This window comes from Sabethes cyaneus, chromosome 3 (genome assembly GCF_943734655.1).
Source record: "Sabethes cyaneus chromosome 3, idSabCyanKW18_F2, whole genome shotgun sequence".
NCBI lineage: Eukaryota > Metazoa > Arthropoda > Insecta > Diptera > Culicidae > Sabethes > Sabethes cyaneus.
This window is the reverse complement of record NC_071355.1, coordinates 17852917-17903980: the sequence shown is the minus strand read 5'-3', so window position 1 is coordinate 17903980 and position 51064 is coordinate 17852917. Positions and strand designations below refer to the sequence as shown.

The 51064-nt window shown below is 39.1% G+C and overlaps 1 pseudogene; it reads right to left on the bottom strand.

The window, feature by feature from the left end:
- Nucleotides 1-4537: 4537 nt before the first annotated feature.
- On the bottom strand, nucleotides 4538-48061 carry LOC128739327 (protein l(2)37Cc-like; annotated as a pseudogene).
- Between the last annotated feature and the right edge of the window lie 3003 nt (nucleotides 48062-51064).

Genomic DNA, 51064 nt, shown 5'->3' with positions numbered 1-51064 from the left:
ACAAATCATCACGTGGGTTAAAATTGATACAGCAAAAGTGATTATTACATGTAAGAATCCTAATGCTGGAAGGCGACTCTTATAACCCCGGAATGCGCACAAGTGCCTCTGCTTGTGGGTCCGCCCAATCCCTTTGGGCCCTTCTGTAACAGCATTAGTGTGAAATTCATTGGATAATCAAATTTGGATCTACTGTAATTCTACCCACATACATTGGCAAGTCCTTGAACTGATGGTGGCTTTCCACTACTACTACTACTACTATCTTTTCCTTCTTTCAATTCAGTTTTTCCCATTTACTGACTCGTATTTCTTGTTTTTCCTGACCACTTTTCGTGAATAGATTTCAAAGAATGACACCTTACCTTGTGGTAATATGTTACAGTCCTACGTTACATCGTGACACAATGGGGGGGGGAGAAAACGGTACGTAAGAAGAGGAAGAAATCGAGAGAAAAGAAGGAAAAACGAGGCGAAAAAAAGAGACTGGACATAAAGAGAGGGAGAATGGAAAAAAAAAGAAGGAAAAACGATTGAAAAAAAACGAAGGAAACGAGAAAGAAAATGAGGACAAACTGGACGAAAAACGTAACGAAAAAGAAAAAAAAACGGAAGAGCCGGAAAATAAAAAAACACAAAAATTGTTGCTGGCGTAGAACTACGTTAGGCGGGACCGGACAACAAGTTTTATGGATTGTGGCTTTCCAGTTTTCGCAAATTTCAGGGAGAATGTCCAAATACGCAACGGAAAGTTTCTTATCAAGTCGAGACGCTGTTCGAGAGCAAACTTGACAACGGCTCGACCAACATGAAGTTAATGTTTGCGTTAATGTGTAATGTTTCGAATGTTTAATTCGCACGATTGTGAAAAAGTATTCTGACCCAGTGCCTTCAGCAAATTATGGCCGCAAACCACTAGAAAAGTTTGAATCCGTTTGGTTATGTTCCACTTCAGCTGATCTGCAAAATTAAACAATGTTTACATTTTTACACTCGAACAACAAACAATCATGAATGTATCCATAGTAACTCCGTCAGGGCGAACTCGACGCTCCTCCAATGAATGTCAAAAGATTGTGCCCACTTGTGCTCAATATCCGCCATTATCGCTCGTGGAAAGCTGGATTGCGAAGAAACCTTGAATAGTCAAGAAAACTTTCAGCCTACTATGTTTATTTCAGTCATCTTCTTTGTACTAATCAGTACGAGACGCTCATAGCACAAACTATACAGACACCACGCGTGGAACAAAAAGCATACAATTTGAGGGACCAGTTTCATTTGAAGTGAGTGAATCTCGTCCCTTGCACATCTCACGGATCTTACGTATCCATATGGCACTCAAACACTATCTGTCTCTTTTGCTCTACTAGAATTTTGGAAATTCGCCTGCGCATAAAACTCAGCAACCCGATAACCTACATGATTGTTCGTCAGTTCATTTGTGCAAAGTTGACGCAATTGTTTACGAAAAGACAAGGTAAGCAATTGATAAAATAAAATTTTGCATGATCTTAAAATGTGGTTATTCTCACGGTTTTTTAACCAGTGTAAATATAACAATTCCATGTAGAGCTTCAGAAAATCTAAAATGAGCATAGAAAATATAAATATAAAAAAGCAGGTAATCCATAACAATATGCTTTCTGCTAGCAATCACCACAAGCTCCTGGATCAACGAACTTCTTCCACTCACCACACCCACCGCTTCATCGACGTAGTTTTGACAGAAAGCCTCGGAAAAATACGAAAGTGATCTGCTAAAAGCGTAATTATGAGTGGCAAGGCCAGCACCTGAAACTTGGATATGGACCCGCACCAGCAAATTTCTTGCCCATATGCAGCAATGGCATTTGCAGTCTGTACTGCAGAATCCAAAGATTACCGCTTGATGACTGTCAGGATTAATTTATTGATTGATGTTTTATTACACTGGAATAGAAACAAAAACTTGGAAGATAAAAATCATTTTTATTTTTAATAAGTTCTACTTTATCTGATATTAGCAGCAAATGCATATTAAATTTTTATCGCAGAAGCTACTTATAAACCAAAGCGCAGCTTTCAGATGGGTTTAATTGGCTTTGCAAGCGAATATTGTTTGCCATACTCTTATGACCCATTCCAGCGTTACGGGACACTATCCCTACTATGCAGATCGGTTCCTGTTTCATCAAATCCCTGGCATTCTAGTGGAAGATAAAGTACTCTTTAAACGATTATTTTATAAGATACTAGCTGACCCGACAAACTTCGTATTGCCACAAATTAACCTGTGTTGTACATAAATCATGAATCTCGGATGATCTTTGTCACTTCTCGAGTTTTGCAAGCCCCCCAGTGGGCGGCGCTTCCGACGGCGGGTCACCGGCAACACTCGCGACCGGCTCGTCCTGAATGATCTAGTGTTACTATAGATAGTTTTTGTGGTCTTGTTATTGATTAATGTTTTATGGAAGAGTCTCGAATTTCTCGAGTTGGATTAGTTTTTGAGTTTCGCAAAAAATTCTGTTTTATTTGTATGAGAGTCCATATCCCCCTACCACAGGGGTGAGAGGTCTCTAAATATCATAAAATAAATTCAAGACTCAAAAATCTCCTACATGCTAAATTTGGTTCCATTTGCTTGATTAGTACTCAAATTATAAGGAAATTTGTATTTCATTTGTATGGGAGCCCACCCTCTTAAAAGGGAAAGGGGTCGTAATACACCACAGAAAAAAAATTCTGCCATCTAAAACTCTCACATGCCAAATTTGGTTCCATTTGCTTGATTACTTCTAAAGTTATGAGTAAATTTGTATTTCGTTTGAATGGGAGCCCCCCCCCCTTCTAAAAAGGTAAGAAGTCCTAATTCATCATGGGAAAAATGGTTGCCTCCAAAAACACCCACATGCCAAATATGGTTTCATTTGCTTGATTAGTTCTCGAATTATGAGGAAATTTGTATTTCATTTGTGTAGAAGCCCCCCCTCTTGAAGTGTGGAAGGATCCTAATTCACCGTAGAAAATATTTTTGCCTCCAAAAACCTCCACATGCCGAATTTTGTTCTATTTGCTTGATTAGTTCTCGAGTTATGGGGAAATTTGTATTTCATTTGTATTGGAGCCCCCCCTTCTAATGTGGGAAGAGGTCCTAATTCACCATAGAAAATTTTCTTGCTCTCGAAAACCTTCACATGCCAAATTTGGTTGCATTTGCTTGATTAGTTCTCGAGTTATGAGGAAATTTGTATTGAAGTCCCCCCTCTTAAAGGGGAGAGGAGTTATAATTCCTCTTATAAAGAGGGGAGGGGTCTCAATTCACCATAGAATAAATTCTTATCACCAAAAAAAACACCCACATGCCAAATGTTGTTCTATTTGCTTGATTAGTTCTCGAGTTAGGAGGAAATTTGTATTTCATTTGTACAGGAGCCCCCCCTCTTAGAGTGGGGAGGGGTCCTAATTCACCGTAGAAAATTTTCATGCCCTCGAAAACCTTCACATGCCAAAGTTGGTTCCATTTGCTTGATTAGTTCTCGAGTTATGAGGAAGTTTGTGTGGAAGCCCCCCCTCTTAAAGGGGAGAGGAGTTACAATTCCCCTTATAAAGAGGGAGGGGTCTCAATTTACCATAGAATAAATTCTTGTCACCGAAAACACCCACATGCCAAATTTGGTTCTATTTGCTTGATTAGTTCTCGAGTTATGAGGAAATTTGTATTTCATTTGTATAGGAGCCCCCCCTCCTAAAGTGGGGAGAGGTTCTTTTTCATCATAGAAAACATTCTTGCCTCCAAAAACACCTACATGCCAAATTTGGTTCCATTTGCTTGATTAGTTCTCGAGTTATGAGGAAATTGGTATTTCATTTGTACAGGAGCCCCCCCTCTTAAAGTGAGGAGGGGTCCTAATTCAACATAGAAAATTTTCTTGCCCTCGAAAACCTTCACATGCCAAATTTGGTTCCATTTGCTTGATTAGTTCTCGAGTTATGAGGAAATTTGTATGGAAACCCCCCCTCTTAAAGGGGAGAGGAGTTATAATTCCCGTTATAAAGAGGGGAGGGGTCTCAAATTACCCTAGAATAAATTCTTGTCACCGAAAACACCCACATGCCAAATTTGGTTCTATTTGCTTGATTAGTTCTCGAGTTATGCAGAAATTTGTGTTTCATTTGTATGGGAGCCCCCCCTCTTAGTGGGGGGAGGGGTCTCTAACCATCACTAAAACCTTTCCTGGCCCCAAAAACCTCTACATGCAAATTTTCACGCCGATTGGTTCAGTAGTTTTTGATTCTATAAGGAACACAGGACAGACAGACAGACAGACAGACAGACAGACAGACAGACAGACAGAAATCCTTCTTTATAGGTATAGATTTGCCAAAAACTTGGTGAAACAGGAGGCGATTCACAAGGTAACAATGGGTGGTAATTGTGTTCCGTAACGCTGGAATGTGTCTTATATAAGTAAAACTGTTTTTTTAGTAATCATTACCAAATATCTTAAATCATCAAGTAAATCATTTAAACTATTCAAAAACTGACAGCAAATTAAGCAGTGTCGTTTACACGGCTGGCAGAAAGGCAACGCCTCGCGATATCCTCTGCAGCTTGAATTCTTTGCAGCTCTATCAAACCGTCACTGCTCTCGCCAGAAGATTCAGCCAATAAAGCCGCTGCTTCGACATCTTCCTCTTTCGGCACGAAAGCAGCTTTCTTTATCCTGTTCGGCTTTCTCGACCAAGAAACGAATTTTTTAAGTTTCCTGTTAGGCAACTTGTTTCATTTCTGTTTATCGCTTGGGTAAATTTCTTGCCTAAAATCAAATACCAAATAAGTAATGGAAATGTCGTCTAGAATACCAAACTTTGTGGTATGTTCGGTGAGATCATCAAAAACATTCTGCGAAATCATTTCTCGTTGTGTGATCAACTAGCTGGCATCGAACTGAACTAGGTCCGCTTTCAACACTTCCGTGGTAATCGAAGACAGTACTCGTTCATCGTAATCTTCACCCAGTATAGTGTAAATCTTTGGCAATTCATCCGGTACAGGACGGGACAAAATATGCAGCGTTATGTTTACGTTTTAAAGATCTTTACAACCGGTCACAACTGGAATATTTCTTGATTGGGATCGAATATTAAAGATGCTCGGTCGTTGCACCTTTGGTACAAAAAAGTGTGTATGTACTCCAGACCTGCTGCTTGACACCAGTAAATCGGTCACTGCCTGATGCCCACCATCCACATTGTAACGGACAACGCCGAATTCATCACATCTTCAACGACTGCAACACCCAATCCAATCTGACCGAATCTGTTTTGAAATTGTATAGCCTTTTTTTCAATTTCTGTTGATAGGATATATCGTTCGATATAGAGCAATACCTACTAACTATTTCAACAAATACGTAGCCGGCCTTACGAAATTCGCTAAAAATAAATTGTTTACTGCCTTGGATTTGCAAAACAAACTTGTTTTTTTTTTCACATGGTTACCAAAAACGTTTGTTTGGTGTTGCTAGATAACCTACCGGTGAACTTAAATAGTGAAACAAATGAGTTCTTGTGAAGGGACGGTGAGTGACTTTCTCACGTCCCTTCTGGTACCTGGAAAAATCGTTCGCGTGTTGTCTGTATAGTTTGTGCTCATAGTGTTGATACTGTGAAACGCGTAGTGCATAAAATTAACTTGCGAGTTATTCGATTCACCGAGAAAAATCAATAAAACCCTGAATTATAATCGCACGGTGATTCAAACAACGAAAAAAATACAGTTGAAAGTATGCTACAATTACGAAACGAAAAATGTAAAATCGGGCATCGAAATATTTATGAAGACAAGATCGTTTGTTTCTCGAGAGACGGACAAAACAGGACTTTAAAAACATTAGTATTTCAATTTCTTCTGTAAAGCTGGATTTCATTTTCAAAATCCGAATTTTTCACTGTATGGTTTACACCAGGACACCAGGATAACGCACGCTAAAACTGGACAAGTCCTGGTAAATCAGGGCGTATGGTCACCCTAGGAATAACGGAACAGACGAAAACAAAAAAGATATTAATAAAAAGATTTAATGGGACAGAAATCAAAAAATGAAACTGGAAAAGAGGAAAATGGACCTGAAAATGAGGAACAGAAATCTGCAAAACAAAGAAGTGAAAGAGAAAACAGTGAGCAGAAAAAAGGAAAAACGAGAGAGAAAACTAGGCAAACGAGACAAAGAGAGAACACGAAGGAAGATGGGTCAGTACTAATATAACGGGTGGCAGTAGTTTAGTTAGTAAAACATTCGGGTATCAACCAAAAGGGCGTGGGTGCGAGCCCTGCCTGCCATTGCACAACCCAACATATTTTTGGTCTATCTCGAAATTTTCCAGTTCTTCCAAATGATCATTGAAATTAAATAAAAAGAAAACTTTCCAATTAAATTCTACTATGTATATTTTTTCGCGACATACACGTATTTCGCCTACGACTTGCAGGCTTCATCAGTGTCTGTAGCTCGAAAACAGACACTAATGAAGCCTGCAAGTCGTAGGCGAAATACGTATCTGTCGCGAAGAAATATACCTAGTAGAATTTAATTGGAAAGTTTTCTTTTCATTTACTTTCAGGTTTCGTATTCTAGTAAGACGCTCCAAACAAACTTCAGTCAAATAATCATTCTTCGCATCTGACGATTGCTTCCTTTACCAAAAAAAAATAAAATAAAACGTGACAGAAACGGTGGGAAAACGAGAAAGAAAAACAGGAAGAACGAGACAAGAAAGGGGAAACAGAACAGACAACAAAGGAAACTAAAAAGGAAAAGAAGTATAGTGTGAGAGAAAAAAGAAACCCGATCGAGGAAACGAGAAAAACTGGAAAAAGGCATCAAACGGGATGTAAAAGGAGAAAGATGGGGCAAAAAGGGAACGGGAAAAGGAACAGAAAAACATAAGAAATAAAAAAACGGTAAAATGTACCAAAGAAATTCAATTCTTCATTGAATGCAATGGTGGCTTTGAAAATACGTGGACGGGGGTTCATAAGTACAACGCCTACAACCATTGAGATATAGAAATTTGTTTTAAAAATACCTTGTGTGCATCATAAAGGTTGAAATAGTAATGAATGGCCAGCCCACAGATTATATTATTAAATATGATTACGCGTAGCTTGACATGTTTCAATAATCTTACTTTAACTCCATTGTGGCCTTTAAAAGGGCCATTGGTTACAAATAATATTAAAGCCAAAGCAAAGGTTTTCGTCTGAAACGAATATTACAGAGAAAAACAAGAGGATAAACAGGACCGTAAATAAAAAAATATGGGACAGGAAATAAAAAAAAGTGGAACAATGGAGCAAAAAACACGGGACAGAAAAAATGAAAAGCAAGTGAAAAGGAAAATAAATTGAAGAAAAAAGAAGAATAATGAAAGCGAAAACCGGAAAACCGATACAAAGAAGAAGAAAAAACGGAACAAAAAGTAGAAAAACAGATTCGGAAAAGAGAAATAAACGAACAGAAAAGGAGTAAAACGTGCTAGAGAGTGCAACGAAATATATTAATTCTAATTTAAAGTAAAACTTCGTGTCTAACTTCGTGCCCATGTCCAAATTCAAGTCCAATTGCATGTGTTATGCACAATTTCAAGTCTATAATATAATTTCAATGTTAAGTCAAATTTAGACTCTGCTTTCTAGTTCAAATTCTAGTATAATTTGCATTCTAATTTTAAGTTTAATTTCAAATGCAACTCCAATTTCAACTCTTTTGAAATCCAATTTTGAGTCCAATTTCCAGTTCAATTTTAAAGAAAGCTTTTCAATTTTAAATATAGCTGCCGATAATTTTGTAATAAGTAATAAAAGTTTCGCCGCTAAATTAGTTCATTCGTTAGTGCCGTTTAAAACAAGATTGTCAACCTATAGATGAAGTCGTTTCGAGCGTGTGAAAGAACACCATACCTCGTTAGTGGGATTTGAAGGAGATTTTCCACCTTCCGCCACGAGCAGCAAAAAAAAAACAAAATACATAAAAGAAATCCCAGCCATGAGTTCGTGAGCGAGCAAGCGAGCAACCTTTCAAACGCATTGACCGTGAAAGATTTCCTTTTCTTGCCCGTGTTGTTTTCCAAATTTGGGGGTTCGTTTGGTGTCGACTCGCTCAAATCTCTCTCCACTCTATACTCCACTACCGGGGCGGTAATAACCGGCGCACAACAACAACAACAACGTTCGCTTGCACTCGTTTCCGATTCGATGCCGTGACTCGATCGACATCGATGCGTCAACTGCTGTGTGATGACTGATGAGTCATCACGCGGGTTTTTCGAAATGAGAGCCAGAGTGGCCAACGTGACGTGATCGAGTTTGCGTTCTGAAACTCCCTCCCACACGCGCCTCATTGATTGGTATTATGGCGAGTCAAGTCTGCTGGGGTTAATCATTAAAACTCTATTAAGGTTAATAGAGCTTTCGCCTGTGTCTGCCTGCTTGGATGAAATGTCAAAAAACATAAATTACGATAGTAGAAATAATCGTACCACCATTGTCTTGTCTTCACACCGGGCTGATCATGGCTTAGAAGAAAGTTGCAATAGTGTTTCTCAGAAGATATTTGCAGGTAGCTGGGATGTGGCTTAGCCACCATAAAGCACACTTTTTGCCGGTTGTCCTGAATACTGTGCACACTGACACGCAGCGTAGGTGAGGGCCATAGGAAGCAAAATGCCACACGCACTCCTAATTAAATCAACTATTCCACACAACATTGTTGTAATCGAAAGCTCTACAGACGGGGAGCGCGAAGATAATGAAAAGCGTCAGCGTGCCTCACGATACACCAAACCTTGCCGTGGGGTTTGTGATTAAAAGGGGGACTCACACGCTCGGAACGTTCAATCTAACTAAACTAAAGCAGAGCTCCTCCTAATGCGTAGACCTACTTCCTTTCGCCGCCGTTGGCGTGTGTCTTTGATGGGGCGCAGATGAAAACTTCCGCCCTGCGCAGCCAGTGCTTTTCGAATTGCAAAGAGCTCGGAAGAAGATTTATTGCGGATTGAAGCGAACGTATTAGCAAGTAAAATCGAAAAGAAAAATTACGACCGCGGACGTGCAAATATTTGGAACGAAATCCTCTCTAAACAACCCACAATTGCTGTTGATGGTTTAAATTTGTTTCGAATTAGTCCGCTGAATTAGTCATGATCTGTTGCCGTCTCGGAGCCGGTGTTTGTCAACGGAAAGCTTGTGAAACTTGGACTTGACCTGGTGGCTGTCGGTTGACCGAAAGCGGATTTAATAAATCTGTGACTTGTCTGTCAATGAGATTTTCACTGACCTAAACGGGAATTATCTTAATTTTCACTGTTCATTGTAGATCTCCAATCCAATTTGATTGGACCATACTCTATTTACCACTAGGGAAACTTCGACCGATTAGGTTGAAAATTCCGGACTTTCAGATGTAACTGGACTGGATCCAAGCTGGAATTGGATTAGAATTTAGATATGAAATTAGACTTGAAATCGGACTCCCCAGTCGTCCTTAACACCCGCTGTTCTAGCATCCTCGTCAACAGCTCTCATCCAAAGCGGGACGGGGTCTGCCTAGAGATGGATGACCTCTGGCTGGTTTTCTACTAAGTATTGTTTTCGCTGTTCTTTCATCCGGCATCCTTGCTACGTGGCCAGCCCACTGTAACCTGCGTGTTTTGTTCGCTTCAAAATATCCGCATCTTTGTAAAGCAAAGCATAAAAAAATAAAATAAAACGTGACAGAAACGGTGGGAAAACGAGAAAGAAAAACAGAAAGAACGAGACAAGAAAGGGGAAACAGAACAGACAACAAAGGAAACTAAAAAGGAAAAGAAGTATAGTGTGAGAGAAAAAAGAAACCCGATCGAGGAAACGAGAAAAACTGGAAAAAGGCATCAAACGGGATGTAAAAGGAGAAAGATGGGGCAAAAAGGGAACTAGATATGAAATTAGACTTGAAATGGGACTCTCCAGTCGTCCTTAACAACCGCTGTTCTAGCATCCTCGACAACAGCTCTCATTCAAAGTGGGACGGGGTCTGCCTAGAGATGGATGACCTCTGGCGGGTTTTCTACTAAGTATGTTTTTCGCTGTTCTTTCATCCGGCATCCTTGCTACGTGGCCAGCCCACTGTAACCTGCGTGTTTTGTTCGCTTCAAAATATTCGCATCTTTGTAAAGTAAAGCAAAGCAAAGCCTAGGTGCTACATTCCGTTATCGAAACTTGACCTTCTGTTTTTAAACGACAGACTTCGCAGCCAGCTCTTAGAGTACAGGACAATTGCAGGGCCAGTTGCTTCGATCCTATTGACTCTAACAGCCTCTCCCAGTCGAGATTCGAACATATGACGACTGGCTTGATAGGCCAGCATCATACCTCGTGGTATTTTCTGGGAGGCATCTTTATATACTTGGTAAATGTTGTGGTTCATGTGCCTGTGCCACACTCCATCTTCTAATATGCCGCTAAGAATTGATCGCAGGATTTTACGATCAAAAACACCAATAGCTCGACGGTCGCTCTCTTTCAACGTTCACGCTTCCTGGTCGTAGAGTACCAATAATGATGTGATGATAAGAATGAGATTGATAATGTTTTTTGGATTTACCTCTCCGCTTTCCACTCAAACACTTCGGAGGACGACGTTAGAGCTGTTGCGTGTGAATGCTTAGGACCAAGTGTTTCGAAAGAAACCCTTTTTGTAGCAGACCTTTATTTTGTGTCGCTCAAACTATAATAATTTATTTATTAGTTTGACATCATTAATCTAATTCTGCAGTATACTCACAAGAAGTGGTTCTAATAATCCTCTATCTTCCTTCGCTTTCCTCTATTACTTTACGCTATCACTAATCAATGAACAGCTTTGTTTATTTCCAGGTTCTCCGGATAGAAAAGGTAGGTATTATGGTAAGTATTTTCTAAATCTAATCTTATTTTTCAGCAAATTACATGATTGGTTTCACAGGTAAAAATGTTTCCTCTAGCTACCCAGCTAGCATTTTCATATGTATAAAAAAGGCAAAAATCATCATTACGAACAGATATACATGCTAAATAAATCGTATTTCATGCGCAAAATTGGCATATCCGTACTATTTTGGAGGCGATATACGTGATTACGAATAATTTTGAGCGTTACGACTATATAAGTATTTATATACGATAATATCCGATTAAGCGCGAGTCGCTCCGTACTACTCTACGATTTTGTGCTGAAAATCATTATCATTATATACGACAAAAAATCAACTTGATCCCACTTTATCCATCTTTAGTTACGATTTCGAGTTTGTTAGGAGATATTTACGATAGTTTTCGTACATTGATATACGAGTTGATGCTAGCTGGGTAACCTTCAATTGTACAGGAATTGCGTTCTACAGGTAAGTATAACTTTAATTATAATCGTTTCACCGTCAATTTCATTATTTTACTTACAGGTCTATCTTTTTCCATCGGAAACACTATACCGCACTCTATTTTTTCCTGGCTAATCAGTAAATTCTATTTGTTAAACTTTAATTCTTGTACAACGTACTTGCTAGAATTATTTATCACTTTGTTTACACTCTTTCCTTCCTCCGTACATGACATTAAACGTCAGACCAAGGGTCTGTCAGTCTGCTCACTTTGCGAACGTCAGGCCAGGGGTCTGTCAGCCAGCCTTCTTTAACAAGGGGTGCAGTGTTGCAACACCAAGGAGGAGAAGCAGTTGAAGAACGAAACAGTCAGATCAGCGAAAAAACGGGAATAGAAAAGGAAAAGGAAATGACGCAGGAAAACTGACAGTAGAAACGAAAAAAAAAGTCAAACTAAATACAAAAATGGAAAGCTAAGACTGGGATAAAAACTGGGAAAATGGAATAAGAAGAGTAAACGAAAAGGTAAACGGAAGAGAAAAGAAAAAACTATAAAAAAATCGATAATGAAAACGAATAAAATGAGGATAAACGAAATAGAAAAGAGAAAAAGACAATACGAGAGTAGCACAATGGAGAAACGAGAAGAGATAAAAAAGAAAATAGAAATAAAAAACGAAAGAGATTAAGAATAAACGGAAAAAGAGTACATGACAGAAATGAGCAGCAAGGAAAACTGATAAAGAGAACAAGAAAAACGGGAAAATAGGTTGAACGAGATATAAAAGGAGAAGGATGGAACAAATGCGGGAAAAGAAAAAAAAGAACAACAGGGAAAACGGAAAAGAAAATGAGGAAAAACCGAAAAAGGAGAATAGAATCAACGTAACAAAAAAGGGAAAATTAAGCATCAAAAAGAGTAAAAACGGAACCGACGACGACGAAAAATGAACACTGTAATGAGATAAAAGGAGTTAGAAAAAGCGAAAACTGAAAACGAAAAAAAGGGAAAATGAGATTAAAATTGTCGAAATACGAGAAAGAATATAACAAAAAGAAAGTGAAAAACATGAAGGTAAATAGAACTGAAAATTAGAAAAACGGGCCAGAAAACGAAGAAAAACAATGAAACAATGAAACATTAAACAAGGAACAATGAAACAAAACACACACATGAAAACACAAGAAAAAGAACACAAAAGAAAAACAGGAAAGAAAGTGAGTACAAAAACCAGAAAAACGAAACAGAAAAGGAGAAAAAACGGGACAAAAAGTAGCAAAACGATACCGGAAAAGAGAAAAAGAGGAACAGAAAAGAGGTAAAACGTGTAAGAAAATAAAATTAAAAATGTCAATCTTAAATTAAAGTAAAACTTCGTATCTAATTTAGTGTCCATATCCGGCTTAAAGTAATTTGAGCGTCAGGTTCAAATTTTTCCAAATTCAAGTTTAACTTAATAATCAATATCAAGGTAAATTTCGTGTCCGATTTCAACCCAATTTTGAGTCTAATTTGATTTTAACTTTAGGTTCAATTTTAAGTTAAATTTAAACTCAGACTTGAAGCCCAATTTCACATGTATTTCATTGAAATCCAATTTCGATTCCAATTTCAAATTCAATTTTCAGTTCCATTTCAAGCTTATTTTCAAATCCGATTTCAGCTTTAATTTCAATTTCAATTCCTAGCCTCATTCAATTCCAATTTAAAATAAAAACCTCAAATCCGGTTTTAAATCCGATTTCATGCCTAATCTATACCTATAAAGAAGGATTTCTGTCTGTCTGTCTGTCTGTCTGTCTGTCTGTCTGTCTGTCTGTCTGTCTGTCTGTCCGTATGTTCCTTATAGAATCGAAAACTACTGAGCCAATCGACATGAAAATATGCATGTAGAGGTTTTTTGGGGCCAGGAAAGGTTTTAGTGATGGTTAGAAACCCCTCTCCCCACTAAGAGGGGGGGCTCCCATACAAATAAAACACAAATTTCTGCATAACTCGACAACTAATCAAGCAAATAAAACAAAATTTGGCATGTGGGTGTTTTCGGTGACAAGAATTTATTCTATGGTAAATTGAGACCCCTCCCCTCTTTATAAGGGGATTTATAACTCCTCTCCTCTTTAAAAGGGGGGGGGCTTCCGTACAAATTTCCTTATAACTCGAGAACTAATCAAGCAAATGGAACCAAATTTGGCATGTGAAGGTTTTCGAGGGCAAGAATATTTTCTATAATAAATTAGGACCCCTCCCCACTTTAAGAGGGGGGGCTCCTGTACCAAAGAAACACAATTTTCCTCATAACTCGAGAACTAATCCAGCAAATGGAACCAAATTTGGCATGTGGGTGTTTTTGGAGACAAAATTTTTTTCTATGATGAATTGGGACCCCTCCCCGTTTTAGGAGGGGGGGATCCTATACACATGAAATACAAATTTCCTCATAACTGAAGAACTAATCAAGCAAATGGAACAAAATTTGGCATGTGAAAGTTTTCTAGGGCATGAATATTTTCTATGGTGAATTAGAACCCCTCCCCACTTTAAGAGGGGGGGGCTCCTATATAAACGAAATACAAATTTCCTCATAACTCGAGAACTAATCAAGCAAATGGAACAAAATTTGACACGTGGGTGTTTTTGGAGACAAAAATTTGTTCTATGATGAATTGGGACCCCTCCTCACTTTAAGAGGGGGGGCTCCTATACAATTGAAATACAACTTTCCTCATAACTCGAAAGCTAATCAAGCAAATGAAACCAAATTTGGCATGTGAAAGTTTTCTAGGGCAAGAATATTTTCTATGGTGAATTAGGACCCCTCCCAACTTTAAGAGGGGGGGGGGCTCCTATATAAACGAAATACAAATTTCCTCATAACTCGAGAACTAATCAAGCAAATGGAACCAAATTTGGCACGTGGGTGTTTTTGGAGACAAAATTTTTTTCTATGATGAATTGGGACTCCTACCCACCTTAGGAGGGGGTGCTCCTATACAAATGAAATTCAAATTTCCTCATAACTCGAGAACTAATCAAGCAAATAGAACCAAATTTGGCATGTGGAGGTTTCTGGAGGCAAAAATATTTTCTATGGTGAATTAGGACCCCTCCCAACTTTAAGAGGGGGTGCTTCTACACAAATGAAATACAAATTTCCTCATAATTCGAGAACTAATCAAGCAAATGGAACCAAATTTGACATGTAAGTGGTTTTGGACGCAAGAAAGCGAGTTATGGCCCATCTCTCCTTTAAGAGGGTGGGCTTCCATACAAATGAAATGGAAATTTCCTCTTATCTCGAGAACTAATCAATCAAATGGAACCAAATTTGACATGTAGGAGTTTTAGATGGCAGAAATTTTTTCTATGGTGAATTACAACCCCTTCCCCTTTTAAGAGTGGAGCTCCCATACAAATGAAATTCAAATTTCCTTATAACTTGAGAACTAATCAAGCAAATGGAACCAAATTTGGCATGTGGGAGATTTTGGAGTCTTGAATTTATTTTACGATAGTTAGAGACCTCTCACCCCTGTGGTAGGGGGATATGGACTCTCATACAAATAAAACAGAAATTTTTGCGAAACTCAAAAACTAATCGAACTCGAGAAATTCGAGAACATAAAACTCTTCCATAAAACATTAGTCAATACAAGACCACAAAAACTATCTATAGTAACACTAGATCATTCAGGACGAGACGGCCGCGAGTGTTGCCGGTGAACCGTGGGGCACCCCAGTGACACTGGGGGGCTTGCAAAACTCGAGATTGTGACAAAGATCATCCGAGATTTATGATTTATGTACAACACAGGTTAATTTGTGGCAATACGAAGTTTGTCGGGTCATCTAGTCTATACCTATAAAAATGGATTTCTGTCTGTCTGTCTGTCTGTCTGTCTGTCTGTCTGTCTGTCTGTCTGTCTGTCTGTCTGTCTGTCTGTCTGTCTGTCTGTCTGTCTGTCTGTCTGTCTGTCTGTCTGTCTGTCTGTCTGTCTGTCTGTCTGTCTGTCTGTCTGTCTGTCTGTCTGTCTGTCTGTCTGTCTGTCTGTCTGTCTGTCTGTCTGTCTGTCTGTCTGTCTGTCTGTCTGTCTGTCTGTCTGTCTGTCTGTCTGTCTGTCTGTCTGTCTGTCTGTCTGTCTGTCTGTCTGTCTGTCTGTCTGTCTGTCTGTCTGTCTGTCTGTCTGTCTGTCTGTCTGTCTGTCTGTCTGTCTGTCTGTCTGTCTGTCTGTCTGTCTGTCTGTCTGTCTGTCTGTCTGTCTGTCTGTCTGTCTGTCTGTCTGTCTGTCTGTCTGTCTGTCTGTCTGTCTGTCTGTCTGTCTGTCTGTCTGTCTGTCTGTCTGTCTGTCTGTCTGTCTGTCTGTCTGTCTGTCTGTCTGTCTGTCTGTCTGTCTGTCTGTCTGTCTGTCTGTCTGTCTGTCTGTCTGTCTGTCTGTCCGTATGTTCCTTATAGAATCGAAAACTACTGAACCGATCAGCAAGAAAATTTGCATGTAGAGGTTTTTGGGGCCAGGAAAGGTTTTAGTGATAAGAGTGGTAAGAGGAGGGGCTTCCATACAAATGAAACACAAATTGCTGCATAACTCCAGAACTAATCAAGCAAACGGAACCAAATTTGGCATGTGGGTGTTTTTGGAGACAATAATGTTTTCTATGGTGAATTGAAACCGCGGAGAGAGGTCAGGAGGTTCAGGAGGGGGGGGGGCTCCTATACAAATGAAATAAAACTTCCAACCAAATTACTCTCAATTTAAGTCCAATTTCAAATCCAATTTCCAGTTCATTCCCTTCGTATTGCCAGATCAAAACATTCTCCTTATAGGACGGGTGCCCCACCTTTTGTTTATGTCTGGGTACGCTAGTGACCGTCTCCACTTGCTGGTGATTCCTTCAGAAACATTTCTCTCGATGACCTGGTTCTAGCTGACTTGATCCGCATTGAATTGCTTCCGCTGGAACTGTCTCAGCTTGAACTGGTTCTGTTTGATCGCTTCCTACGGCTCTAGATGCTTCCACTTCAACTTCTGGATTTGAATGAGATTCCATTCTCGTTACTGTGAGATCGTCCAGTGTCATCATGTCCACTATCAAGCTAGTTAGTGAGTAGACACGATGACACTGGGCGAGTGTACAATCTACTCGCAAATTTGCTAACTGGGCAACCAGAAAACTCGCCTAACGTAATTGATGCGAGTAGCAACAGTTGAACAAAATGCTAATAAGTGCTTTGACTTAAGGAACTCATGGTTTACTAGGGTCTCTAATAAATTTTTGATTTAACATTAATTCACCGTAGCGTTATTGCTGTCATTTCTCAGCCTGCTAGGTAAAAGAAACCGCAAGCCGCGTTACATAGTCAGGCTCATTGATTTTTTCAAAAACACATATGCTAGCAAAAAGATGAATCTGCTAAAACGAGTGTTTCAATTTCAGACACATTTCACGCCAAAAACAACAACCATAAAACAATCACGAAGAGAAGCTAAGTATGTAGGGGGATTAGGGGCATAATGAGCACCCGGGGCGAAATGGGCACCCCTCTTTTCTACGAAAGGACGCATTTTATAACATCATATGGCATGCGAAACACTGCTGTAGGTACTACAGTATCTATGTATCAAAAAATTAGTGATCTCTACTGTTAAAACTTGGAGTTATATTAAAAAACTCAACTTGGTTCTCAGACGCTGAAAAAATTATAATTTTGGTGCACTACCAAATAAGCTTTTACGATCATTTAAATATTTTAAACTATCAAGTGCACACTACAGCATGATGTATACATTTTATCTCAAATTTCACCTTCATTGAAGTTTTGATTTTATACTATAATTAGTGTAAAAACCCATTTTTATTTTAACTACTTGAGTGGGGGCGAAATGGGCACCCTTAGCTGGGGTGAAACGAGCACTATGTCACATTAACTAACCTGTCAGTTTCTTTGTTTATCGCGTCAATGCTTGTTTACAGTGACGGTATAAATATGCCAAGAGAATCCGGAAGACATAATTGGTCAAAAAAGGCCTTGCAAGTGGCCTTGACCGCTCTAAGGCGAGACGGAATACTCACAAAACAAGTCGCCAAGTACCACAGCATTCTGCGGCAGACGTTAGCGCGGCCATACGAATGTGAGGCCATACGAAAGGGCAATTTCGGAGCAGGAGGTGAACCAAATTGATTCCTTCAAAACAGTTTTCGCTCCCGCTGCAGAACAAGAGCTGGTGGTCCATATTTTGTATGTGGAGGTTCGATGCTACGGTATTTACTACCCGTGAAATCAGAACCCTCGTATACCAGCTGGTAGAGGGAAACGGAAAAGCATATGTCTTCAACACTAAAACACAGCTAGCTTAAGCGTCATCCGAAACTTTCCTTGTGTGCTCCAGAGGCAACCTCCGCGGCTTAATTGCCTTTAAGCGGCTTGCGGTCAATAGTTTTATCGGCATTTTGACACGTTTTATGTTTGTGTATGTATGGGTGTGTATGTGTATATGTGTATGTATGTGTTTATGTATGTGTATATGCATGTGTGTGAGTGTGTGTGTATGTGTGTGTGGTTGTTGTTCTTATATACATTCTTCAAGCATGTGTTTATAAGGGTGCTCATTATGCCCCAGGGGGTACTCATTGTGCCCCACACACTGACCGATTTTTAGTTTTTGAAGCATTAGTTTAAATTGCAATTTTCGTCATCATATCAATTATTTTTTAATTTGTTAACAGTACGCCTTTAATTATCGATAGTGAATGTATGTTTTGCAATGACGACACTTTAAAAATTCCGTCATTTTGGGTGCTTAAATCAGTCAACAAGTTAGGGTGCTCATTATGCCCCTAATGCCCCTACAATCGCAGTAGCCGGTTCATTAGTGCTGCTCGCCGATAACCATCACCTTAGCCCCAGCCCCCTGCCGGTCAGACAGTGGTCAGCTATCAAAAGGTTGCACAACACTGACTGAATTCACTCCATTGTCCCCCAATTCACTCCATTCATTGCCAGCAGCCAGCACCAGCGAGTGAGATGGGCTAAATTTTCGCTGCTGCAATCCAATCCATGTGTGCTGTGCCCCCTGCTGTACTGCGCGAAGCAATCGCGGATTAAGCATGTGCAAAGCGGGTAAGTACGTAATTGTGTCGACAAGATGAAAGTACAAAAGCAGCCCACAAGAGACAGTAAACAAACGGTTCGTTCGTGGTCTCATTTTTTCAGTTTCTACTCCAAGTGCCAAGCCAAGTCTGGGCCGTGACAGTTCGTAATGTAAATATATGTGACTGAGCGGAGCGCGCGGCCCATTTGCCACCCCGACTGCAGTCAGTGGTAGGTAACTGTTCCGGAGCCTACATTACAGTTCTCACAATACTGCCGATTCCGGTTGGGCGTACGGTTGAGCGGGGTCATAGCGCATGCACGAAGTTTACCTAGATTAATTGAAACCAACTGTTGGCTTCCACATTTGTCACGCTGCTGCTTATAAACTTGGGCCAGCAAAACACGGATGTTTCGAACGTTTGGAACCGATCATCGTTAAGGTTTCCCCAGTCAATCTATTTGTTAATTACGTTCTCGCTTACAAATGACGACTTTGTCTGCCACGTGTACGGTACCCACAAGTAACAATAAGCTATAATAAAGATAATCAAGCTGGGGTGAGTTTCGTGTTTTTGAATTATTTTGCAGAAACGATTTCGGAAGCAGCAAACCGTCTCCGATTCGACTGGAGTTATATGGCTAACCCCATGAAGCAACAGGCTTGGAAACTGCCTGGTATAATGAGCCAATTTGGTTCCCCCAGTCCCCAGACAACCGGTAGGTAGCAGGGTTGGTGAGGTTGTAGCTGAGCTATTGTTTGCACGGAGTTTGTAGGAACCCAATAAAGCGTAAAAACGATATGTGAATCTTTTCTGGTTCGAGCCTCCGGCTAGAGTGCGATGTGAGAACTGGTCGGCGGAACGTTTATCGCGTGTTAGTTTGTTTTTTTGAGGTTATTTTCACGGTTGAGTGCTACCACCAGCCAGTGCTGGTGGGCTCCGGCCTACTCAAAGCCACTCGGTATCACTGGATCTTATCGGAAGATTAGTTTGTATTGCCCGGTTAGCAGTTTGACGGTAATGTTTCCTGAGACAATTAAACTTAGCGATAAAATCAATTTTAATGTGCGTTCAACAAATAAACTTTTTCTCGAATCAATTCTATCTGTCAGATAGAATGAATTTAATTTTATTTTAACTTCATTTAAATACTAATCATGCTACTGGTCTATTTTAATAATCAGAAATGACTCAGTCTATCTACTGTGACCCTGTTTTGAACTAAACCTTTCACTCGGGCTTCATTTTTCTGCTAGCTAACGAACAATCTACAATGCACATTCACACGGAAGTTGTTACCTAAATCACTGAACCTAACCCGCTTGAAGTACCGAAAACTGTGTTCCGCGAAAGTGGCGTCATCCGGTACTAGGGCGCAATTTGGATCCACCGTTTCGTTACGATTGAAGTGTACGAGTGTCATTGCTTTCCAACTCACAAAAATAAAAAAAAACAACGCTACTGACATAATTTTAACGGATCAACAAGTGCGTTTGACTTCGCCTTGTACTCCCCACCCGACACCGTGACATACGTACCGAAAAGCTGCAATTTCGGAACACATAATCCGCTGAGGCTGTAGTGCACCGCTGGTTGGGCTCAATTATGTCATCTGCCCTTTCGGAGCTTTGTTAATTGTTGATGGGACGCACTATTTAGGCTATAAGTTTTGTGACCATGCACCAAGAAGTGACTTTACGTCAAATTAACCTTGCTATCGTTTAGAAAAAAAATACAACATCTTTAAGGCACGACGCACAATCTGGCCATCGCCATATGACCAACGTAAATCATTACAATAGACCCCAGGAAAACAGTAATTTATTTTACACTGATGCAAAGTGTCCAAAGACTGACGAGTTTCGCCCATCGCTGTCAAGATCAAAATCACATTTACGACAAAATAATGACTTCTAAAGTTTATCATAGCTACGTGGCTGCGATTTTATCTACTAAATAAGAGGGGAAACTCACCGATGCTAAAGGTTTTTATTGCACAAATTGGTACAAAATATTACAACAACTTTTCGAATGCATAATGTCGGTGGCTCGGTGGTTTTTTTGCTCGAAATGCAGCTCCGGAAAAAGCAACTTCATGCGTTGAGGATAAAAAATTACTTCTCACTTTCCTCTTCTCACTTAGGTATTTTTCTGAATTATCGTCAGGCTTAAGGTGAAATTAGTTTCATGATAAATTAATCTCTTCATCTTCACATTGGTGTCCGAATAGAGTAAGAACTGCAAACGACAAATAACTGACAAGCATTGACTGAAGTTCGAAAACAGACACTGAGGAAGCCTGCAAGTCGCAGGCGAAATACGTATTTGTCGTGAATAAAATACACATAGGGTAAAAGCACCAGTTTTGGCCATAGTTTGTCAAACATTCAACGTTATCGATCCTTTTCCATCAAAACCGACTAAACTAAATAAGTTTAATATCATCAATAGGTAATTTCCGCTGTAATCTTCATACTGTATTAGTTGATGAGAGGAAAATATCCTTTTTTGTTTTAATTTTTATCGAATGAAAAATCTCTGGTGGGTTCCTATTTTGGCCATATTGTTCTAGCATTCGCCACTCTGTGTTCCTATTTTGGCCACCCTGCTGAAAAAGTGTCGCAAAACATGATAAATGTACCGGGTAATCTATATTACTGAATTAGTCATCTTTTTAATACAAAATTGCATCGTACCAGTATTGCAACCGGATATTTAACGCCCTCATTACTTTCGCAAGACTTACAAATAGGTTTTCTAGAAAAAAGATCAAAACAACAGCTGATATTACAGCTTCAGGAGTATGACGGGTCATGAAACACGAGAACCATTTCCTGCCTAACGTATACGAATGTTAACAAAAATGTGAATATTTTATACAATGTGGAATCTACCAGGACAATTGTTTTTTAATGGAGTACACGAGGGTTTTCATTTAGAAAACCCTTCACTTTGTACAACAAAGTACGGCGCTGTACTGGAAAACCGCGTCGTTGCATTTCAATGAGCCAGGCAACAATCTTTTCCTCTTCCGCTTGGGAAAGTACCGTTCCGGGACCCCGTGTTGTGCTTTTCTGCCACTTTCCACTCATGCGGTATCGAATTGTAGACCTCGGAATACCGCATTTTTGGCAGGCCGCGTATACCGAAGTTGTTGATGTATCCTCAATACAGGACTGAAGTGTACTTTCATTATATGCCTGACTGGCAATGTTTTTGGATGACGCCATCGAATCGTATGCAATCTTCAACAAAAATATCAAATGATCAGTCACCTTATTTATAAATCAATCAATATAGTACCTACTGTCTTTCAGTGGTAAAAACGGAATAATTGTTGATGAACCACAATCAAGATTTCAGAACTAAATAACGTATGGCGAAAACGAGCACGTGAAACTTGAAATCGGTTTGACAGATGGCCAAAAGCGGAACAGTGAATGCTTTTGGCCTCCTATGATTAAACGTCTTTTTTTTAAGAAAAAAGACTATTTTACGTTTATTAAAAGATCGAAATGATTTGAGAAATAACCCATTATACCAGATGTGAAAACCAATGAAAAATAAATAATTTTGGATAAAAGTTATTATGTATTGAAAATTGCTTTCATACTATGCTGACAATAGATTATGTGGGAATTTAGTAGAGGTCAATTTTTTTCTGCTTTCCTGATAGGATATTAATTCTCATGGATTAGTTTTTAGGCAAATTATGTGGAGAAATATCAAAAATTTGATTTATTTTAGTTTAAACTTGTGCTATTGACCATATAATTTCACAATTAACAGTTAAACTCAAGTATGGCCAAAACGGGTACTATGGCTAAAACCGGTGTTTCTGCCCTAGTAGAATTAAATTGGATAAGTTTTCTTATTTTTTATTTTTAGGTGACAAAGCATTGTTATTGAAAACAAGAGTATTGTATAAACTTAATGACCATTCTAGTTTGAGTCACACGAGAGCTTGCTCCCCTTTGTCTTGGGTTCGGAAGCACTCTAGAAAGTGACACGTTCATTTGCATTAATAATTAGGTACGTTAACATTTGACTTGCCATCGGGGTACATTTCATTTTATTTCTAAAAGTAAAGTTGGTAAAGTTTACTAGATTTTCCGGTGAATCGATTAATACATGCACAAGCTACTTAAACTCGTCTCAGGGTTTTATGAAAATTTGAATCTGAGCACAGTTTATGGACTTATTAATGAAAGCAATATTTAAACAATTCGAGGTTTCTAATTTACCTAGAAAACTCAAAGGGATTACTCACTACTATTCTTTTCTCTCTTCTCTCGTCTCTCTGTGTGGCAGATGGAAAACACTAGGCAACAATATATGCACCAACAAATGGGTGCGTACTATATGCGCGTAGTTAACAGCAACTCCGACACGAAGATCCACGGATATTAGCATGCGCAGCAAAATCCACGGATCAAAGCATGCAAAGAAATTCGCTCATACAATCCTCCTCTTTTCCTACTGGGCCACCAACGAGGTAAGACATGAATTAATAGACTCCCTGCGCTACCTGGCAGATCCACACACTCTTTTCTGTCTTCTCTCTTCTCTCTTCTCTCTTCTCTCTTCTCTCTTCTCTCTTCTCTCTTCTCTCTTCTCTCTACTCTCTCTCTCTCTCTTCTTCTCTTCTCTCTTCTCTCTTCTCTCTTCTCTCTTCTCTCTTCTCTCTCTCTTCTCTCTTCTCTCTTCTCTCTTCTCTCTTCTCTCTTCTCTCTTCTCTCTTCTCTCTTCTCCTCTTCTCTCTTCTCTCCCCCTTCTCTCTTCTCTCTTCTCTCTTCCTCTCTCTTCTCTCTTCTCTCTTCTCTCTTCTCTCTTCTCACTCTCTCTCTCTCTTCTTCTCTCTTCTCCTCTTCTCTCTTCTCTCTTCTCTCTACTCACTACTCACTGCTCAATTCTCACTACTCAATTCTCACTACTCAATTCTCACTACTCAATTCTCACTACTCAATTCTCACTACTCAATTCTCACTACTCAATTCTCACTACTCAATTCTCACTACTCAATTCTCACTACTCAATTCTCACTACTCAATTCTCACTACTCAATTCTCACTACTCAATTCTCACTACTCAATTCTCACTACTCAATTCTCACTACTCAATTCTCACTACTCAATTCTCACTACTCAATTCTCACTACTCAATTCTCACTACTCAATCTCACTACTCAATTCTCACTACTCAATTCTCGCTACTCAATTCTTACTACTCATTTCTCATTTTCTCATTTCTCATTTCTCGTTTCTCATTTCTCATTTCTCATTTCTCATTTCTCATTGCTCATTTCTCATTTCTCATTTCTCATTTCTCATTTCTCATTTCTCATTTCTCATTTCTCATTTCTCATTTCTCATTCTCATTTCTCTTTTCTCATTTCTCATTTCTCATTTCTCATTTATCATTTCTCATTTCTCATTTCTCGTTTCTCATTTCTCATTTCTCATTTCTCATTTATCATTTCTCATTTCTCATTTCTCATTTCCAAGGAAAAGGTCATCACTCAAGTGAGCATTGCTGATTTACGATCATAAGCTGTCGAGGCATAAAAATTACTATCACTAACGCTCAGCAGCAGCAGCAGCACAACTTTACTGATTCGCTCTCGCTGTTAGCTGTGCACAAACCAGTCTCGAAAGAGAAATGATTCAAAAGGGATATGAAAAAATAGTGATTGAATCAGAACCGGCACAATAACAAGACGAACGTAAGCGATGGGAATCGGTTTGAACTTGGTTCACTTACGCTCACTGATCGTTTTAACAGTTTAACAGTAAACAGTTTTAACACATTGGTATTCACACTTCTGCTATTAAAATATATTGTAATTATTCTCTCTATATTTCAAATATTCAAACACTTTGTAACTTATCCAGAAGCTACATAACTTATTGGTACAAAATTAAAGCTGATTCAAATGATGATTGCAATCGTTTTCGGTTCATGAACGATTGAGAAGATGAAAAGCAAAATAAAATCGGATCAGATTCGCTCTGTGCAAACGTTTGGTTCGCTTCGTTAGGGTCAGAGAGTGAAATAAACAGAGTAGGCATGATCGCAATCATTTCAGCTCATATTCAATTTGGCTCGTTTGCAACAAACAATGCAAACTGCTATGGGAGCACGCTTGGTCTCTCTGAGTGAGCATATAAAAGGTTGAATCGGTGATTGAGTATCAATGACAACATTTTGATGTGATTTTGATGACCATGCCTGCTCATTTCTCATTTCTCATTTCATATTTCTCATTGCTCAAGCCCAATCAAATTCTTTCGTCATCGACCGGAACAAGTCTCGTCGATTTCGAATGCAGGAATAGGGTTTACTTGGAGAGAGCGAAACCAGTTCTCTCTGAAGCTTGCCTGTGTTTGCGGACACATATGACGCGAACCTCGTGCATTATCACTGTCACATTATGTGATGAAAGGCTCATGGAACAGTGATAAAAAGATGACAAAAATATGAACTGACGATAAAACACGCAAAAAAGACAAAAGATGCCGAATATACGTCAGTACTACAGCGATAGAACGACGAAAAGAACAGAATAAGACGACATTTTTGTTATCTTGACAACAAACAGAACGAAAGATGATAAAAAATGACATAAAAACGAACAAAAGACGAAAAAATGATGACGAAAAGACAACTAAGCGTCATTAAAAAACGACAAGAAGCCGACGTAAGCAAGCGATAATAAATGTCCATAAAAACAGATGAGACGACGAATACGAAAAAAAGCAACAAAAAGATGACAAAAAGACCACAAAAAGGCTCCGAAAACGACCTCCGAAAAGGCAACGAGAATACGACGATATGATTTGACGAATAGACAACGATAAGATGACGAAAAGACGATGAAAGTAGTACTAAAAAAGACAGCGAATAGAAAATAAAAAAATGACGAACAGGCCAGCCAGCGGAAGTATTTGACGAAAAGAGAAGACAAATAGGCGAAACGACGGTGGGCGATGAAGAAATTTCGTCGTATAGTTAAAAGACGCGAAAAAACTACAAAAAGTATTAAAAAATACCAAATGACGAAAATACTATAGATAGGGTATGTTGCTGCTTCGTCGTAATTGCCTATTCTCGTCGTATCCTACACAAATTATTAATAATATCAGCATTTTTATGACACACAATGCAAAATTAGTTATTCCCTAATATTTTAGTTTGTTGCCTCTCATACGCGATCAAATAAAGTGAGCTGAGATCTATTTAAATGCTTTTTTTTCATTAAAGAATTTCTAGCAGCCAAAATTCCAATGTTTTTTTGTGCGACGAAGCAGAAAATGTCGACTAATCGTTTCAATTTCCATCATTCATAAAATGAAAATAACTCACGCAACACATTGTTGTTATTCTGCAGCCGGGAAAACTTGCATAACCTTCAGAAATTTTACAGAACAACATTTGTCATGCTGTCCTACACAAATACATGCGCGCTAACTTCGTAAACATTATTGTGATTTTTAGTTCGGATGACGAAAAATTTTGATGGACGGATTTTCAAACGGTACGACGAATTTAAGAAATAAAGTCAGTTGTGTAATTTCAATCAAGTGCTTTATTAATCGCTTTTTAGTTAATTCAAAGGGCACGGATCGGAAGGTAAGTGTGTTTGAGTCAAATCAGCAGCAGAGCTTTTGGAGTATTCATTAAATCCACCTAAGAAATGATAAAAATTAGAGTGGCTTTCCTTACTACGACGGGAATTAAAAATAAACCCTAGATGTACAAAAGGCAGTTTAAAGACGTACAAAAGATTCTTATTCTTATTCTTATTCTTATTCTTATTCTTATTCTTATTCTTATTCTTATTCTTATTCTTATTCTTATTCTTATTCTTATTCTTATTCTTATTCTTATTCTTATTCTTATTCTTATTCTTATTCTTATTCTTATTCTTATTCTTATTCTTATTCTTATTCTTATTCTTATTCTTATTCTTATTCTTATTCTTATTCTTATTCTTATTCTTATTCTTATTCTTATTCTTATTCTTATTCTTATTCTTATTCTTATTCTTATTCTTATTCTTATTCTTATTCTTATTCTTATTCTTATTCTTATTCTTATTCTTATTCTTATTCTTATTCTTATTCTTATTCTTATTCTTATTCTTATTCTTATTCTTATTCTTATTCTTATTCTTATTCTTATTCTTATTCTTATTCTTATTCTTATTCTTATTCTTATTCTTATTCTTATTCTTATTCTTATTCTTATTCTTATTCTTATTCTTATTCTTATTCTTATTCTTATTCTTATTCTTATTCTTATTCTTATTCTTATTCTTATTCTTATTCTTATTCTTATTCTTATTCTTATTCTTATTCTTATTCTTATTCTTATTCTTATTCTTATTCTTATTCTTATTCTTATTCTTATTCTTATTCTTATTCTTATTCTTATTCTTATTCTTATTCTTATTCTTATTCTTATTCTTATTCTTATTCTTATTCTTATTCTTATTCTTATTCTTATTCTTATTCTTATTCTTATTCTTATTCTTATTCTTATTCTTATTCTTATTCTTATTCTTATTCTTATTCTTATTCTTATTCTTATTCTTATTCTTATTCTTATTCTTATTAATACCATCACAGCCACAATAAAGGATTCCTGCAAATAATTTTAATTATTTCTAATCATAGAAATCATGCCTGTATTAACATTTGCAAAATATCAAATATATTTCACAAATTTTCAATCGGCCAGGCCAACTGTGAAGTATTGCCGCAAAGACGATTATACGAAATGAATCTTGTGTGAATAAATTATTCATACATAGATACATTTCTAAATCAACAGGGGGGAAGAAACGGGGACGTCTCGTACCAACCGTCTCTGAGTAATTTCAGCTTTTTTGGGAGTATCAATTGCTAATATAAAGGTTAAGTGATACTCCAGACCCTCGAGGATGAACTTATGGCATTAACCACAAGCCAAGCGGCAATAGGCCAAGGTTATAGCGCCTTATTTCACTCTCTGAAAATGGATAAATCATACGAGCTACCAAAATTAGATAAATATAAGTTTAAAATAAATATAAAAATTAACACAACAAAAATGGTGTTCAGATTTTGAAGTTGTGGCTTGAAAATCAAAAATAAAATAAACGATAAATTTACAGAACGATCTCACCGCCATTCCTTGTTTGTCCTCCTCCGTCTCGATAAGCTACGAAACACAGCAAATTCCTGGACCTATTAGCGATCGTCTTTACCTTATTGAAACAAAAAACAGCACAACTCAAAAAAGCTTATTTCTGCTTTGACATCTGGCAACCACCAGATGGACCACTTCTGGAATGAACTTATCCAACATCCTGTTAGACACATGAATCACTCTGTTGCTGTTGCTCTTGTTCTTAGTAACACTAAATTCACCTTTTCCGAGGACAAAGCATTTTGAAAGAAAAATCGTTTTTGGGAAAAAACAAAAAAATATTGACATGAAACATTTTGACGTCCAATCGCGAACCAGCCTCCCTAATGTTGAGGATCTTGATCTAGAGAAAAACACAAATCACTGCAAAACTGAGACGAAACACTTGATTTATAGTAAATGTAACGTATCACAATCAACCTTTATTCAAAAAACTTTTAGTTTCCGTTATTAATGTTAATTTATTAATCCGCAGTTTAAAGACGTACAAAAGGTGTACAAAAATACAGTTTAAAGGCGCAAAAAAAAACAACAAAAAATTTAAAAAAAACCAAATGACGAAAAGACTATCCAGCTTTCCACGAGTGATAATGGCGGCTGCTAGGTACAACTTTCTGAAGGGCACAGTTCGGTTTTGACATTCAATGCAGAAGCGGTTACTGCGGTTAATATGGAAGCCACTACGGTTACAAACGGGAAATATGTAAACGTTGTTTAGTTTCCGCAGACCAGCCGAAGGGGAATTTAGTTGAAGGGCCAACTAAAAGCCATGCCATAAAGCCAGATGTTAACAATTACAGAAAACGACTAACATGCGTTAAAAAGACAACAACAAAAACGAAGAGTCAACGCGGTGTAGTGGTTAGCATTCTTTTAAATACAATCAAGAACAATACCTATACGATAAAAAATTTCTAGACGCAAGGTAGCGTGGTTCATCCGTGTAAACAACGCTAAGACGCTCCGAAAACTTCAGTCACATAAAAAGTTAGAACAAAAACGTGAAATTGACACAGAAAAAGAATCAGATAAAAACGAAAAAGGGGAGTTAAGGGGGGACCCTACTCTGGAAGACCGAAACTGTTAACTGTTGGGGTATTTTGGTTATTAGTTAAGGCATATTTGAAGACATATTTTGTATTTTTTGGATACCAGAGTTAGTGATTATTATGCCGGTGGCAGGTGGGCGCGTGAATGCCATCTAGAAAATAGTTCCTTGCTAGCGGTACGTGCCGGGAGCCAACGGACTATTGTAGAACGGATTTCAAGGGCGATTTCGAAGCTTTAAGTTATGTAATACCTAAATTGTTACGTAGCGGTTTTTGAAAATTCGAAAAATTACCAAATTGGCGGCAATTTTTCTTAAAGAAAGGTGTTTTTTTATCAAAAATCGCCAATTAAAAGCTCATCAAAAATTGAAAAATTGTGATATCCAAAAACGGCTACCAAACAATTTGGATAATTCCACCCTTAAAAGGCGACAGAAAAGGACAAAACCATAACAAAAAAGGAGAAAACGGGTTAGAACAGCAAGAAAAGAAAACGAACAAAATAGAAATGGAGTTAACAGTACAGAGATCAAAAAACGAGACTGGTAAAAAGATGAAGAGAAAACAGGGGGCATCCAAAAAAGAAAAACGAGAGAGAGATGGAGAGAAAACTAGACGAATAGAGGGAAGACGAGACAGAAAAAGAAAAAAAAATTAATAGATAAGGTGTAAAAACGTTAAGGAAAAACAGGGAAAATGAGACAAGAATGAGAAAACGGAGCAGAAAACAAGAGTAATCAAAGTGAAAGAGATAAAGAAAAGTGATTCAAAAAACGAGAGAGAAAAACAGAATAGAAGTGACAGAAAAGAATAAACGAGCAATGTAAAAGAAAGAAAAAACAGATGAAGGCGACGAGAAGGAAAAGAGATAAAAAGAGTTAAAAAATACGAAAATTGGAAACGGAAAAACGAAAATGAAATGGAAAAGGTGAGAGAAAAGACTTAAAACGGGAAAGAAAACACAAAAAATGAAGTAACAGTTCAAGTGCAATTTAGTTCAAATTCTAATTTTATGTCAATGTCAATTTCAGTTTCAAGTTTAATTTCATGTCAGATTTTCTTGGAAATGACTAATTAATTTATGCCAGCGTTGGCCGTTCTACTTCTTGACCAACACGGCTATTTTTAATTGGCCATGATTTGAACTAGATTCCTAAACTGGCTTAAAAAGAGGGTAGGGTCGCTACACGTTCTAGTTTCTCCTGTCAGCTCACACGCCAAACCGAGCGGCAGACTCTGATTTGCTGTTTTTGTTTCCTGTATGGACTCATCACTGCGACCAGTATCGTTTGATCCATTGCGATATCGCCCGGGTGTTTGCTGTATAACCCGCACTGCATTTATTTTTGCTATAATCGCTATTGAGTGAGCGATATGCTTATTGAATTTTATGCGTGCTTGTGTGTAATTGGATACCCTTCCTTCAATGCTTTTCTCTACTTTACCCACCTGGTTCCATATGACAGCGCTGTACCCAATTATAACCGTGGCGCAAAAAAAGGTCTCATTTTTGCACTGTCAATAATCCATATCGGGGAAACATAGAATTCAGCATGAAGGAAGGGTGGTGAGGGGCCTGAGAATGAACTCATGCTAAAGTCACTTTGACATCGAATGGACTGATTCTACTAAGATTCGAACCCATGACCATTCGCTTGTCAAAGCAGACTCGGTAACCTTGCGGCTACAAAGCCCCCTCTCTGATTTACTTGGAACTGGTCCGGTTGATTGGGTCCATCGATGTGTTGACCTCGACCATTACGATACGCTGGCGTTGGCGCTGGTTCGGTTGGGTCTCAAGGACCATGCACAATGTACCACACATTGTTGAAAGCGTTTTCTATATGCGAGAGCGGCATTGTCTCTGTCGCATTGGATACTAACTTGTTCTGCTGGTGGACAATTTTTGGCAACTCGATTGAGTTGATGAATGGTAAGCCTTGTTCCTCCAGGAACCGTACCCATTAACGAAGAAAAGAATTTCGCTTTGGATTGATCTTTCAATCCCCCTAGGAGAGAACAGACACCAAGCAGAAGGATCTTTTTCCAATTACAGTACTTTTTGCTGGATTTCCCGCACTTGGACCCTTAGACGAATCAAGCAGAGGGATGAGCTTGGGAATCTGTTTCGAGCACTTTGGTCATAGAGCAGAATGATTTTGAATGAGGCAAAGCGCAACTTGTCGGAGTTTTATTGGAGAGTATCACTAATTCTCTTCAATAAATCCAACCGTCCACCAACCATTCCCGGTTGCCGCCTCCTAAAGGTAGGATAAACCTCCGCTTTGCTGTTGTTGTAACCGTTTTTCATAGCTTTTCCGAATGATGTACATCGAAAAGAAATCATGATTGCACTTAGCATCGCTTTAATTAGACGCACCGCAACCTTTTCAACCTGCCGCAAAAAAACTACTGAAGCAGTGTATAGACATGTTCATTTTTTGTAGTAATCTCAAGAGCTCAACCAGTCGAGTATAATTAGTGGGAGAAGCTTGACTGCTTGTTTAACTATAGAAACAATGCTCATAAAATCTTGGATTACAATGTTTACTCGATGTAAAATAAAATAAGCTGTGCCTTCGGGTAATATAAATGTTGTTTTTAGGTCAATTTTGATCTTCTCATCATTACGGTGGCTCGAATTCGTCGCTGCTATCACATAGACGAAGGGTTTATTTAGATTTTTATTGTACATATAATAAAAAAATAAGTGACGGAGAAAGGTCATTATAAATGCATCTCAGACAGATATAAGACTGTAAGAAAAATTCTTGCTGGAAGTGAGAGATTTCTAATTTTTCCATTATCACAAATAACCCATTACAGCGACCCGACACCCAGCCCTTTTACTGAACTTTCTAAGCCGTAATCTTTTCTGGGGTGGCTTGACACTTCAATTGCTTTTTTTTCACTACCGTCCTCGCCGAGGTTCTCGTAAACCACTAAGGCTGCAACTGAAGCAGCGAAAAAATACCAATAACAACTTGGCCGACTTTCCACTACACTTAGGTACCGGGTAGTCTGTAACGTTCATGGGAATTCAATGGATCACCACCTTCGAGGTGGTAATTGAGGTTTATTGCGCCCTTTGACCGACCACCTTCGTGCGGTAATTGATTTTTTTTTACTCTGATTGACCTACCATCTATGTAGCTTTTGCTGCCGTAATTTGGCACCGCTTTGCAGTGGTGTTAATAAATATTTTGATGAAATGTAGAAACCAGAAATTGTAAAAATAAATGGAGCCTACTGGATAATCGCTGGATCAATCGCAGGATGGCGAATATATCATTAGTTATCACAAAAACCCGCCGATTAAGTCTAAAACTTCAGACTTCCGGGTGCAATTGGAGTTAAAATCAGAGTTGAAATTGGATAGGAAATTAGACTTGGAAATGCACTAGAAATTAAAGTTCACAAAACACTTGACATAGGACCCTAAATTATATTTGAATGTAGACTAATTTGAACTTGAATTTTAACGTCAAACCGCACATGGATGTGAAGTTTTATTTGGAATTATATTGACCTTTTTCCCTTTTTCCTTATTTTCAGTTTTTATCTAACTTTCCTCTGATGCTCCGTTTTTCCAGCCTATCCGTCACATTTTTGTCCGAAAACTCTCTTTTTTCGCTTTCGTTTCCGGTTTTCCTTAGTACTATCCCGTTTTTTCATCTTTTTCTCCCTTTTTCTTTAGTCCGTTTTTTATGTTTTACTTTTTTTCTTTTTCTTCCCATCTTATGTCCCAGCTTTCTCTTTATATATCCCGTTTGACCTCTTTTGTCGTTTTCCTCACTTCCTCTGTTTTCGTTTTTATTTTCTCTTACGCTATTCTTCTTTTCCCATTTGGCTTCTCTTGTTTTCGGTTCCGTGTTCCCTTTCTTGTCTCATTTTCTTTGCATTCTCCTTTATGGAAAAGACAGAACCGGCTGTTTCCTCTTTCTCTTTTCCATTTCGTTTTCGCCCTTTTCCTGATTTTGCTCTGTAACCTTTTTCGTCTTTTCGGTTTCCCACATTTTCTGGCCCGATTTTCCACTTTTTAGTCTCGTCATTTTGTCATTTTCTGACCGACTTTTGACTTTTTTCTTTTATTTGGTCTCGGTTTTCGTTTCTTTTTGCATTTTAACTTTTTTTGTTTTCGTCTGTCCTGTTCTTCCTCTTACTATATTTTGTTTTCCCCCTTTTTATGTTGGGTTCTGTTGGAGTCCAACTCTTTGCAGTTTGAACCTTTTTGTTCTCCATTTTTATTTTCTCTTTTAATTTTTTGCTGTCCAATTTTTTCCTCTTTTTGTTTCATTTTTTCTCGTTTTTTTCCGTTTGGTGCCAATTTTTCTTGAATTTTGCTCTCATTTCGCTCCTGTTTTTCGTCTCTTTCTCTCGTGTTCCATTTTTTCGTTTCCAGTTTCATCCTATCCTATCCATTTTTTCTTTCCGGTCTTGTTTTTCATTGGTTTTTTTGTTTCTTTCTTATGTTCCATCTTCTACCTATCCTTCAGAGTTTCCAGATTTCGTCTTTTTCAATATCTTTATATTTCCTTTCTTTCTCGTTTACCCTCTTCGCCTGCTCAGTTTTTTCTCAGTTCTTACAGTCTTTTCCCATTTTTGTTCCCTTTATTCTCTCCGGGTTTCCGTTTCTATGCCCGTTTTTTGACTTTTTCTCTGCCATGTCACCTTTAACTTTAGTCCGTTTTTTCTATTTTTCTTCTTTTCTACTATTCTTCTTGTGCCCTGGTTGACCTCTTTTTCCCGTTTTCCTCTGTCGGTTTTCTTTTCTCTGTCTCGCAACTCTTCTTTTCCCTTTTGATTTCTCGTGTCGTGTTTATCGTATTCTTTTGCTTGTTTCATTTTCCTTGTTTTTTACCCCTTCTTTTTTCTTTTTTCTGTCCGCCATTTCCTCTTTCTCTGTTCCTTTTCTTCTTCCTGATTTTCCTGTTTCTCTTTTTCTGTCTTGTTTTTTGTCATTTTTTGTCCCACTCTCGACTTATTTCTTCTATTCTTTTTTCACTTTCTATCTCATCTGATCTGTTTTTCCTTTTGTTATGTTTTATTTTCATCCTTTTTCCTTCCGTTTTAAAATTTTTTGTCTTCTGGTTTTATTTTCTTCTTCCATTTTTTCCTATTGTCACGTTGTTTTTATTTAATTTTTAGTACCTTTTGCTTGATTTCTATTGCTCTACTTTTTTCTACTTTTTCTCTCACATTCTTCGTTTTTCTACTTTTTCTCTCGTCTTCCATTTTTCCTGTCCCGTGTTTTGTCCTGTTTTTCATGTTATTTTCTTTCTCGTTTTCCATCTTCTCTTTTCCTCTTGACGTTTCTAAAGTTCGTCTTTCGTCTGACTCTTTATCTGACTTCTTTCCTTCTTGTTTCCCGTCTTGGTTAGCTCCGTTTTTCCACCTATCTTATTTTTTGCTCCCTTTTTTCTCTTTCGTTTCAGGTTTTCCTTTTCTATATCCGTGTTTTCGGTTTTTTCGCTTCCGTGTTACCTTTTGCAATAATCCATTCTTCCTAGTTTTCTTTTCTTCTTCTGTTATATCTTGTTTGACCTCTTTGTCCCGTTTTTCACGTTTCCTCTATCGTTTTTTTGTTTTCTCTCTAGCAATTCTTCTGTTCTCTTTTGATTTTGTACCGTATTTGGGTTTCGTGTTCTTTTCGTTCTCTCGTTTTCCCTCTTTTTCGCCCCTTCCTTTTCCTTTTCTGTCCGCCGTTTCGATTTCCTTTTCTTTTCATCTTTTTCCTAAACCCCGAGTTCCTTCTGTTTCGTTTTTCATCCTTTTTCTTCCATTTTTCATCATTTCCTGGTTCGTTTTTCCTCTTTTTCTGTCTCGTTTTCGGTCATTTTCTGTCCGACTTTCCACTTATTTCCTTTATTCGGTCCTGATTTTCGTCGTGTTTCACTTTTTATCCCTTTGTTATCCCATTTTACGTTTTCGTCAGTTCCGCTCTCTTGTTATGACATATTTTCCCTCCTTTAATCTTTTTTGTCTACGGTTTTCATTTTCTCCCTCCATTTTTTATTTTTCAGTATCTTTTTTCCTCTTTTTCTGTCTCGTTTCTAATCATTTTCTGTCCGACTTCCATCATTTTACTTTCATTCAGTCCCTGTTTTAATCTGTTCTCTTTACCTTCTTCTCTATCCCTTTTTTAAATTTTCTTCAGTTCTGTTCTTCCTCTTATTATGTCCTGTTTTCCCCACTTTTCTGTCATGTTCTGTTTTTCTCTTCTGTTTTATTCTTTTTTCCTACTTTTTCATTTTTTTCTCTATTTTTTTATTTTTCTGTCCCGTTTTTCCTCGTTTTTTGTTTTCGTTTCTCCATTTTCCTGCTCCCGTATTTTCTCCTTTTCTCGTTTTTTTCCTGTTTTGTCATGTTTTTACTCCTGTTATGTCCAGTTTATCTTCACTTTCTTTCTCGTTTTCTTTTTGTTTTTTTCTTCTACTTTTAACTTCCGTTCATCATCTTTTTCTCTCCGTTCTTCATCTTTTGCTGTCCAGTCTCCGCCTTTTTTTTGCTTCGTTCGCTCTCGTTTCTGTCTCGTTTGCCTCTGTTCCGGTTTTTCCTCTTCCAATGTCCCGTTTTCCCTCCCATTCCGTCACAATTATTCTATTGTTTTTCTTGTTTTTTTTATGCCTTTTGTCACGTTTTCCTAAGTGCTCTGTTTTTTCTCCTTCTGTCTAGTGCAGCAGAAGATGGACTACCCCTAGATCCATCGGTAATCCAACTGTGAATAAGCTAAGAATATTTACACTTAAAATCAAAATTGAAATTATACTTGAAATGAAACTCAAAGTAGAAATTGAAATTTAATTGGTTTAAATTGGGGCGCTATATCTCTGCATATTAGCGTTGGTAAGAGGAAATGCTTATCAACTTAGGGACTATATTGGCTCGTTTCATTATCCCTGATTTCCCTGATCGCGGATAAGTTCAGGTTGTCACGTGGTTTTTGAGCCGTAAATCTCGCTTGTGCATAGTATTTTTCGATATGAATTAAATTATGGTTGTACATGAGCACCATTGGCATTATATTAAATTTGTTAAAAAGGTAATTTTTATATCTTAATTTTCCTAATTTACTGACTTTACTAGAAAATTTTCGAATATCCTGGTTAGTCCCATATAACTGGTGCTTACATACTTACATTATCCATCTAGCTCCCCCCATCTACTAACAACAATTCCTTTCACGAAATATTTGTGAAGATGCAGAGGATTCCCTGGCCTTTAGTAGCAACGAGCATTGGACTAACATTCCTTCCCATCCCACCAGGACCCACATTCGCACGTGGCCGGCGTCAGTATTGATCAGCATGCAGAGACCTGATAAGGTTGCACAATGAGGAATGTCGTGCTGTCCCAAGTACGCTTTTTCCAGCCATCATTTTGCAATTTTCATAGGTCCTTGTCAATAACGGAGTAGCAGCACACGGGCGGTGGTATCCTATGCTTATACTTATGTTCTGTTCTTCCTCTCATTATGTTTGGTTTTTCCTCGCTTTCTGTTGGATTCTGTTTTTCCTTTCCTTTCTAACCTCTTTGTCTTCCATATTTTTGCTCTTTTGTCTCATTTTTCTGGTTTTCTGGATTTCTGCTCTAATTTAGCTCCCGTTTTCCGTCTTTTCTCTCTTCTTCCATTTTTTCTTTCCCAAACTTACCTGTTGATTTCTCCTGTCCGGTGTTCCGTGTTCTTTTTCTTGCCTCGTTTTCCCTGTTTTCGACCCCTTCTTTTTTTTCTTTTTTTCTGTCCACCGTTTCCTCTTTCTCTGATCCTTTTCTTCTTCCTGATTTTCCTATACCGTTTTTCCTCTTTTTCTGTCCTTTTTTTTGTCCCATTTTCTGTCCGACTCTCGACTTCTTTCTTCTATTTATTGCACGTTTCTATTTTTCTATCTCGTCTGTTCTATTCTTCCTTTTGTTATGTTTTGTTTTCCCCCTTTTCGATTCGGTTATGTTTTTCCTTTCCGTTTTAACCTTTTTGTCTACCGTTTTCATCTTCCTATTTTTGTTTTGTCGATGTTTTCCTCTTTTCGTTTCGTTTTATTTTTCATTAATGTACCTTTTTCTTGGTTTTTACTCTCCCTTTGTTCCCATTTTTCCTTCTTTTCTCTCTCGTCTTCCATTTTTCCTGTTCCTTGTTTCTTGTTTTTTCCTATCCATGTATTTTTTCCTTTCAGTCATATTTTTCATTTGTTTTAGGTTATTTTCGTTCCCGTTTTCCGTCTTCTTGTTTACACATTTCGCCTTTTTGTAACTCTTTTTATCTCCTTTCCTTCTCATTTTTCGCCTTCGCCTTTTTTTTGTATGACAGAAGGGGAAAACTGGGGTAAAAGGCCATGTTTTTCCTCTTTTTGCTATCCAATTTTTTGCTCCCTTCTTTATCTTTTGTCACAGGGTTTCCTTTCCATATCCTTCCCCATCTTATATCCTGTTTAACCTCTCCGTTTTCTTTATCGATTTGCTTTTTTTTCTCTCTCGTAATTCCTTTGTTTTTCTTTTCACGTAATTTCCCTTTTAATTTCCTGTTTTGTATTCCGTGTTCTCGTGTTCTCGTCTTCTTTCTTGTCTCGTTTTCCCACTTCCTTCTTTTTAGTTTATCCGCCGGTTCCTCATTCTCTGTTCGTTTTCTTTTCGTCCTTTTCTTAAACCCTGATTTTCCACTGTCATCTTCATCTTCATTTCTCATCTTTTTTCTTCCAGCTAGCGAACAGATGTCCGACTTATTTCTTCAATTCGGTCCCTGTTTTCGTCTTTTCTCACTTTATATCTCTTTTTCTATCTCGTGTTTCGTTTTCGTCAGTTCCGTTATCTTATTATGTCCTATTTCTTCCCTTTTCTGTCACGTTTTGTTTTTCGTTTTCATTTTTTCTTTTTTGATTTTTTATCCTCTTCTTTCCTTTTTCAGTCTCGTTTTTTCTCTTTATCTGTCTCACTTTTTACCATTTTCTTTCCGACTTCCGCCTTTTTACTTTTGTTCGGTGCCAGTATTCATCTTTTTTTGCACTTTAACTTCTTTTCTATCCCGTATTTCGTTTTCGACTGTTCCATTCTTCCTCTTATTATGTTCTGCTTCTCTCACTTTTCAGTTTTTCTTTTCAGTTTATCCTTTTTGTCTTAATTTTTTCAATATTTTCCCTATTTCTGTTCTCGTTTCTCAATTTTCCTGCTCCCATGTTTTCTTTCATTTCCATCCCGTTTTATTTCTTTTTCGTCTCGCTTTTATTCCTATTCTGTTCAATTTATGTTCATTTTTTTCTCGTTTGTTTCGCTTTCTTTTTGGTTTTTCCCTCTATTCTCTTCCGTACTTTATCCTTTTCTGTTCAGTGTCCTCGTTTTTGGCTTCGTTTTCTCTCGTTTCAGTCCCGTTTTCAGCTTTTCCGTTTTTTCCTCTTTCAATGTCCCGTTTTCCTTCCCATTCTATCATTATTATTCTATTGCTTTTCATTTTTTTTCATGCCTAACAGCTATCGCTTTTAAATAATTACATTTGCTGGAGCAAGCAAAAGAGAAGTGGCACCAAAAGAATCTCTAATTGTTACCTAGGTCGAACTACCTCTGAATCTATTGGTAATCCAACTGTGAATATGCATATGAAAATGTGAATATATGAATAAAAAAAGTTTACCTGCATTTTCATAAGAAACTGGTCTATGTTGATTGATTCATGAGATATAAAAAGATTAGAAAATAACAAACAAGAAAAAGATATTCCAAAAAAGGTCAAGGTGACAGAACATAATTTTTCTACTTTTCTTTGAAATTTTCCACCATGACTTAAAATTGTACATAAACAAGGAAATGAATTGGTTTGAAATTGAACTTGTAACTACATTTGCTATTGAATTTGAAATTGTATTTGAAGTACCTCTTAAAATCAAAATTGAAATTAGACTTGAAATGGAACTTAAAGTAGATTGAAGTAGTAATTGAAATTTAATTGATTTAAATTCCACTTAAAATTATATTTGGAATTAGACTTAAAACTAGACTCCAAATGACCATGCAATTAGAACTGAATTTGAACTGGAAATTGAGCTTAAATTAAGCTTGAAACTAGACTACAGACTTCCATTAAATTTTACACAGAAGGCGGGGCACGTGCCCTATCCTGGGCACGCCAGTACCTACTAGTACGAAGCAGAATTGAAAGTAACTGTTTTTAAATAATTACTAGCGTCATTTCAAAGATATTTTGCGATAGCCAGTTAAATGAGAGACCCCTTAAAATAGTTAGTCCAACAAATTGTGTGCAATTAAAAGCATAGATTGAAACAAATATTTTCAGATCCAGTATTTTCCTAACCTACAACAAACTGACGCTAGCAGAGCTTCCCAAACACTTCCAGTCCAGCTGCTAGCGAATCGCCAATCACCACTGGCAACCGTGTGTTGCAGGTCAAACTTGGTAGGCGCCGCCGCCGCCGCCCCGTTGTTGATTGATCAAACAAAATTAATCGCAAAAATATCGCCACACAGTGTTGTTCGAGTGCATCATCATTTCGTCATCATCCGCCAGCCAGCGCAGCGACAGCGCGAAGCAATCGTTCGTTACTGTTTTATTACCAAATCGTCGTCGAAACGCAGGTGTTCGCAGTTCGTTCATTACACATTACACATTAAACCGCGTACACACAGCTCAGCCAGGCGGACACCCCAAAAGCGAAGCGGCGAAAGAAAAGTGCAAGTGAAATCTTGAGAGAATCGTTACCCTGAAAAACAGCCAGCAGCAAGCAATACGCATCGCGAATCGACAACAATACCGAGGCACCCAGAGTGCGGCAAAACAGAAGCAAACGGCAAAAAGTGAAGATCAAGAGCCTCCTCTCCGGACCGGACTGGGCCGGGCCGGGCCAGGCCAGGCCAGGCCGTATTGGAAAGGTAATTAAATTCGATTGTCTTTGGCACCATAATTGCTCGCGGTGTCGTACGACACCGACCGAGGTATGAGAGAAACACCACCACCCAACGCACCACCCATCAGTGGGAGGCCAATAGCCGTGAAAAAGATGAATGAAACATATAAACGTACGTACGTACGTACGTACGTTCCGTGACGCAGCAGCCCCCGCGTTTGGTTTGGGTGCTGCGCTTCTGCACTGTGAACCGGGGCGCGGAAAATCTCGCTGGTTTCCACGGGTATTTATTGTTATGGAGGTTTTCTACTTGCCAACCGACGACGTTGGTGACGCAGCAATCGCAGCGCGGTTATGCTGTGATCTTTTGTTTCCGGTCTGCCCATGGCAGCCGTTCCGTTCCGTGGAGGGCGGAAAAAATGTAACTATTATAAAACATAATCACACACAGCTCTTGGTACGTCTAGATAGCAATTATGTTGCAATGGGGAAAACGTCCCCAATGTGTGAGACAGTATGCAAATGAATGGGAACCTTAGCGACCCTGCTGTCCGCATGATGGTGTGAGCATTTATGCTCGTCACTTTCCTGACATATTATTTGTTGTAATTACTTAATTAGAGACCAGACAAACGGTCGGGCCCGCTCCGGAATTATCGGTGGGAGTATCTTTGCTTACAAACGTTGTGCACTTGAAGCGTGCTAGGGCCATATAAACAAGTGAAACTTTTAGCTTTTAGAATGTTACAATTTCAACGGTGAAACCACGAAAAACTTTCCATTTTCTTTTTGCATTAAATTTAATAGTATTAGATGGATATCGCCTTATTGCCATTGACGGGTAGCATCATACTTTAACTAGCCGGCAAAAAGGTGTTATTTAAGGTTGAAAGTACCATAAATTCTATGACTAGCATTCACAGAAAGTCTATCCCAAAATTTTCACCGCCTAAAAATAAAAAATCCAATAAAAAAAACATGATTTCTTCTTATTTTAGCATTTTTACCGCCAGTTTAACGAGTAAGTGCATTAATTCGGTGGCTGGTCAGTTAAAAAGCTATACAATTATTCAAACTATTCTGTCACAATAAATGGCGCTTTGAGTAATAAAAGTTCGTTCCTCTTTTTTCGATGCCCACTCGCCGGATCACTCCTTCAATAGCGATGTTGAATAACATACAGGACAGTCCATTGACTTGCTGCAACCCTCTGCGCGATTCGAAAGGACTCCAAGGATCCAGGCTTAGCTTAGATCAGCCGCATCAGTGTGTCCGGAAAACCGTTCTCGTACATTATTTGCCATAGCTGTTCGCGCCTAACTGTAGCACGCAGTCCTGAAATCTACGATAGCATGATGCGTGGACATTTTGTACTCCCGACATTTCTGGAGGACTGGTTGTAAAGTAAAAATTTGATCCGTAGTTACACGGGCCCCCATAAAGCCCACCTGATTCTTCTTCTTCAGCAGCATAGAGCCGGGGTGGCTCGTGCTGTTTCAAGCACTCGTCTCCATTCAACTCGGTCTTGGGCCACTCGTCGCCAATTTCCTAGTCGTCTCAGAAGTCGCAAATCGCTCTCGACCTGGTCGAGCCATCGTGCACGTTGGGCCCCCCTGTTCCTGGTGCCGGTGGGGTTGTTGAAGAGGACTATTTTCGTCGCACTGTCGTCCGGCATCCTTACGACGTGTCCGGCCCACCGTAGCCTGCTAACTTTCGCTAGATGTACGATGGGAGTCTCCCCAAGCAGTGCCTGTAGCTCGTGATTCATACGCCTCCGCCACTCTCCGCTTTCAGTTTGTACTCCGCCAAATATCGTCCGCAGCACTTTCCGCTCAAACACGGCAAGGGCGCGTATGTCCTCCGTAAGCAGCGTCACGGCTTCAAGTCCATAAAGAACTACCGGTCTAATAATGGTTTTGTACATTGTTAGCTTCGTGCGGCGGCGTATGCTTCCTGATCGTAGCGTTTTACGAAGGGCAAAGTAGGCCCGATTTCCCGCTTGGATGCGCCGCTGGATCTCCTTACTAGTGTTGTTGTCCGCGGTCACCAGCGATCCCAAATACACGAACTCTTCTACCACTTCTAGTTCGTCGCCGTCAACGGTTACCGTCCGTGGGAGGCGCACATTTGTTTCCTTTGAGCCTCTTCCTTTCATGTATTTGGTCTTCGACGCATTTATTTTTAGCCCAATTCTCCTAGACTCCGCTTTCAGTCTGGCGTAGATTGCCTCCGCCGTCGCAAAGTTCCTGGCAATGATATCGAAGTCATCTGCAAAGCCTAGAAGTTGGCTACTCTTGGTAAAAATCGTGCCTCTCGTTTCGATGCCCGCTCGTCGGATCACCCCCTCAAGAGCGATGTTGAACAGCATGCAGGATAGACCGTCACCTTGTCTCAACCCTCGTCGCGTCTCGAAGGGACTCGAGAGTGTCCCAGCGATGCGTACAAAACACATCACTCGATCCAATGTAGCTCTGATCAGTCGCGTCAGTTTGTCCGGAAAACCGTATTCGTGCATTATCTGCCATAGCTTGTCTCGATCGACTGTATCGTATGCTGCTTTGAAATCAATAAAGATGTGATGCGTGGGCACGTTGTACTCCCGACATTTCTGCAAGATCTGTCGGATAGTAAAAATTTGGTCCGTAGTTGCGCGAGCCCCCATGAAACCCGCCTGATAATTCCCTACGAAACCTTGTGCTATCGGTGACAGCCGGCGTAACAGGATCTGGGAGAGTACCTTGTAGGCGGCATTTACCAGCGTAATACCGCGATAGTTGCAGCAGTCTAGCCGATCACCCTTTTTGTAGATGGGACAAACCACTCCTTCCATCCATTCCTCCGGTAGCTTTTCCTCCTTCCAAATCCTCGAAATAACCCAGTGTAGAGCCTTTGCTAGCGTTTCTCCGCCATGTTTATAAAGCTCTGCCGGTAGGCGGTCCTTCCCAGCGGCTTTATTGGTCTTCAGCAATCTGATTTCTCGTTTGACTTCTTGGAGATCAGGTGCCAGGACATCACTATCTTCCATGGGCGCTCCTAGGTTAACTTCCGTTCCGCCTCCTTCTGCGACTTCGCTATTGAGGTGCCCACCTGATACGGCCTAGGAATTCCGTAGCTATTGGGGTTAGGCGACGGAACAAAATCTACGGGAACATTTAGTAGGCGGCGTTGATCAGCGTAAAGCCCCAGACACAATGCATACGGATTTTACTACGCTGCGGAAATTTGACAGAAAATCCATGCAAAAACTGTCAAATTGCCGCAACGTAGTAAAATCCGTATGCATTGTGTCTAGGCCTTAATGCTACGGTAGTTACAGCAATCGAGCCGATTGCCCTTTTTGTAGATATTATAAACCACACCTTCTATCCACTCCTCCGGTAGTTTGTCTTCTTCCCAAATCCTTGAAGTTATTCAGAGAAGTGCCGTTGTTGGTGGTGATTGCTGCCGGCAGTTGGTCCTTTCTGTTGCCGGGAGTTATTTTTCAGCTGACCGAGTTCTCGTTGTCGCCCTTTGCTTCTATCACCGACAAGATAGATGGCTATCAACTGTAGTGTGCTAGAAGCGTCAGCCGATCGGTGCACCGCGGTGGCTGATCGTCGAAGAAGCGGCAAGTTCAGTGTATACCAGTGTATCGGGTGTGTTTTTTCTGTTCTACTTGTGTCTGACTCTGTCGCAGTCCAACGTAAATTTTTCTGTAAAGTGAAGGAGTTTTTGGTCCGAAGAATGGTAAACCGGATGACCCTGAGATATGAGGCCAAAAATATATTGGGTTGTTCACACTCGCGCGAATGATACCCAAGTGTTTTTACAATTAAACTATCGCCGCACCCTTATATTATTATTAATATTATAAGAATATTTCTCTTCTCAGCGGTAACGCTGGAAACTTTCACCTACGCCGGGCTATCCATTTTGCCAAAGGGGCCAGGCTCAGGGTTTTCTTTTATTTTGAAATGTTTAATTGGAATAGTTATGGTGGTTCAGGAACCTCCGCACAATGTTGCAGGTATAAAGAACCACCGCTTTCTCGATTAACACATGCATTAAAAAGTTAACTTTTTTCGGATGGTGATAAAAAAAACGAACACAACTAGGTTATTGAGTTTAATACATTTCCCACGAAAGGTAATTATATTAGCTTGCTTGCAAAAAAATTCTACGCCCTTGCGACCGGCCTTCCGGAAGTTGACCGCGACATTCGCCATGATGGACGAAAACATGCGTATAAACATGTTTTTGAGTTCTTTCTTCGTTTTATTTATCCTCCTCAGTTTTCACGACAAAATTGTTGGAGTAGATCTTACGCTTCAGGTTTTCCCAGAAATTCTCGACGGGACGCAGCTGGGGGACGTTGGGCGGGTTCGCCGACATCTATATTCAGCTGCTCCATCTCCTCCAACGATCGTTTCGAGTAGTGGGCCGATACCAGATTCGGCCAGAACACCGCGCCTTCGCCTTTATGGTATTTCTTGATGAACGACGCAACTTCCGGCAGGCACTTCGAACTATAAATTTCTCCGTTCACGACCAGTCCGGAGCGTCGACAGAAGAGCGGCTTTGACATCCCCTTTTCGCTGATTGTCAGCCGTTGCAGCACCTTCTTGGGGAACTTGGTGTGTGAAATGAACTTCGCACTTCGTGGGTGAAGTAAAATACGAAGTGCCCTGCCAGTCGTTGCCATCCAGGGTGAGATAGGTCTCGTCGTCCATAACCACCGCCACGTCGTGATTCGCCGGGAAAATCGTCTTGACCATCTTATTCAACCGCTGCCACTGCGTCATTGCCTGCAGCTCCGAGACCAGTGGACGGGACTGCCACTTCCTGGCAGGTATCCCATGGAACAATTTTTACTTATTAAACGTTTAATCGACAGCTTTTATTCAGCACATGCTGTATAGCTGCTTTTCAAGTATGTCTAAACACCTCTGTTCAATGCTTATACAGTTGGTTTTGGAGAATTTAGGCAGCACAGTACTGAATATAGGCGTGGAAGATGCGTTTGTATGACTGTTATGTAACGTATAGTAAAATGTTAATTCAGTACGTATAGATATGTTTATTAAACTTCTGCTGATGACACTGAAGCTACGTTTATTCGACAGCTGTTCAACATTTAGATAACAGAAAGAAAAAAAATGCAGCTAAGTATTTTTATTTTATTTTGTGGGTTTCGTTATTTTCATGGCCATTTTAGTATGCATATATTATAATTTAATAAGAGACTTAATAGGAAATCATTGGTTGACTCAAAATTCATCAAGCCCGCCATATAATTTTTTTATTCACCCGGGTTCGAACTTACATCCTGTCGGTCGGAAGCCGTCAACGAACACATCTGAGATAATCTGACATATGACAGGCGCCGAGTTTTCAGCCGATGTAGATTTACCAGCTTAAGTTTGTCAAGCGTGGAACAAAAATGGGCTAAAATACATTTAAGCGCTGAAGAGTAGTTTCTTAAATCATGTTTGGCATCTACTGTACAAGATTACTTTAGAAGTATTTAATAAGTAAGTTAAGTAATTTTAAGTATTTAACAAACTATTTGTACTAAAATAAAGCATTTCGCTTGTACCACCAGCAACATAACACAGTCACAACGCAGAGGTCTTTTTACTTGTGAATAATTTCGACGGTGAGCGGTTCTACTGAATAAATTTCACTGGAAAGTAGAAATCCAGAATGTTCGGCTAGCGATTGTTCATTTAGTTAGCAGTGATGTGATTAGCAGCAGCAGTGATTAGGTAACAGTAGGAATAATTCGTGCTAGTACCGCAGAGGAGGAATACTTTTGTCACCCCGTCATTAGTTTACGCAGATAGTCCTGAGCTTCCAGAAAACAAAAAAGAGCAGCGGATGGCACGAGAAGCAGTGGTATTTTTGCGTACCGTCAGCGGGAGCTGGTCACACGATTACGGCGCTACCAGCAGTGGTGGTATCGCCACTATGCCACCCAACCATAACAATTCTGGCGGCTTCAGCCCGAAGAAATGCATCTCGCTGAGCAAATCCATTGTGAGTAACTTGCAAAGCGTTAAGCAGAGCTGGTTGTCTTTGGATAAGTTTGTTAAATTTATCGGTACGACGAGCGATAACGACACGCCGAGGGAAAAGATACACACCGTGCAGGCAACAACACTTAAAAGGTTCCACGACCAGCAAAGATTTGCGGCGGCTAAAAGTGGTTATGCAAATGTTTTCTATTCTTAATGTATCAAAACAATAAAAATAAAGTGTACCTAATATAAATTTAAAGCATAAATTATAAAGTGTAAAGTATAAAGTGTCATTCAAGTTATTGATGTTATTGGCTGCCATCAAGCACCTTTTATTCCATACCTGCTCTTAGTGGTGCTACTGATACGTTTGTACGACGATTATTCGACACATATTCTACAATTCCTCTTAGCAATACAGCTGATGCGTTTGGGCAACTTTCATTCCACTCTTATTCCACACTCGCTCTCAGCAATGCAGCTGATACGTTTGCGCAACGCTCATTCCACACATTTTCCACTTTTATTCCACACCTTCTCGCAGCAATGCTGCTCAACATTTATTCCACTGTTATTCCACGCTTGCTCTCAACAATGCTGCAAATTCATTTGTACAACATCTATTCCACTGTTCTTCCACTTTTATTCTGCACTTGCTCTCAGCAATGCTGCTGATACATTTGCGCAACGCTCATTCCGCACTTATTACACTATTATTCCACACTTGATCTCCGTAATGCTACTGATACGTTTGCGCAATGCTCATTCCACTCTTATTCCACTTTTACTCCACAATTGCTCTTGACTGACACGTTTGCACAACGTCTATTCGACATGCATTTTCATGGTAGCTTTTAAGCGACCATTATTCCACACCTGCTCTTAGCCGTACTGCCGATACGTTTGCATAACGTTTATTCGACTCTTATTCCGCAATTATATAACAACGTATAAATGTTGATTAGAAGCTAGAAAAAACGTAAGATATGACGTTTAAACAACAGACAATTCAGCAAATTCGCTTATTCAGCACCGAATGCTACCACACAACTCTTATTCCACACCTGCTTGTTTAGGTGCTGCCGTTTTGTTCCTTGGGATGTCCATGTTCGCCAGGTACTTTTCACTGTTTGGCCTGTTGCACCGACCTCCCGGCCAAGCGCACGCAGCGATGAAACACCGTCTTCCTCTTCAGCATCCTTTAGAGATTCTTGTCGCTCAGGGTCGTCGGCCGTCGGCCGAAAACGGGCTTTCTTTCAATGCTCTGATTGTTGTCCAATAGTGCCAAGAAGTTCTAGATGCCGGAACGGGCATATACACTATGTCCCTTTTCGACGCGGCGGGGTTCACTGTTTTCACCATCACGGTTAGAGTTCGACTGATAGAGCTGTCAAATTTTTTCTGCTAACTCATGGGTTACTATGATTGATGCTGCATGGGTAGTTTCGTCTGTGTGTGTGAAGGTAAATCCATGAAAAATTGGCAATTTTTGTCCACTTTTTTAATGCAAACGTCATTTGTTCAGCGTACAGCTCCAACTCTTCTAAGGACCGCAGTAGAGTACAGGGAACTAGTCCAGTAGCAGAGATTACTACTGGATCTATACGTACTTCCTCAATGTGCCACATTTGCCGTAACTCTTCGGCCAAATCATGGTACATATTTCGTGATTTTGGTCGAGAAAGTTGACTGCACCGTGAGGTCTAGCGGTACAGCGATATCAATGGGGGGGTCCACTTCATCCTTTTGTCGTAGACCACAACGTCAGGGCGATTGGCACGTATGAGGACATCCGTGATGAACTCGCAATCCCAGTACAGTTTTACACAGTAATTTTCCAGGACTGGGTGGGGCAGGTTTTTGTAGTAGGGTACGTAGCAAGTTGTGCTTCAAGTTCAAGTTTTTGGTGCTTGGGCACCAACTTGGCAACCGTATTGTGGCTAACGAAAAGAGATCACCTCGCACCAACCACGTATTTGATGCTGCCTTGTCTATGTGTGATTGTTCTTACGGATGGGTATGCGTCCCATGCAGCTCTTTTTGCTTCCACGTTGCGATTCTTTCTTCGTCTGTTTTAGGGACGTAGTTCAGCTGATAGTCCCGCTGCGCCAGATGCAGGGCGCCAAACCCGTGGTCTGCCTCGCAAACAGTGCGGTAGATGTCATGACGATTCTGGCTTTCTATGAGATATCTCCGCAACTGTTGGGTCTGTGAGGCACAAAGTGCCTGGATATCGATCACACCTATTCCTTCTTCAATTCACGGTAAGGTGATTCTTTAGAGGACCGATTTTGGGTGGTGCGAACGGTGTTTTGTCAGCGATACTTGTAATGCTCGTTCGATCGCCTCCAAATCCGTTTTGGTCCATTTGACCACCCCGGAGCTGTATGTCAACAGCGGAAAGGCAAATGTGTTCATGGCCTTAATCATGCTGCCTGCCGACAGATAGATCTTCATAATACTGTTGATGCGATGCCAGAAATTTTCCTGCAGTTCTTTCTTAATCATCGTGTGGTGAATACCTTTCAGTTGCAGGAATCCCAGGTATTAGTACGATTCACCTTCAGCCATACTCCGAATCTCCTCTCTAGGGTTGACGCGGAAACTTTCGGCGTCCAGAACTTCATCCCGACGAATATTGACCCAATGCCCAATACCCTCCGGATATCGTTGCTCGAAGGAGCAACTGCATCTATTGTTGCAGGTGGTTTCCGAGAGTAGAAAGTCGCATGCGACAAAATACGGAAGAAATAAGCTTTTAGATAGTTTCAATTTCAGCATGGAACTGCAATTCATAGCGGAGCAGAGATCGTAAAGCGGCATGTATTTTACCACATTGTTTTAATAGGTATTCATCCCATTCCAGATTGCTCTGGGTGGTAAATCCAAGACTACTAGCACTATCCACTATTAATTTTCACATGGTTAAGTTCCAATATAGGTTTTTGACCAGTATGACACGTATTTCTAGTAATGAATAGAGCATTACTTTTGGCCAGGCTTCATTTTGGGTGTTTTGCCCAGTAGATGTTCATTTGACTACTGCGCTTTACGTGTTTCGCGTTCTCTATAGGCTCGATACCCGTCCATTCTTTTGTGTTAGTAGATAGATACATAGTTTCTTCGGCAAAGTTATAGATTCATACTTAGCTTATATTGGTTGCATTTTACAAGAATATGTGGTTCTAGGCGATTATTGGATGACTCAAAATACACGTTTTTGCAGAAGATTGCAAAACTCTAGGACCTTTCCTTGCCAAGTTATCACTCTTGGCTGGTGACGTTAAGGAAAATTAAAGTTTAAATAAGCGATAACTTTGTAAGGAAAGGTCCTAGAGATTTGAAACCTTCTGCAAAAACTTGTGTTTTGAGTCTTTCAATAATCGCCTAGAACCATATATTGTTGAATAATGCAACCAACATACGCTAAGTATAAAAAACTTATTTTTAAAGAATTTCCAAGGAAAACCCAATATCTATAGTCTAAACCAATTAATTTCTTCATTTTTAGGTCAAATTTTAATTTAAGTGATGACGGAAAACTCAAAAGAAAAGACGGAAAATTATGTTCTGACATTTGAAAATTTTCTTGGAGTATTTTTTTCTTGCTTGTCAGTTTCTTATCTTTTAATGATAAAATTTTTTGTTGTTCATGAGTTATGGTAGAAACACTCGGTTTTCCCGTAAATTTTCCTAATTCAAAAATTCTTAGCTAATGAACCAAACAACGTAGAGCAAACAGATTCTTATGAAAATGTTTCCTTAGCATATTCACAGATGGATTACCAATCGATCTACAGGTAGTCCGTCTTCTGACGCTCTCCAGAAAAAGAAGCAAAAAAGGAAAAATGAGACAGAAGGGCAAATAACGGAAAAGAGCACGAAGAAAACACGTGCTCTAAGGAAAGAGGAAAAGCGTGACAGAATAGAAGGGAAAACGGGATAAAACGAAAGAAAAGAGGATGAGGAAATGAGAAGCAGGAAAAGGGAGAAACAAAAATAGAAAAAGAGGGAAACCGGAATAAAAATCAAACAATGAAGAAAAAAATGAAAAGGGAAGGCAAAACGAATAAAGCCATTGCAAATAGTTTCAAAAGTTTTTGTCACCCCCCCCCCCTCTTGGAAATTGCCTTTCAAGCCAAAATTTTTCAAAATCGGGGGGCAAAAAATAATTTGTAGGGTATGAGTTATTTTTTTTTTTCATAAAATCAATTGTCTGTAGGTTCTACACCCTGAAAAACTCGAAAAATGAGTGTACGAGGTGAGTTAATGCTTCTAGCACGAAACAAAAATGGAAATTCGAACAACGAAATTTCCGAAAATCAGCCGAAAAATTTTTCTTTCGTTTTTGTCTTTTTTCGTTGATTTTTGCATGGAATAGAAAGTTGACTGTTTCACTCTCCCTAGGCCCACCGCTTCAAACAAGTGCTGTGATGGTCCCTCTCTCTTCCCCATTCTAGTTTATTTATGAAATGTGGTATATATGGATAAAAATAGAACAATCTCACCAGCAGTCCTTCGAATGAAATAGAGTTGCGTCCTTTTAGTTTCCATAAGTGCTTCTAATAATTAATTTAATTTTTTCTTCTGGTATCCAATATCCATGTGCAGTATTAACACTCGTACTGGCCAATGTTTTATATAGCAGGAGGTGCTTCATAAGCTAAAACGAAAAAAATAATTAAAATAACTTGTTTGATGCTTACCTATTAACAAGGTCGTGTGGCTCCGCCGTCTGCCCAAAACCTCGATTTTGAGATCAGGTAGCCGGGAATCACCCAGTATCGTACCTCCTAGCTTGGCTACTCAATAGAGCATTACTGGGTATGGCCACGTGGAGGCGCTAGGTAGGGGCTTGGGATAGCTAGAGCTATATTGAATGCTCCTCATTTGCCTTCTCCATTTCATACCCCGTTTAAACTTTAAATAAAAATGCTAAAATTCAGCCCCCCCCCCCCCCCCCACTTCAGTGACCCAACACCGGAAGGACAAAAACTTTATAAAATATTTGTAATAGCCTAAGCAGAAAACAAACACAAAGCATGACAGAAAAGGAGGGCACGTAGAACGAAAGAGGAAGAATAAACAGACAAAATCGAAAACAGGGATGGAAAAAGATTATAAAGACGAAAACCGGTACCGAAACAAAAAGTTCGAAACAGAACAAAAAATGACGAAAGACGAGAGAGAAAAAACAGGAAAAAAGAACCTAAAAACTAAGAAAAACGAAAGGAAAAAGGAACAGAGGAAAATCAGGACTAAACAAAAGAAAGAAAAATGGGAAGGAAAAAGAAGAGAAAAGCAACAGAACAAGTGAAAACAGCGGGCAGAAAAAAGGTAAAACCAGAGAGAGAGAGTGAAAACAAGAAAAAGCCAGGAGAAATTGTGAAAAACGGGACAAATAAGGAGCAAGATGGGATAAAAAACGGGAATACAGAAAAGAAAAAGAAGAAAAGAGACTAAAGAAAAAGATAAAAAGAAAGAGACGAAAATCAAAAAATAAAAAGGAAA